General features: G+C 38.2%; 2 long non-coding RNA genes across 23 annotated transcripts in view; one reads left to right on the forward strand and one right to left on the reverse strand.

Moving 5' to 3' along the window:
* Window positions 1-23,227: 23,227 nt before the first annotated feature.
* On the reverse strand, window positions 23,228-33,304 carry LOC121969997. Of its 13 annotated transcripts, none has more exons than XR_006108786.1 (12): window positions 33,157-33,304; window positions 33,036-33,090; window positions 32,908-32,962; window positions 32,657-32,815; window positions 30,633-30,716; window positions 26,422-26,534; window positions 25,694-26,307; window positions 25,471-25,591; window positions 25,195-25,391; window positions 24,125-24,185; window positions 23,625-23,666; window positions 23,228-23,511 (listed from the first exon to the last, which is right to left on the reverse strand). It is a non-coding gene; the product is annotated as an uncharacterized LOC121969997 (long non-coding RNA). The 13 variants fall into 13 exon arrangements; XR_006108783.1 differs by adding an exon at window positions 32,330-32,392 and having other exon boundaries at window positions 30,633-31,536; window positions 33,036-33,303; XR_006108790.1 differs by having other exon boundaries at window positions 25,694-25,763; window positions 25,843-26,307; window positions 33,036-33,300.
* Window positions 33,305-70,561: 37,257 nt separating this feature from the next.
* LOC121969998 overlaps window positions 70,562-72,089 on the forward strand; it is a 4,429-nt gene continuing 2,901 nt past the window's right edge. For 5 of the 10 annotated variants that reach the window (XR_006108794.1, XR_006108799.1, XR_006108800.1 and 2 more), the window contains exons 1-4: window positions 70,570-71,044; window positions 71,139-71,317; window positions 71,408-71,509; window positions 71,578-71,684. This is a non-coding gene — a long non-coding RNA (uncharacterized LOC121969998). Of the gene's footprint in view, window positions 71,045-71,138; window positions 71,318-71,407; window positions 71,510-71,577; window positions 71,685-72,089 lie in introns of all 10 variants that reach the window. The other 5 variants (XR_006108798.1, XR_006108801.1, XR_006108795.1 and 2 more) reach the window with 4 other exon arrangements.

A 72,089-nucleotide genomic window follows, 5' to 3' on the forward strand; every position in this document is an offset into this window, starting at 1 on the left:
TCTTGTGCACAGTCGGCGGTTAAACCTTCTGGCAGTCCGGGCTCTGATACCAATTGTAGGATCGAAAAGAATTTAGATATCTCCACAATGACATGATATTGTCCACTTTGGGCCTAAGCCCTCATGGTTTTGCTCTTGGGCTCTCCCCAAAAGGCCTCATGCCAATGGAGATATCTTTTCTCTTATAAACCCATGGTCTTTCCCATTTGTTTCTAATATGGGACTATGTTTGCAACCTTGCAACCCCAACAACCTGGATATTGTCTTAACTGCTGAAAGTTATAAGTTTGTACTTCCAGAAGTATGCCCAGATTCACCTAATGGTGACTCTACCCCAGAGGAGATTGAGTATCATAAGAAATGGGTAAAAGCAGATGAGATGGTGCGGTGTTACATTTTGGCTTCAATGTCAAATGTATTGCAACATCAGCATCAAGATTTACCAACTGCTTATGATATAATGAACAATCTCAAATAACTCTTTGGGCACCAGAGTCGGACTGCTAGGCAAGAGGCAATGAGAAAGTTAATGACAGCCACCATGTCTGAGGGGACACCCGTAAGGGATCATATCCTCAAAATGATGGCTTCTCTGAATGAAATACAAGTCCTTGGAGGAGAAATCGATGGGGAAACCCAGGTCGATATAATTCTCCAAACGCTACCCAAAAGTTTTGAGCAGTTCCGCCTGAACTATAACATGAATAAAAGGGAGTATACGTTGGTGGAACTTTTGACAGAACTACAGGCAGCAGAAGGAATATTTCGTCACAGTTCTCAGATTCACTATGTTGAAAATGATTCTACTTCTAAGTCGAAAGGCAAAAAGAAGAAAAAACAGGTCTTTTCAGTGAAGAAGGTGAATAAACCTCAGGGTACAGGATAAAAAGCTGGAATGAAGAGGCCGAAGGGCAAGTGCTTCATCTACAAGCAGATAGGACATTGGAAGGCAGATTGTCCTCGTAAGAATCAGAACAATAAAGATATATCTCATGCTCTAGTATTTGAAACATGTTTAGTGGTGTTATCTACCAACACCTGGTGTGTTGATACGGGAGCCACTGATCATGTCTACAATTCTTTACAGGGGTTCCAGAAAACTCGACGACTATTTGAAGGAGAGATAACCATCTACATGGGCAATGCTACTAAGGTGGCAGCTGTTGCAGTGGGAGACGTCTACTTATCTTTTGATAAGAATAGAAGTTTGATTTTAAGAAATTGTCTTTATGTACCCAGTTTTAGAAAGAATTTAATTTCAGTTTCTAAACTGTATTTGGATGGATATTCTGTTTCTTTTAGTAACAATGTGGTTATAAAGAGAAATAGGGTTATTATCTATTCTGGTGCATTGGTTGGCAATTTACTCCCACAAAGAAACAAATGAAAATTAATAACACATCTTGTAACTCTAATAAGAGAAAAGAACCTTCGAAAATGAACCAAACGTATCTTTGGCATCTAAGCCTTGGTCATATTAACTTAAGTAGGATTCAAAGGCTCATAGCTGATGGACTCTTGGGTTCATTAGAGTTGGAAAATTTTTCAACTTGTGAATCTTGATTGGAAGGTAAAATGACTAAGAGACCTTTTAAGGTCAAGGGGTATAGAGCCAAAGATGCGTTAGAACTGGTTCATTCTGATTTGTGTGGTCCTATGTCTATCTAGGCAAGAGGTGGTTATGAATATTTCGTCTCCTTTATAAATGATTATTCAAGATATGGATACATTTACTTGATGCACCGCAAGTCTGAATGCTTTGATAAGTTCAAAGAATATAGGCTGATGTGGAGAAACGTCTTGGTAAAAGTATCGAGACACTACGATCTGACCGTGGTGGCGAATACCTCTTTGGAGAGTTTAGGAATTACTTATCAGAAGCTTGGATTCAATCCCAATTGTCTGCACCTGGTACTCCCCAACAGAATGGTGTGGTAGAACGAAGGAATATGACTCTTATGAAAATGGTTAGATTGATGATAAGTTATTCTGAATTACCAAATTCATTTTGGGGATATGCTTTAGAAACAGCAGTGTACATTCTGAATATGGTACCTTCTAAAACAGTTCCTTCTACTCCCATGGAATTATGAAATGGGTGTAAGCCTAGTCTGAATCATATCCAGATATGGGGTAGTCCAGCACATGTGTTGAAGGGAGATACTGACAAGTTGGAATCACGTACAGAAGTTTGTCTGTTTGTGGGATATCCTAAGAGAACGGAAGGTGGTTTATTTTATAATCTTAAAAATCAGAAGATCATTGTTAGCACCAATGCTTGATTTTTAGAAGATGATTATGTAATGAACCATAAGCCCATGGGTAAAATTGTTCTAGAAGAAATAAGAGAGGATACATCTACTTTAGTACCAACAGTACAAGATGAAGTACCACAAGAGACTGCAACACGTGTCACACATGATACACAACCAGAGGCAGTGCCTCGTCGTAGTGGGAGGGTTGTAAGGTAATTTGAAATATTCATATTTTTGGGAGAGTCTTCAGACTTGATCTTGGGTAAACATGAACCTGATCCCCAGACATATGATGAAGCACTCCAAGATATAGATGCAGCATCTTGGCATAAAGTAATGAATTCCAAAATAGAATCTATGTATTCTAATAAGGTCTGGAATCTTGTAGAACTACCAGATGGTGTAAAAGCCGTTGGATACAAGTGGATCTACAAAAGGAAATGAAGGACAGACGGGAAGGTAGAAATCTTCAAGGGAAGGCTTGTTGCGAAAGGGTATACTCAGAAAGAGGGAATCGATTATGAGGAGACTTTTTCGCCGATAGTTATGCTAAAGTCTATCCGGATACTCTTATCCATTGCTGCTCATATGGATTATGAGATTTGGAAAATGGATGACAAAACAGCTTTCCTTAACGGAAGTCTTGAAGAAAACATCCATATGAAGCAACCAGAGGGATTCATTGAAAAAGGCAAAGAGTATCTAGTGTGCAAGCTGAATCGGTCCATTTATGGACTAAAGCAAGCTTCAAGATCTCGGAACATCCAGTTTAATGAAGTAATCCAGTCATATGGATTTATTCAGTGTCCGGATGAGTCTTGTGTATACAAGAAGTGTAACGGAAACATGGTGGTATTTCTTGTACTATACGTAGATGATATTTTGTTAATTGGCAACAATGTCAAGATATTATCGGACGTAAGGGTATGGTTGTCCAAACAATTTGATATGAAGGACTTAGGAGAATGTGCACACATTCTTGGGATCAAAGTTATAAGGGATCGCAAGAAAAGAATGTTGTGCCTATCCCAAGCTTCATATATAGATACAATCCTTGTTTGTTTTAGTATGCAGAACTCCAAGAAAGATTTCTTACCTTTTAGGCATGGAGTAGCCTTATCTAAAGAGATGCCTCCGAAGACATCAAAGGAGATAGAGGATATGAAGGCAGTTCCTTATGGTTCGGCTGTAGGAAGCCTTATGTATGTAACGTTGTGTACGAGATCTGATATCTGTTTTGTCGTGGGCATGGTTAGTAGATATCAGAGTAACCCTGGACAAGGACATTGGACTGCTGTAAAGCATATATTGAAGTACCTGAGAAGGACTAGAGATTATATGCTAGTTTACCAAGCAGACGATTTGTTCCCTGTGGGTTACACGGATTCGAATTTCCAATCAGATAGGGACAATAGTAAGTCTACATCAGGCTATGTGTTTACTTTAGGAGGTGGAGTCATTGCATGGAGGAGTGTTAAGCAGAAATACGTTTTAGACTCAACCATTGAAGCTGAGTATGTGGCAGCCTCTGAGGTAGCCAAAGAAGCTGTATGGCTCAGGAACTTCCTAATGGACTTAGATGTGATTCCTGGTTTGCCCAAAATCATCACAATTTATTGTGATAATAGTAGTGCAGTTGCAAACTCGAAGGAACCACGAGTCCATAAGGCAAGTAAACATATAGAGCGCAAGTACCACCTGATACGAGATATCGTGAAGCGAGGAGAAATTGTCGTTGCCAAAATTGCATCAGCTGATAACCTGGCAGATCCTTTCACTAAGGCCCTTCCGGCGAAAGCTTTTGATCTGCATGTGGAGGGGATGAGAATCAGATGTATGGCAACAGATATGTCAGCTTAGTCTTTTAGTATAAGTGGGAGATTGTTAGAATGTATACAAAAAGTCTAGCTTTTGTAAACATTTATTATTGAAATAAAAGAATCACATTGGTCAAATGTCTATATTTATATGTTAAATATAGTTGTTCAATTAATTTATAAAATATATAACACGGTGTGTGGTGTAAGATCATGTTATCAGCTCTTTATAAATTATAAACAGTTGCTTATGACTAAGATGGAAAAGAACAAACCATTGGTAAAATCGTAGTGTAATTAAGTATTAGTTTATCTTGACTAATAAATTATACTAGTACACTCTAAGTGTAATGAGTAGGACCATTTTCGGTAAGTTCTTTTTATACTGACTTAATAAAAGAACTAGACCTTAGTTATTATGGAAGTGTGTACTCTTAATCCTAATATAATAACAAGCATATAAATTTAGTATCTATTTCTTTAACTTATCAAAGGGTGAGATTTAGTTTGATAAATCAATAGGCCTGATAAGTTGGGAAATGATATTACTTATAGTGTGTGTTACTGATTATAGAAGATAACTGTGTCCTAGTAATCTAGGTTGAGAATGTCCCCAAGAGGAACTCATAAGGATTGTCATGTTAAACCCTACAGGTGGACTTAGTCCGAGATGACAATGAGGTTGAGTGGTACTACTCTTGTACTTAGATATTAATTAAGTGAGTTTTCAGTAACTTACTTAATTAGTGGACATTCATTATCTTAAACACAGGGAGACTAACACACTCATGATAAGAAGGAGCCCATAAATATAATTTGGGATTGGTGCAGTAGTGCAACAATAACTCTCTAGTGGAATGAGTTATTGTTGATGAACTTGAGTTGTGTGTTCGGGACAAACACGGGATATTCAAGCTCATCAGAAGGCCAAAACCAATTTCTCCTCTAGATCCCTGTCGTAGCCTCATTAAAGCCTCAAGTCCATCCAAATAATAGCTCATCTTGGTGTCCAAGAAGGGGGTCGGCCCAATGCTTGGTGACCAAGCAAGGTCCGGCCACATCCTCCTCTATGGGGGCCGACCCTTTTGCTTGGTGACCAAGCAAGTAGGGGCCGACCATGATTAATTCAAATAGGAGGGATGTTTTGAATTTTTAAAATCTTCTTTTTGTAGAAATCTACAAGTTGTAAAAGAGATATTTTAAATTTATAAAACTTTTCTTATTTGAATTAGGCCACATGGTTTAAAAGAAAGTTTAAAAGTTTTAAAACTTTCCTTTTTTAACCATCCTCATGGTTTTAAGAAAAAAGGAAGAGAAGTTTTAAAATTTAAAATTTTTAATTTTTAATTTTTATAACCTTGTTAAAAAAGGAAATTTTTAGAAGAGAAGTTTTAAATTTTAAAACATGATTTTAATTTTTAAAATTTTCCTTTTTTAACTCCCACTTTAGGACATTGAAAGAGAGCTTGTAAAATTTTATAAGAACATTCCTTCTTTGCTTTTAAAATTTGTACAAAAGATTTTATTCCTTTCCTATTAGGGCCAGCCACCCTTGCTTGGTGCCCAAGCAAGGGGTTGACCAAATCAAACCAATCAAGGTTTGATGATTGATTTAATCAAGAGGAAAGAAAAGGAAAAATAAAAAAGGGAAAAGGAAAAATAAGAAGAAGATTTTAATTTTTGTAAAAAATCTTCCCTTATTTGCCTTGGGCAAGTAATATAAAAGAAGGGGTGAGGAGGCCTCATGAGAACACAACTCTTATTCTCTTGCTTGGTGATTCTCAAGTGGCCGACCCTCTCTCTCCCTATCTTCTCCCTTTGCTCACTTTTTCTCTTTAGTGGTGGTGGCCGAATACTAGAAGGAGGAGAAGCTCTTTTGGGTGGTGTTCATCTTGGAGGATCGTCGCCCACATGACGTCCAAGGCGAGGCGAGGAATACGACAGAAGATCTTAAGGTCATTAGCTTGCAAAGAAAATGTATAACTAGTAATTTTCTTCCGCATCATGCTAGTTATTTTTCTTTGTTAGAATTCCAAACACAAAAGGCATTAGATTCTAGTTTTTTGGATTTGCTATTCGAATTTGTGTTTTTGTTTTTCAAATTTGTGATTCGATTGTTCTTTTTGGTTAAAGCTAGAGTTATATAAGAAAATTAAATATTAGCTTTCCTTAAAAGACTGTCTAGGAAGTGGTGGTTGCTACCATATCTAAGAAGACCTTGTGCCTTGCCATGTTTAACCTGGAAGCCAATTTTGGAAATTAATATTTAATGGAATTTATAACGTAGGTGGATTTGAATCAATAGTGTTAAGTTTCGCTTGCGATTCAAATCTAAATCATTAAGAACAGATAAGTTAAATTTGGAATAAATGATGTTAAGTTCCGTTTGTGATTCCTAATTTAACTTCTAAAGAACACAATAGGTTATTTAGGAAAGGTTCGACACTTGTACAAAATTTTTGTACCATGGAACCAGTACGATCTTCCTAGGACTAACTAACAATTCAAAGATCTCTAGGTCCATCCTCTATATTTAGGACACATTTATTTTTTAAAAAAATAAAAATTTTAGACGAATCTTAATATTTGTCACCAATTGGCAATGAATTTCCTAATTCATCTCCAATTGGCATTGAACATTAGAATTTGTCCCAAAAAATTGATTTACTAAAAATAAAAAACAAATGTGTCCTAAATGTGGAAGGTGAACTTAGAAAGCTTGGAATGATATGAAATTAGTTTCTATGTGCTCATATCAATCTCTTGATTGCAATAGTGATCTCAAATATCTAATATATTTTTTCATAGTTATATTAATTAGATGGACTTTATAAATCCAATGACTTAGTGAAAAAAAGTTAGAGTTTGAATTTGTTAAAGTTATTTTAATATTAAATAATCACAGGCCTAAATTTATTGGGGTAAAATTCATGTTTGAGGTCATTAATGTGATTAGGAGAATAATATAAACACATAGAAACTTGTTTTATGTCATTCTGATATCTCTAGGTCAATCTTCCGTATTTAGGATGCATTTATTTTTCTTTAAAAAAATAAAATTTTGGGATGAATCTTAATATTCCTCGCCAATTGGTGATGAATTTCAAAATTCATCGCCAATTGACAACAAATATTAGAATTTATCCCACCAAATTTATTTTTTTAAATTAAAAATAAATACATCCTAAATGCGGAAGATGGATTTAGAAAGCTCAAAATAATATGAGCAAGTTCTTATGTATTCATATTAATCTCCTGATCATAATAATGGTCTCAAATATCTAATATATATTTTTTTCATATTTAAATTAATTAGACAGACTTTATAAATCCAATGATTTAGTGAAAAAAATAGAGTTTGAAAATGTAAATGTTAGGGTCGAAATGTGCTAAGAGGGGAGGTGAATAGCTCGTCGTGCTCATCTATGCTTGCTTCTTGGTGATGATATGCAACGGAAAGAACAACTTGATATCCACCTCAAGAAAAGGTGACTAATCCAAGGATTCACACGCACGAGTACTCTCCACTATGAAATCACTCCTTTATAGTAACTACCGAAGGTGGAGAAGCCTTGTACAAACCCACACAACAAATACAACTCACGCAAGAAGAAAATACAAAATATACAAGTAAAGAGCTTCTTCTTCTTGCTTACTCGTTGTTTGTTGTTGCCTCTTGAACCTTGGAAGTGTGGCTACACTTGTCCCCAAGAGGATTCAAGATCTGGCTGTGAGAGTGGAGAAATCTCTGTGGTCTTCGCTGTGATCGTGCGGAGAAGAGAATCGAAGTCGTACGGAGAAAATCACTCGCCAACGACTATTACCTGTACAATGGTCGGATCTCAATCGATTGAATCACTCTCGATTGATTGGGGAGGCTTTGGATCGATCGGTTGATCGATCCAGAGTGCCTCTGTGCTCTCTGGAAATTGCCTGAATCGATTGCCCAATCGATTCAACATGTCTTGCACGATTTCCAAGGTTATCACGCTATTTCCCAGCCTCCCAATCGATCAGTAGATCGATTGGAGGCTCCCAATCGATCCACTGATCGATTGGGAGGAAGTGTTGTCACGAGACTCACCCAATCTATCAGCCAATCGATTGGGCATGAGTCAATCGATCGGTTTTTCAGTTCACTTGTGACTTGCCAAATCAAGTCTAAAGTCCCTAAAACCAACATACAGTCAACCATGACATGTTAGAACATCATACCTAGCATCCGATCACCCTTGACCTGCTAGGACTTCCTCACCAAGTGTCCGGTCAATCCCTTTGACCCACTTGGATTCTTTTCTCCTCGTGCCAAGTGTCCAGTCAACCTTGACCCACTTGGACTTATCGATACTAGGTGTCCGGTCAACCTTGACCCACTTGGATTTCCACGTGCCTGGCTTCACTCACCAGGACTTCCCTTCTGTCTAGTTTCACTCACTAGGACTTCCCATCTGTCTGGCTCACTCATCAGGACTTTCACCTAGCTTCACTCACTAGGGTTTCCCATCTGCTTGGTTTTGCTCACTAGGACTTTCACAACTGCCTAACCTCTAGTTAGAAGTTTCCCAGTCAAGTATCCAATCAACCCTTTGACCTACTTGACTCTTTTTCACTTCTAACTGGTCAACCTTGACCAGAGGGGAATTGCACCAGTAATCTCTCCCAAATGGACAATTGAACCTGCAATCTCCATGTATTGTCAAATATCGAAACTCAAACATCAACACTCAAGCTTGAGCCAACTCAAGCCTAGTCAACCTGGTCAACCTTGACCTAGGGGATATTGCACCAACAATCTTCCCCTTTTTGATGTTTGACAATACCTTTAAGTTAGGCTAATCTCATAGCCTCAACTTCCTTTCCTGCCAAAGTATGAATGAGGATTGTCTTCATTCTCCCCCTTTCCCAGAAGGCAAACTCCCTCTTTAGGTAATGAAGGCCTAACTTAAACCCTACATTCTCTCCCTATTGGCACACATCAAAAAGAACTCTTCCCCTGAAGAGTTACTCGTCGTTGTTCACAACTTCACTCATTGTTCACATCACCATAATGAAAGTCTCATACCCTTCATTATCTTCAATGCTCACCCTTGAGTGTTAACCAATCCAACAAGGAAGGTCTCATTCCCTTCACTATATTAAATGCTCACCCTAGAGTATTATTCCATGTTATGATGCTCATCCTAGAGCATCCATAACCCCACAATGAAGATATCCATTTTCCATTATTTTTCAATGCTCAACCTTGAGTATTGTTGTCTAAACGAAGGTTTAACCACCTTCAATGGTTTTGGAAAATAAGTTTCATGTCCTTAAAGAGTGACTTCCCCTAAAGACATGCTTCAAACTTCTGTCATTGCACTAACAATGACTTGGAATCCCTAAATCATTAGAAAACCCAAAATCTGAGGCTTTGAGGTTCAAAAATTCTAAATTGAAACCAAACCTCAACCTAAACTTCTACTTACTCTCCCTTAACCAATCCAATCTTGTTTTCATCATGAAAAATCTCCCTAAATGTATACAAATGTGTTTTGAGGGGTTAGGAATGGTTACCTAGACTCAAAATGGTCTAAAATGTTGAAATTAAGTCTTCCCAGCCAAAATTAGGACTTCAATCGATTGAAGTTGGGGTTTGAATCGATTGAAGTAGGTTCAATCAATCCATGGATCGATTCAGCCACTGTGAATCGATCGGAGAATTGATCCAATGAACTTCTGTTCGTGATAACACTCCTCTCAATCAATCACCCGATTGATTGAGGTACTCCAATCGATCGGGTGATTGATTGAAGCACTGAAATTCTGAAATGCAATTTCAGTGAATTTCAGAAACTCCCCAAAAATTCTATAAAATTCTAAAAAACATAAAAATTCATGTAGATGTTACTTAGGGTATATATTATCAAGGAAAAATAGTTTTCTAAGAAAATACTTCATATTTTCAAAGATTGACATAAACTTGAAAACTTATAAAAACTTTAGTGTTTTCTTCTAGATTGTGTCTAACTTTTCAATGATGATTACTATCAAAAGATAGTCTTCACCAAGGTTTTCCAAAATCATTTTAAAATCATTTTTAAAACCAATATCCAACCATGTTCTTTGGGCTCAATGCACATGACTTATATATTAGCTTTCTCAATGATTGGAATACACATAACTATGTGTTTTGCTGAAACCAAAACTCCACTAGATGTACTAAATCAACATCTTGAGTTTTGTTCATCATTCTAACATCTCACTTATATCTAATATGCACTAAAATACATACAAGTTACCTTATAGGTCTTTGTGAGATGTAAGATTTGGTTTCACCCTAAACTAGGGATCATGCATATCTATTTAGGCATTTTGGATTATGAACACCCACCTAGGATGTTCTTTGTTAGTAAATGTCCTTTATCCTTAATCGCAAGAAATTAAAAATAATTCATGATGAGTTATGGCATAATCAAAATGAAAAATTTTCAAAAGAAAATTTACTATAACTACATGATGTATGTATAACATGACATGGTATTTTTATTTGTTTTTCATAATAAACATGAATGCAAAAATGATGTCATGACATATGATGGACAAACAAAGCATGGTAATTTAGCTTAAATAAAATACCTAGATTATCTCTCTAAGTGTCCTTAAATCCTTAGCTAAACCTAAGAAAAATCCTAGATTGCCCATATTTTCTTAAGAAAATGCCCAAGCCCAACTTGGAATTTTTTTTACTCTTAATTTGTTGTGCCAATTAAAATTACACATAATTCCTCAAGGTTTAGCACACTTTACTCTTTCAAAGAGTAATTATTTTAAATTAAGGCCTAACTTGCCCTTAACTTTCTAAGAAAATACCAAAACCCCAACTTGGCATTTCTTATCCTTTTCTAAATGTGTCAATCAAAATTAAATTCAATTCCTCAAAACTTGAAACATTTTACTCTTCCAAAAAGTAAACAAGTAATCTATTTTATTTTCAAAGGTTAATAAAAACCTTGAAAATGCTCTTCGAGTGTCAACTTCATCAAGGTTGAATTAACTATCCTTCCAATTAGAGTTGACACTCTCTAAACCATCTAGGGGGTAGAGAAAATACTCCTAGGAACCCAAAACCTATTGGTGCTCCTTGGATGCTCTAGGTACTCACTATGGATAACTTCCCTAGATACCTTCCTAATGACCTTTTTAGGCTCCTTAGAAGCCTTGATCACTTCCTCTAGGTCAACTCTAGGGATAGCTTCCTTTGTGACTTTCTTGGTGACTTTCTTAGACTTCTTAGAAGTCTTAGTCACATTCGTTGTTGCAATGATACTCCTAGGGATAAATTCCCATGTATCCTTGACTTGACCCCTAGACTTGGAGTTTGTTCCATAGCTATATGGAACCCTATGGTAAGAAGACACATCCTTCTTGGTTTTAGGTTTGTATCCCAAACCCCTATGACCATTGGATGGCTTTTGTGTTCCTAGCCCTAGGTTGTGCTCATTTTGCCGCTTAAGGATATTTTCTATCCTTTTTAGGGGCTTCTCTAATTTATCAAGCCTTGACCTCAAGACTTGATTTTCTTTCCATAAAACTATAGATTTTGTTTTTTCTTGATTCCTATGAGCATTTTTATTTTTAGGCCTACAACTTCGGTCCTTAGTGTTCTTTTCTAGGTTTTTATTTACCTTCCTAACCCTAAGTGTGGTAGTCTTAGCATGATAGGCAACATAATTTTCGTTAATACTATCATGCTTCCTATTTTTATGGTAAATAGCATTAAAATGATATAAACTAGAATTAGCATGCTTTTTACCATGATTCAAGGGGATTGTCTCAATAAATGATACCTTATGTTTTACCTTGGAGGCTCCCCCTTGACTTGTGCTTCCTCCTTTTACTTTGACCGCTTTCTTCCCCTTTGGACATTGACTCCGATAATATCCTTTTTTATGACACAATAATCACACAATGTGCTCCTTGCTCTTCTTTGTTGTGGGGGCGGTCTCTTTGGGCTTATCCTTGCCCCTTGGTGTCATTTGACCCTTCTTCTTGGCCAATTTTGGGCACTTACTTTTGTAATGCCCATGTTCCCTACACTCAAAACATATAATATGATTTTTATTTTTAATTGAAACATTTTTACCTTCACATATAGGGGTTGCACAAGATCCTTCATTCAATGTCTCTTGATCTTTGGAGGATGCATCATCTTCTTCTCCACTTGACCCAGATGTAGAAGCTTCTCCTTCTTCTTGATCCGATGTCAACAAGGGTTGCTCCCCCTCAATCCTAGAGGCGGAGACTTCTTCATCTGCATCTTGTACATGGAACAAAGAGTATGCTCCCTCTTTTTCCTTTTTGCATTCCATTGAAGATGAAGCTTCTTGGATCTCTTCTTCGGAAGTTGAGCATCTCTCAACATCCAAGTCCTCTTCCTCTTTGTCTTGCTCCAATGAATCACCCTCTTTGAATTCTTCTTGATTTGGTACAATGGAGGGGACTTCATGAATCTTTGTCAATTTGCTCCAAAGCTCCTTGGCATCCTTGAATTCTCCAACTTGAGCCAAAATATTTCTTGGCAATAAATTGACCAATAGTTTGGTCACTTTGTCATTTGCCTCACTCCTTTGAATTTGATCTTCGCTCCACTTGCTCCTTTTGAGAGTTTTGCCCTTAAAATTTGTTGGAGTTTTAAGGTCTTCCATTAGAGCAAACCATTGCTCCATCTCCACCATCAAGAAATTTTCGATCCTTGATTTCCAAAGATCGAAGCTTGTTGAAGTGAATGGTGGAGGCACCCTTGTGTCGAATCTGAATCCATCTCCGAATTTCATTTGAAGTTGAGCTCATGATAAATCTTTGTCTTGATGAAATTTGCTTCAACTTCTTTACCCTCAAGCTTTGTTGCACCTTCCGGTGATGATTCCGATAAAGAATAACCTCGCTCTGATATCACTTGTTAGGGTTGAAATATGCTAGGAGGGGGGGGGTGAACAGCTCATCACGCTCGTTGTTGCTTGCTTCTTGGTGATGATATGCAGTGGAAAGAACAAGAAACAAAAAAACAACGCTAACACAAAGGATTTACTTGGTATCCACCTCAAGAAGAGGTGACAAATTTAAGGATCCACACACACGAGCACTCTCCACTATGAAAACACTCCTTTATAGTAACCACCGAAGGTGGAGAAGCCTTGTACAAACCCACACAACAAATACAACTCACACAAGAAGAAAATACAAAATATACAAGTAAAGAGCTTCTTCTTCTTTCTTACTCGTTATTTGTTGTTGTCTCTTGAACCTTGGAAGTGTGGCTACACTTGTCCCCAAGAGCCTTCAAGATCTAGCTGTGAGAGTGGAGAAATCTCTGTGGTCTTCGCTGTGATCGTGCAGAGAAGAGAATCGAAGTCGTACGGAGAAAATCACTCGCCAACGGCTATTACCTACGCAACGGTCGGATCCTAATCGATTGAATCACTCTCAATTGATTGGGGAGGCTTTGGATCGATCGGTTTATCGATCCAAAGTGCCTCTGTGCTCTCTGGAAATTGCCTGAATCGATTGCCCAATCGATTCAACATGTCTCGCACGATTTCCAGGGCTATCGCGCGATTTTCCAGCCTCCCAATCGATCAGTAGATCGATTGGAGGCTCTCAATCGATCCACTGATCGATTGGGAGGAAGTGTTGTCACGGGACTCACCCAATCAATCAGCCGATCGATTGGGCATGAGTCAATCGATCGGTTGATCGATTCAGTTCACTTGTGACTTGCCAAATCAAGTCTAAAGTCCCTAAAACCAACATCCGGTCAACCATGACCTGTTAGAACATCATACCTAGCATCCGATTACCCTCGACCTGCTAGTACTTCCTCACCAAGTGTCCGGTCAATCCCTTTGACCCACTTGGATTCTTTTCTCCTCGTGCCAAGTGTCCGGTCAACCTTGACCCACTTGGACTTATCGATACTAGGTGTCCAGTCAACCTTGACCCACCTGAATTTCCACGTGCCTAGCTTCACTCACCAGGACTTCCCTTCTGCCTAGCTTCACTCACTAGGACTTCCCATCTGCCTGGCTTCACTCATCAGGACTTTCACCTAGCTTCACTCACTAGGGTTTCTCATCTGCCTGGCTTCACTCACTAAGACTTTCACAACCGCCTAACCTCCAGTTAGGACTTTCCCAGTCAAGTATTCGATCAACCCTTTGACCAATTTGACTCTTCTTCACTTCTAACTAGTCAACCTTGACCAAAGGGGAATTGCACCAGCAATCTCCCTAAACGGACAATTGTACCTGCAATCTTCATGTATTGTCAAACATCGAAATCCATACATCAAGACTCAAGCTTGAGCCAACTCAAGCCTAGTCAACCTGGTCAACTTGGTCAACCTTGACCTAGGGGATATTGCACTAACAATAAAGTCATTTTGATATTAAACAAACACTGATATAAATCTATTGAGTGAAATTTATGTTTGAGGTCATTAATGTGATTAGGAGATTAACACGAATACATAGAAATTTATTTCATGTCATTCTAAGATCTCTAGGTTCATTTACTGCATTTAGGATGATCATCTCGAATGAGATAGAACCGCTATAGTATCTAATACCCAACACCACCATTTTAGTAAAATACATACCTTGATTGCGATTTGGAATTATCCTTATCAGTTTGGAAGCTAGCATCGATGTAACTCTTTATAGTAAGCTATTCATTGCCTCCAAAGATCAAGAAATAATCTTGAGTTCTTGTCAAGTACTTAATAATATTTTTGACTGCTATCCATTGACCTTCATCTGGATCTGACTGGTATCTACTCGTCATACTTAACGCATACGAGTCATCTAGGCGAGTACAAAGCATGGTGTACATGATATATCCTATAGCAGATGCATAAGAAATCTGATTCATGTGGTCCCTTTCTTCCTTAGAAGAGGGGCATTGAGTCTTCAAAAGATTATGTGAGGATATGCAGAGTAATGACCAATGTTAACATTGTGGATCCTCTGACCACAGCTTTATGCAGAGGAAGCATGATGGTCACACTAGGTCAATGGATATTGGATATTTCAGTGATTGACAATAGTGACATAAGAAGATTGTTAGTGTAAGACCAAAGAATCAATCATGAGATGATTGACAGGACACCTTTTCTATCATATTTCATTATTAATAAAGGCAAAGTTGGTTATTATATTTATTTTAATTCAGTGTTAAATGAATAAGTATAATAATATCCTAGAGTAGGATGTTCTAATGTACAACATATCAATTGGTTGAATTGATAATGAGATATTGTAGATATACATAGAACACTACTTTAAACTATTCCTAGTCAAACATTGCAAGGACAATATTAATGCATTAAGACTAGCAAGTAGGTCAACGGATTACTTAATCTCACAAGTCATGAATATGAGATACCAGGTTGACACATGGATATATATTAGAGAATATATACTGAATGTCCCGCCATGAGAATGTTTCATGGATCATTATATGAGTGTCATAAACATTTTCATGTGACTATTGGTATGAATAGTCCTTAGACCTGAAGTCAACAACGTTTTCTACATAAGGAGTTGTGTACTTTGGTATCGTCAAACATCATCTATAATAGGATGAACTATAAAGTCGATCATTGGGTATGTAATGAGTTATGCTGAGGGATGTGAGTGATGTAGATGAGATCTATCCCTTCCATATGACAGAAGTGATATCTATGGGCTCCTTGATTAGTAGGCATAAGAAAGCATGGTCATGCTTATATATGTCAATATGAGATATTGAGCTTATTTGATTGAGTATGTCTACTTAGAGATCAAGAAACACAAAAATTGATAAGAGGATGACACGGTCTATACTTTATTGATCAATCTAGATATCAAAGATAGAAGGATTGAGTCATACAAGATAATAGCCACGGAAAGGTTAAGTCGGATCTCAACATTCTCCTCACTTGGGTACCAATGATGTCTTGCTAGATGCCACTCATTGCTTATGTATTTAAAATAGTTTTAGAGACATTGCCAACGTTAACAGAACCTATTGGGTCACACACAAAGAACATATTGATTTTGAGATAGGTTCATTGTAGTTTGACTAAAATGTGATGAACCATTAGATGAGATTATTTTAGTGATTGACACTTGAGCTAGTAGGAAATTGTTACTATTAGCTCTAAGAGTCAATTATGAGATGATTGACACATCCAAATTAGAATAATTGAGTTAGACTCAAGTGAATCCAACCATATGGATTCAATTTAATCCGAATTAGACTTGAGTTAGCCTCAAGTGAATTCATTCACTAAAGAGGATTAATGGAGATTAATGAAACATTAGAAGAGTTAATTTTAAAATTCATTCAATTTCAAAATTGAATTAAAAAATGAAGAGTTCAAAAATGACCTTAATGGAGTGTTAATGCTCATTAAGTCTCATTAAGTGAATTAATGCTCATTAAATATTTTCATTAGATGAAGTACAAAAAGAATTTTTCTCTCATTTTGAGTGTGAATTCATTCATCTTCTTCTCATCTCATTCTTTTGTTGAAACTCATTAGAGGGTTGCCTTGAGTGTTGGTCTTCACCATTTTCTTATGTTCGCGTGGGTATAAAGAGGCATGAACGCGTGATCATGCTGAGATCTTAGCTGTCGGGAGATCGAGTACACGCATCAAAGATATAAATCTCTATCATGTTAAAATTTAGTATATGTTATCTTCCTTCGCATGGATCTTCTGATAGGAACTAGATGTTTTTCACTGCGCTTTCTATGTGTTTAGCGTCCTAGTTCCTTACAGTGTCGGGTCGGGCCTTGCTTGACCGTGGGTGGCTCTCGCCGGAGGGGGGGGTGTCTGTTGGTTTGACAGACTGCGGGTGGCCATGGGTTCAGTGGACTACAAGTTGTCACAGGTTTGACGGGTTCAAATAGATTGTGGGTGGTCGTGCCTTGTCATTACGATTGCCATTACACGACACGCCATGGGGCGCGCGGCCCGACCTTGCCTACCCTTGCGATCGTCGGAAGCCCTAGGGGCAGCTGCCATCCTCAGCCCTCCTTGGTTGATGTTTTTGGTGCTTAGCCCTGGTCTCCGTGGGTGTTTGAGGCTATATTTGTTTGAGAACTATATATGATTGTAAACTTTGTATTGTTGTTTGTGTAGGTTTGTATTTAACGTGGCTTGGAGAGATGCTAATCTTTGTTCTCCTTTGTTAAGTATTTATATCTAGACATGTTATTTTAATAATGATAGCATTAGTTTAGGAATGATATATTTTAATAATGATAGTGTAGGAATGATAGAGAGAGGTCGTGCGCCTCTTGCCCTTGCCTGCTGAGGGCGGACGCCATTGGCCCCTAACGACCATAGGCGACCAGGACCTCCCTCTGTCATTGTTTACCTTTATTTGTGATATATGCCCAAGGGATGAAGCTACAAAAGATCATTTGCCACTTTCGGAAGGCCCAACTACAAGACTTCAGGCAAAACATGTCATGGAAGCACTAAATGGGTTAATCAAAGAATATTGGGTAGATTATGAGCAAGGAGAGACCAATATAATCCCAACTACTAGTCATGGCCTAATCCACATAATCGGACATATCTATCCATGACTCAACCGCGCGTAACAGAAGGCATGAGCACTTGCTCATGCATGAAGACTTAAGTATTTTAGATTGCTTAGATGAGGCATGCGACATTGGGACTCTAATTGTGCATGTATTTATTTTGTTTTGAGTTCCTAGATAGCTTTCATGAGGAATGTGACATTGGGACTCTAATTGTGCATGCATTTATTTTGTTTTGGATTCCTAGATAACTTTCATATGGTATAAGACATTGGGACTCTAATTATGCATGCATTCATTTTTTACTCTTCCTTTTTCACCCCCATTATATAAGGGAGAGACATCTTCATATGAAGTAACTTGGTTTTTAGTGAGATTTCTATGCTCTCTTAGTTCTTGAAAGAATTTCTAAACTTATTGAGTTTACTCTCGTGGCGTTCAACCCATCGAAAATTATCACCCTTGGTGTGGCGTTTCCTTCGTAGGCTTAGTTCGTGCCGGTTCTTGGTTATGGTTCAAGGCTCACGCTCTTGTCCTCTATTTCCTAGGGTTCTATCCATCTTTGTCTCGAGTTCCATTACATTTATTGGTGGGGTTCATATCATCTAGTATCAGAGCTTCATTTTTAAAGGCAAGTGCAAATCTATCTTTACTTGTTGTTCAGCCAAAAAAAAAATCGTGGAAAAAAAAGAAAAGAAAGAAAAGCATACCAAAAAAAAAAGAAAGAAAAGAAGGTGCAGCAAAAAAAAAAGAAGAAGCTACTTGTGCAAATCGAAGTGAATTATCTTCAATAATCCATTTCTTGTTTCCCTTACTCTCAAACTTCTGCTCTTTCATTTTCTCTTAAAATTCTGTCATCATAAGTTTCGGTGGTATCTTTTGAATTGTTACGTGATATTCCGATTTATTCTAGAGTTTGATTAAGAACTAAGAGATATTATCAATTGAGCCTATCACTCAAACGTGATTTGAGTTCTTGTGAGGTTTTCTTTTATTTTTGCAGACATGTCCAACAACTAGGAGGATGGAGCAAATGAGAGGGTTAGGCAACTTTCAAACCTGCAATTGCAAGCATTAATGGGGAAATGCAGCGGATGATGAGGGCTGAATTAGAATCTATCCATGAGAGGTTGGATCGAGTGGAGGATGGGATACCAAGAAGACATCAACAAGACCGTTCTACTATACTACAACGAAGACATGCTCAAAGGGTTGATGTTGAAGAAGATGAAGAGGTGGTGGAAGACTTTTGTGAACAAAATTACAACCAGGGCAGAATTGGATATCAAGGAGATAGAAACGGGCCTAGAAGAATTAATGATTAAGGAGGGACTAAGTTGAAGATTGGAACCTTCCAAGGGAGAAATTACTCAGAAGCTTACTAGGGATGGAAAACTAAGATGGAAATGGTGTTTGACTGTCAAGATTTTTCAGATCTAAAAAAGGTGAAATAGCTACCATTATTTTCACTAATTATGCTATTGTTTGGTGGGATCAAGTGATGATGACTCAGAGAAGGAATAGAGAGCAATCTGTGTCCACTTGGGAGGAAATGAAAGTGCTTATGAGAAGGAGATTGGTACCCAACCATTATTATAGAAGATTATATCAGCGACTTCAAAGATTATCTCAAGGCTTCAAAAGTGTGTATGAATATATTTCAAGGAAATGGTGTTGCCCATGATGCGAGCTAATGTCGATGAAGATCGGGTAGCCACCATGGCCAGGTTTTTGCATGGTTTAAACCTAGATATTGCTGATATTGTCGAATTGTAGCATTATGTAAAGCTGTCGGACATGGTCCACCAAGCTCTAAAGGTGGAAGAACAACTCAAGAGTAGAGGATTGGCCAGGAAGGGACAACCAATGACTACTAACGACACATGGTGGATAGCTCCAAGAAAGGAGGAACAACTACAACATAAGTCAAAGTTTGAACCCTTCAATAAGCCCAAACCCACAACATCTGCTACTCAAGGTAATCGTGAGTCCATTTCTTCCATAACTCGTGATATCAAGTGTTTTAAATATCAAGGGCATGGTCATATAGCTAGTCAATGTGTGAAAAAAAAAAGGATGATGGTAATAAACACCAAGATAGTTGAAGAGGTGCCACAAAAGGAGGACAGTGATGATGAGCAACATGCTATTGTTGAAGACTTATTGGTGGCCCGACAAGTTCTCAATCTACAAGCTAAGGAGGAAGAAGGTAATCACAGGGAGAACATATTTCATACTTGTTGCTTTGTCAATAACAAGGTTTGTAGTGTTATTATTTATGGGTGGAGTTATACCAATGTGGTAAGCAATGATTTGGTGGAGAAATTGTCTCTACCAACTCAGAAACATTCGCGTCCTTATCAACTCCAATGGCTAAACGATTGCGATGAAATCAAGGTAACAAAGCAAGTCTTGGTAGCAATTTCCATTGGCAAATATGAAGATGAGTTGTTGTGTGATGTGGTTCCCATGCATGTATAACATCTATTGTTTGGGAGACCTTGGCAATTTGATTGAAAGGTAACACATGATGGTCTCACAAATAGATATACTTTTACTCTGAAGGGGCAACCTATTATTCTTGTACCATTGACTCCAAGACAAGTTATGGAGGACCGGTTGAGATTACAAAAACAATGAAAAGAAGAGAGGAAAAGAAATTGAGAGAAAATAAATTGAGGAAAGAAATTGAGAGAAAATAAATTGAGGAAAGAAATTGAGAGAAAATAAATTGAAGGAAAAAAATGAGAGAAAAGAAAGTGAGAGGAATGAACCAAAAGGAGTGGGAAAGGAAAAAAAAAGAAGAAAAAAAAATAATTTTTATGCAAAAAAAAAAATGTTAGATCAAACGAGCTTTCTTTTCAAAATCAGCTACCCCTTATCCTTTTAGGAGACACTCTTGAACACTAACGATCTTAACGATTCTTTACCTAGTGTTATTTCTTCTCTCTTACAAGAATTCGAGGTGGTCTTTCCTAAAGAGGTTTTGCATGGTTTACCTCCGATTAGAGGAATTGAGTACCAAATCGACTTCATACCCAATGCATCCATTCCAAATCGGCCTGCCTATAGAAGCAATCTGGAGGGAGAAAAGGAACTTCAGAGGCAAGTCAATGAATTACTGGAGAAGGGGTATGTTCGAGAAAGCATGAGCCCTTGCGCCGTGCCTGTGCTACTAGTCCCCAAGAAAGATGGAACATAGAGAATGTGTGTGGATTGCCGAGCCATCAACAACATAACGATTAGGATGAATGAAGGTGATGAATGCAAAACTGGTTTTAAAACCAAGCATGGATTATATGAATGGTTAGTAATGCCCATTTGGTTTTACTAATGCTCCTAGTACTTTTATGCGTTTGATGAACCATGTTTTGCGTGCTTTCTTATGTAGATTTGTAGTTGTGTATTTTGATGATATTTTGATTTATAGTAGAAACTTAGAAGAGCATGTCACACATTTAAGATCAGTTTTAAGTGTGTTAAAAGAAGAGAAGCTTTTTGCTAACCTCAATAAATGCTCCTTTCGTACGGAGAAAGTTGTGTTTCTTGATTTTGTTATTAGTGCTAAAGGCGTTGAGATGAATGAGGCAAAGGTGAAAGCAATCCAAGAGTGGCCAATACCGAAAATAATTAGCCAAGTGAGGAGTTTCCAAGGTTTGGCCAGCTTCTATAGATGGTTTGTTCATGATTTTAGCAATATTGTAGCTCTTCTTACTAAAGTCATCAAGAAAAACGAGTCATTCAAGTGGGGAGAGGAGCAAGAGAAGACATTTAACACTTTGAAAGAAAAGCTAAGTTCTGCTCCTTTACTAATCCTATCAGATTTTTCTAAAATCTTTGAAATCAAATGTGATGCTTCTGATGTTGGTATAGGTGTTATGCTTATGCAGGATATGAGACCCATTGCTTACTTCAGTGAGAAGTTGAGTGGAGCCAGTCTCAACTATCCCACATATGTCAAGGAGATGTACGCATTGGTGAGAGCATTTGAGACATGACAGCATTACCTATGGCCGAAAGAATTCGTGATTCACATAGATCATCAATCTCTAAAGCATTTGAAGATCCAACATAAGTTGAATCGACTCCATGCTAAATGGATGGAATTCATTGAGACTTTTTCTTACGTGATCAGATACACGCAAGAAAAAGAGAACATGGTTGTTGATGCATTATCTCGAAGGTATGTTTTACTTTCCCTTTTAGATACAAAACTACTTGGATTTGAATATATCAAGGATCTATATACTAATGATGTTGATTTTTCTGATGTGTTCAAAGCATGTGATAAGACTACATTTGGTAAGTTCTATAGGTATGATGGGTTTTTATTTCGTGAAAATAGATTGTGTGCCTATGTGTTCGTTGCATGAATTGTTTACTAAGGAAGCCCATAGTGGCGGCTTGATGGGTCATTTTCGTCTTACTAAGATTTTAAAGATTTTACAATATCATTTCTTTTGGTCTCCTATGAAACGTGACCTGGAGAGAATTTGTGAGAAGTACATCACTTACAAACAAGTTAAATCTAAATTGAAACCCCATGGCTTGTATACTCCATTGCCTATACCTAGTGAACCCTAGAATGATATTTCAATGGACTTTGTTTTGGGATTACCTCGGACAAAGAGGGGGAGAGATTTAATTTTTGTTGTAGTAGATAGGTTTTCCAAAATGGCGCATTTCATTCCATATCATAAAACCGATGATGCATCGCATATAGCTGAATTGTTCTTTAAAAAGGTTACTAGGTTTCATGGCATGCCTAGGACCATTGTCTCAGATAGGGATGCAAAGTTTTTGAGTTATTTTTGGAAGACTTTATGGAGGAAATTAGGAACTAAATTATTATTCTCTACTACTTGTCACCCCAAATGATGGGCAAACTGAAGTGTCCTTCGATCTTTATCCTTTTTACTCTATGCAGTCATTAATAAAAATTTGAGAATATGGGAAGATTGTCTACCTCATATTGAATTTTCTTACAATAGGAGCATACATTATGCGACTCAATTTTCTCCATTTGAAATTATTTATGGTTTCAATCCCTTGCACTACAAGAAAAACCCTCATAGACATCGATTTTTCACCGCTGTCTATTACATTTTCGACCGATGTCTATGAAGGCAATGTAAAAGGTCTACCATTTTAGACATCGGGTTATAACCAGTGTAGTATCACTTAACGACATCGGATGTAAAACCGATGTAATATTATATGTTAATAACATCAGTTTTGACATCGGTATACAACCGATGTAATATTAGTTAATGACACTGATTTTGCAGCGGTGAAAAATCGATGTAATATCAGTATTATTTAATGACACAAATTCGATTTCTGAAATAGTGAAAACCCAATATTATCACCAAACAAATCATAAAATTAAGTTAATATTATTAATTCACTAAGAAAATCACAAATAAAAATGCACTGATATATCTAAACACACCAAGTCAATATCCATATAACCAACACATAAATATTCTTCTTACAACATAAAAAGATAATATATATTGTGCACATCAAGTCAGTATCCACAAATTACACATAACTATTTTTCTTACAACATCAAAAGGTAATAGATAGTACACAAATATTCTTCTTACTGGTGCCAACGTTATCCTTCTTGCTTTGTGCAAAGATTTAACTAAATCTTCCCTAGTAGTTTTATTTGTTAAAAGACAATTCTCTTTGTCTATTACTGGATGGGCACCTCTGCTTGTTTGATGTCCTGAGGGTGACAACTGATTGGTGATTCTTTGTAAAGGAGACCTCCATCTTAAAGGAGCCACTGGAGGCTTTGGGAACTTTGCAACATCCTTCTTGGTTGTCCTCTCACCATTTAATTGATTCTCCAGTTCTCTTACCTGAATAGAATAAAATAGTCAATATGGATATAAAGCAGTTTGTTGCTTACATAAGGGAAATTAAAGATACTGTAAATTCTACTCAAATAGAGATTAAAAATAAGATAAGTAACCTTTTGCTAGTAATTTTTACTTGCTTGCTCAACTTCTTTGATCTGCACATTTGAAATAATCTGTTGTAAGACAATTGATTTTAAAGAAGCTAAATATAGTGATGCATGGTGTATAGTAGATTATTATGATTTTTCTTGGAATATATAAAATAATTTATTCACACTATCTTCAAAAAGATTCTACTTATATTAACATAATAAATTTTCAAAAGAACAAAATGAAAGATTCTTCCTTCATTCTTAAACCTCATAAATCTAAGCAGCATAGAGGAGACATGATTATAATTAAACTTCCACATAATCAATAGATGTGAATTCACATTCTGTGATTAGGAATACTGAGAGAATCACCAAAATATAGAGAAAATATCAGTGAAATTTGTAAGATAATCAAGTATAGTATTTCAAGTTCTCTCTGCAATCTATCTAAAACTTACAAAAATTATATTAGTAATTTCTTGTTATCAAAGAGGTTGAGACGAGACATGCATAAGACTTACAGAAAACTATGTGTTATGCAACTTGTATTAGAACAATCTGCCAGCAATATGTCCTATTCTTCTACAAAACAAAAATGTTATTGTCTTCTCAGAAAATGGGATAATATGAAAGAGTATCAAAGAATTAACAAGAGATTAATAGAAATGAACTGATAAGAGTTAAGACTACTGACTTACGAAGGAAAACATACTCATACAGAGGATCCAAATGCAGAAAAATAGGTATAAGCATTACAATAGAATTCTTACAAACACAGGAAAATAGGAACAATAATTAAAATTGAATTGTTAATCACATCAAAAGGTCCAAAATTGAAATCAAATTGACTTAATATTATAAAATTTGGATCAAATTGTTAATGCACATTTATAAAATTGCATAATAGAATCAAATTGTGCAATATATTATCAGGTGAAATTTGATATGACTTAGCAAAAATAGACTTATCTTGAGAGTCCTGAAAAGATCATTTAGGTAATTGACCTCTGAATCAAAATTAGAAATGTAAAGCAGGGCAACAACTCTCTTAAATGCATACGGGATACTAATCACTGACTTCAAGAAGCTTTCAGCTGGACCAAGCTTCAGAGGTGATTTCTCTTTGTATTGTTTCAATTTGATCTCTTCATCTCTGCTTGGAATCATTTCCTTAAGCGCCTCCAAAACATTTTTCCCCAAACTATCAGCTTTACCTTTACCGATATAATGTTAATGAAAACATGATAGCATCTAATAAAGTTAGGTCATACTTGATGGTAGATGTACAACAAAAAATTGGTTCTCAAAATTCAGAAAATACACTTAAGGCAAACACAAGATAAGGTCATACACAATATACTTTAAAAGAAAAGATCTCTTGTAAAGTAATTAATAATGCCACCTACCAGATCATAAGATTTAAAGAGAAACTTATATTAAGAAATTCATCCCGAAATGAGCTAAAAATGATGATATTATTCACCAACTAGCTCGCCTTAGCATAAGCAGTAAGTAAAGCAGATCAGGCAAACAAATAGAATATAGACTTAACAGAATTTCCAGTTGCACATGCCAAAGGGTGGTTTGATACCTTCTAAGATAGCCTCACAGACATTTTCTTTCGTTAAATTAAAATCCTTTAGCAAATTTGAAATGTTCTGAGATTTGTTAGGATCAAGGATCCTGCTTTCTTGGGCCAAGGAAGGATCTAATGGACCACCAGCAATCCCCTTTGTGGCCATTGTTGTCTTTGTGCCAAACAAAGTATCAATCATCTCCTTGTTTAGTCTGGAAAGAATAAATTCAAGAGGATTCATGAGGATCTGATAAGCATATAAATGGTTTTCAAGATTTGACCAGGACTCACTGGAAATGGCCAGATTTCGGCTGATCCCAAACCATTGATGGATCAGAGCTTGAAGATTCCCTAATCCCTCATGCTTCTTGTTCATCATTTCTAGATCTGTGGACATTGTCCACAGACTCATCTATCCGATCATGATAATATGAAGAAGAAACTAAAAGATGAATATTTAATCTGATAATGAACGATCTACTGAGAATTAATAATAGATCCGGAAGCAATCTACCTTGGTAGTCCGCCTTGTCGAAAACGATCCACCGGCCCTCAAACGACTCGTCAAAGGACTCGTAGAACAGCTGGATCAAACACGACAAATCACTTCCTACATCTCAGCAACAACAATACTGGAAGAAGGAAGCAAAGGATCAGATGTACCTCCTCTGGCACCACATCTCCCTGATGTACAAAACTTACAAACAGAAATGGTTCTAGAACAATCCTCAATACAGATAATATAATCATTGGGTGCTATACCATGTAAATTCAAGGAAGAACTGAACACTATGATTATCATTTATTAACTTAAACACTTGATTGAAAATTGAAAACAAAAAAAAATATATCTAAATTTAGCAGAAGGAAAGGGACAAACTTGGTTCTATTACCTCTGGATGTTCATTGACGAAACCAAGAAGCCTTTCTCTGAAAACAGTCCTTAAGACTGTATACCCAGTTTCACTTTTTCCCTTGATGATCTTTTCGACAGCATCAACTTGCAAATTAACTTGAAGCTCTGGCTTCATGCAGTAAGTACGCTCATCATGAACAAGAATCTTCTTGAGACTTATAGCTTCAGGTAGAATGTATTTTAACTGTGCTAAATGCGTGTAGGTGAAACGCCTGAACGTTTGAAGAACAACCTCATAAGAAAACTAAAAACACAATTGAATAAGCAATTAAACCACTTCATGACAAAATTGAAGTGCCCAATTCATAGTGCCAGAATTTTTTTACCTTTCTGTCAAATGTTGCAGACGTTGGAAAAGGTAGGCATCGACGCCCCTTTTAGCCTAAGTAAACGAATGGAGGTCTCCATGGCATTGAAAAATTCACACAGCAACTCATATCTAATCACAAAATGAACTAATTAATTATAACTGAGATTCTAAGATAAATGCCGCTCAAGCATGATTACTCTAAAAAATTAAAAATATAAGACGATTGTGTCTCCTATTATTCTGTATATACTAGAATCAGATAAGGCAATTGAGAAAGCTATCTTAATTAGAATCACACATGTGAAGTCAAAGGGGTAAAAAGAAGAGCATACTTTTCAGGAAGGACTGTTTTAGCCTTCAGCAACATGGGACTGGAACTAGGCGCCGACCCATCCCCAAGCTGGTCCTCCACCGACGAGAGATTGGCATCGGATTGAACAAGATTAGACCGATCAGGAGGCCTTTGAAGCCCTAAGGCAACTTGTCGCACATCGTTAATGGAGAAGGCGAGCCTTCGATTGCTAGATCGTTGCGGTGGCTTCTTTGGCTTCTCTGAGAGATGAGATCCCCATCTCTCAGATCAGCGGCGAGCTCCTCGTGGATGCGTGTGGCTTCCCGGTGGGAGCGACCGGGAAGTGAGGGCGAGAAGTGGAAGGACTGCCCTCATCCCCACTCATAGATGTCTGTGACGAGGTTGTAGAAGGTGTCGACGAAGGTAGGGACGTTATCGTTTTTTAACGCGGCGGTAATGCCCTCCTTAGAGCGAAGAAAGAAGGACCAGTACTGCTTGTACTTGTCCTGCACCTTATCCCGCATGATCGATCTCATCTTAAGGTTCACTGCCCGCTTGCCTTTCACTTCCGCCGAGCCCATCACCCACATGAACCAGTAGACCGCGACAGCGCCGACGACCGCCGCCGTCCACATCGTCGTCGAGAGATCCATTGCTCATCTTTCAAATGGTAACTCCTAAAAGGAGGATGCGGAGGATTAGGGTTTCGATTTATGGTGGGCGAGGAGAAGTCCAAAAGAAAGCGCGCTAAGAAAGTCCGCCAGAATTTTGGTTCATAGACACCGGGTTTTAAAAACCACGGTTAAAATCGATGTCTATTAATGAAAAAAAGGTGCTCATAGACATCGACTAAAAAAACCGATGTCTATGAGCGAAAATCTGCGCTCATAGACACCGGGTTTTGGAAAAACCGGTGTAAAATACTCAAAGACATCGATTTTTGCTTAAAATCGTTGTTGTTCCACCGATGTCTATGAGGATTTTTCTTGTAGTGTTGTCACCATTAGATTTGATTCCTTTGGTTGTAAGTGAGCATATAAACATAGATGGCAAGCAAAAGGTTGAATTTGTAAAGAAGATTCATGAACAAGCATGACTAAGGGGGCGTTTGGTTTAGGGTAATAGGAGTGGGGAATGAGAATGGGAATCATTGATTCTCATTGTTAATGTTTGGATTATAGGAATAGGAATACACATAAGGGAATGAATCCTTAAAATTGGGTAATAACTCATTTCCATGTACCTCTCCTTCAATGAGCCATTATCCTATTTTCATCAATCAAAATATTCCCTTATTCCAAAAATACCCTTGACTTAAAACTAAAATTTTCTCCATTAATATCAAATATCAAAATATATTTATTTATTTTTTCTTTCATATCACTTATCTCTCCTTATTCTCTATCATTATATTTTCTCTCTCATCATAGTTTCTCTCTCATCATTTTATCACACACTTTCTCTCTCCTTAATCTCTCCTATCACACTCTCTTTCCTCTTTTTTTCTCATTACACTTTCTCTCTCATCATACTTTCTCTCTCCTCAATCTCTTCCATCGCACTCTCTTCCTTCTTTTTTTCCTCATCACACTTTCTCTCTCATCACACTTTCTCTCTTCTCAATCTCTCCCATCACACACTCTTTTTTCTCATCACACTTTCTCTCTCATCATACTTTCTCTCTCCTCAATCTCTCTTATCACACTTCCTCCTTTTTTTCCTTAACACACTTTCTCTCTCATCATACTTTCTCTCTCCTCAATCTCTCCCATCATATTCACTGTTCTCTTTCTCTCTCCTCAATCTCTCTCATGACACTCTCTCTCCTCATTTTTTCTCACTATATTTTCTCTCTCTTCATCCTCTCCTATCATACTTCCTCTTACATCATATTTTCTCTCATCATGCTCTCTCCAATCACACTCTTTTTTCATTTTCTCTCATCACACTTTCTCTCTCTTCATTCTTTCTTATCACTTTCTCTCTCATAATACTTTCTCTTTCATCATTCTCTTTCATCATATTTTTCTCTCACATTCATCTTTCTCTCACATCTAATTTTTTCTCTTATTTTCCTTTAAGGGTAAAAAAGGAAACTTTGATTTATTCCGATAGAAGATATACAACTAACCAAACATTGATTTTAAGAGTGATACTCATGCTCATACCCATTCCCATTCCACAATACAATGATTCTCATTCCGATTCCTATTCCTATTCCTAGGAAAGAACCAAACGCCCCTTAAATATTGATAATGACCAAAAGTTTCTACCTTAAGGGGATGTCCCATTTCAAGTATTGGAGTGCATCAATGATAATGCCTATAAACTTGAACTACTAGGTGAGTATGATGAACATTCTACTTTTAATGTTGTTGATTTGTCCCCATTTGGTACAAGTGATGATTTGAGAACAAATCCTTTTCAAGAAGGGGAGAATGATGTATGCACAAGGGATGAAGCTACAAAAGATCATTTGTCACTTTCGGAAGGTCCAATTACAAGACTTCGAAAAAAACTTTTCAAGGAAGCACTAAATGAGTTAATCAAAGAACATTGAGCAGATTATGAGCAAGGAGAGATCAAGATAATCCCAACTGCTAGTCATGGCCTAATCCACATAAGACTTAAGAATTTTAGATTACTTACACGAGGCATGCACTACAAGAAAAATGCTCATAGACATCGATTTTCCACCGCCGTCTATTACAAAATCGACCGATGTCTATGAAGGCGATGTAAAAGGTCTGCCATTTTAGACATCAGGTTAACCGAAGTAGTATCACTTAACGACACCAGTTTTCGAATCGATTATGAATCGGTGTAGTATCACTTAACGACACCATTTCAGCAACGGTGTAAAACCGATGTAATATATATTAATAACACCAGTTTTGGCAGCAATGGAAAACCGATATAATATCAGTATTGTTTAACGACACCGATTCGATTTCCAAAATAGTGAAAACCCCAATATTATCACCAAGCAAATCACAAAATTAAGTTAATATTATTAATTCACCAAGCAAATCACAAATAAAAATGCACCGATGTATCTAAACACACCAAGTCAATATCCATATAACCAACACATAAATATTCTTCTTACAACATAAAAAGATAATAGATATTGTGCACATCAAGTCAGTATCCACAAATTACACTTAACTATTCTTCTTACAACATTAAAAGGTAACATATATTATACACATCAAGTCCATATCCACAAATTACATTCCCTAAAAATGCGTGTATCCTCCAAAGCTTTCAAAAATCGAATACTTTTGCTAATCAAATATAATCTAGCATGTATTCAACCCACTCAAATCACACTTTATCAATTTCAACTGTAGAGTACTTGAAATTTGTAAACTGTAAAAATACATAAATAATATATTAGTAAAACCAAGTACTAATCACTTTGCAAAGACATTCTTCAAAAGCAAACTTTGAGAATGCAACAATAAAGCTCTATGTTAGTCTTAGAAGCAAAATGAAATTTTTCCTACACTAATAGGATACCTCAATAAATGAGAGCAACTACATAAATATAGAGCCAGATAAAATACAACAACATTACCATACAAAAGCTATTCATCAATTCACAAGACTTCTTTACATAAAGAATTGTTGAATATCCAAATCTAAGAAGTGATTTGCCTCAAAATAGTTAACTAGTTCGAAATGATATTACAGGTATTACATTGAATTTGTATATATTGTACTAGATGGCGACAAGAAAAATAACATAATGATTCTCTATTGATGTATCATTCTAGAAGCATCAAATTTCAATCTAGAAAGAAGAGGACTATAAGAATGTCTAGAAAAAAGTAAAAATAAAACTGTTAAGTTGAAGACCAATGAGATCAAAAGACCACATTCAATATCAATGAAAAAAGAATTTTAAGGGGGATCTTGGCCAAATTGCTTACTCATTCTTTCCAGCTTCTCAATTTGCTCTCGAATAGCCTCAAGATCCTTTTTCAAGATGTCAACCTCACACACCTTCTTCCTTTCTTTCTTGTTTTATCATATAAAATATGTTAAGGTTAGAAAAATAAACACAATCATAGGATTTAAAAGATGACTGTTTATCACAGTCCACACTACTATAAAGTCAAATGAAACAAAATGACAAAGTCGAGAGAGGACTCAACCACAGAAAAATCACATATATAGATATGTACATATAAATCTACATGCATACTAAGTAGGAATAATCATGTACGACAAGATATTAAACTCATCTGATAAAGTTATAATATTAATTAACAAAAATTTGAGCCTTAAAACAAAACATGATGAGAAATAACCAACATGATTATTTGTGGTGGTTTAATGTCAGAGCAAAATACTAGTACTTAAAACAATAAATAAAAATATATCATCAGATTTTTTTTTAATTTTTCTTTCTAGAATCTCAAAACTCACAACTGGGAGAGCATCAATGAAATTACTGAAGATGGTGTCTAGTGGGCGGGTGTGATAAACAGCAGGAGTGCAAATTACCGCTAGATTAATCGTCTACAAAGAAAATAAAAAGTTGTATTGCATATACATTAGGATCTCTTGCGACGATGATGGAAAAAAGATTCGCTCAAACGATCACGACCAAGGAAAAGATGCTGAGAAGTAAAGTGACAGTAAAAACATGTAGAACCACACAGATCACACTGAAAAAAAAGGATTGAAGGTAAACAAGTGAAGAAGAAGAATGAGAAGAGAACAAAGGGATGAGAAGTTTTTTCTTCCCTTTTTTTGTTTGTCTCCGAAAGGAGTTATTACTTTTGAACTAATGATGTCGATCCACATGTTAAAACTTCTGCAACAATGGCTCTGAAAAGAGCAATCAAAAAAATATAATGTTTTTTAATAACGAAGTAGTTTCATAGATAATTAAGAAGAAAGCATAAACGAACGGTTTACAAATTGTGACTAACTAGACATTTCTTCAAAAGACTTCGTTCAATTACATAAATTATTTACATATTTACATAAGTTGCAAAACTAGCATAAACGCAACATATTTACATGTGTGTCAGTCTAAAGTAATTTAGGAAACTCGTTCAGTTACAAAAATGGAAGACAAGATAATTGCATACAATAATGCAGATTAAATTTAATGCTTAAAAAGTTAAAAGATTTTTTTAATTTGTAGATCAATATGCCATGGCTATTCATAAATTATTTCCATATAATGCCAATAAAATGTGAAATTCCAACATCTAAAGTGCACGATAAAAAGATCATAATAAAAACAGAATATGAATGACTTCCATGATAGTGCAAATATTATGACACAGGTAAGACACGCCCCTAAAAAAATCCATGCAATAAAGATGGAATTCTAACCACTCAAGAAATAAAACTACTATAAAAAAAATGAAACACTCAAGAAACAAAACACACAAGAAGGAATAAAATTCGGCTAAGCACGAAAAAATGCATAGGAAACCGAAAGGATGACTGTATATGAGAAAAGAAACAATGGACAAAATGTGCTTAGCTTCAATCTCATAAAAAAAAACATTCAAGAGTGAGATTCCAGAAACTATACGAACTGGACAAATGCCATTGAAAACATAAATCGAAGAAAGATAAGAGTCGATGGAGTGAGGAGATGGTATACCCAAAACTCCATGGCGATTGGCGAGAGTGAGAAGGAAGCTGTAAAGCGGAGGCGAGAGTGATCCTAAGAAAAAAAAACATCAGCGGCAGTGCTAGGGTTTATGTTCAAAGGGGCATTTATAGAGTAAAGGTTGACTGAAACCGGGTGCCACACTGGCCAGTATCAGAGTATCATTTAAGATCCGAAAATGAAATTTCGGGTTCGAATAATCAATGCCTTGAAATTGACCCACGCTTTCAACAAAAAAATGGTAATCAAGAGAGGAAAAGGGGGAAAGGAAGGAAATTTACACGATGAAGAAAGAGATGCAGGAGACGGCTGGAGTACCATGTGAGGGTATTTGTCTTCGTCTACGACTTTGATGTTCTCAAGTTTGATGTTGAGGTATTGGTTGACGGAGTGGAGGGTTCCTCTGATGGCGAGATCGTTTTTCAGCTCCACCATCACTTCTTTACCTACCAACTCCTTGAAGTACGAGAAGAAGAGCTGCAACGAAACGAAAACCAATTCGAGATAAGGAGAGAAAAAAACTTTAACTCAAGGATGACAGAGAACGCTGTAGTCGAAAGCAAAGGTACCATCTTTGCGGCAAAGATCGAGAGGAAGAGAGGAAAGAGGGTAGCGGTGAGGTTCCTGTAAATTTAGAATTTAGAAATAAAAGGCACGATTTGATCGTCTTCATCGGATCGGTGGAACTTAGCATCACCTTTCCCCCTGGTCGTCTTCAGCTTGCCTCCCTCCGCAGCTACTACTCTGAAACCCTAGAAAGCAAGACCAACTCGTCACCTCTCCTTTCTCGAAATGCGAAGAAGGGCTCCTCTTCTTACCCAAAGGGAGGAGGTGAAGGAGATGCGTCGTGAGTCAATCCTGATCGAGAGAGGAAGAGGCATCGATCTAAGAAGGGGAAGAGGGAGATGAAGCTGAGAGAGATGGTTGGACAGACGGCGGCGAGGAGGAAAGTGGTGGAGGCATCGCGACGGTATACGGTAGACGACGCGATATAGGTTTAGGTTTGGAGGGAAGAGTGAAATGTTGTAAATTTTGGCTAAGTATTGATGGGAAAATTAAATTATTTTATTTTGGTTCATTAACACCACTTTTAACAATGATGTTTTACTATTCGATTTCGTAGATAGAACAAGGAAGTTATCATAGACACCGGGTTTTAAAAACCGCTGTTAAAATCGGTGTCTATTAACAAAAAAAATGCGCTTATAGACATCGGTTAAAAAACTGATGTCTATAAGCGAAAATCTGCGCTCATAGACACCGGTTTTTGGAAAAACCGGTATAAAATACTCAAAGACACCGGTTTTTACTTAAAACCGTTGTTGTTCCACTAATGTCTATGAGGATTTTTCTGATAGTGATGCGACATTGGGACTCTAATTGTGCATGCATTTATTTTGTTTTCGGTTCCTAGATAGCTTTCAGGAGGCATGTGACATTGAGACTCTAATTGTGCATGCATTCATTTTATACTTTTCCTTGTTCACTCCCATTATATAAGGGAGGGATATCTTTATATGAAGTAACTTAGTTTTTAGCGAGATTTGTGTGGTATCTTAGTTCTTGAAAGAACTTCTGAACTTATTGAGTTTACTCTCGTGACGTTCAACCCATCAAAACTTATTACCCTTGGTGTGGCATTTCCTTAGCAGACTTGGTTCGTGCCAGTTCTTGGTTATGGGTCAAGGTTCACACTCTTGTCCTCTATTTCTTTGGGTTCTATCCATCTTTGTCTTAGGTTTCATCACATTTGTTGGTGGGGTACGTATCAGTTAGGTAATACCACCCACCCTTACTTTAATAATGATACCAATTTACTTATTGTACTATCTCATGTTTTTATTTTCTTTGTTATATTTTATTTTCATTTGTATATGCATTGATCCTGTCTAAAGGCTAGGGAGATGACACGTTGACTCAAGTGGATGGTTTGTTGATGGGTAGAAGACTTTTCGATCTGTAGGGAAGCTCCTCAATGAGTCTGTGCATAATCTGATGATCCAACGAAACGTTAGTGACCAAAGACCAAGGAAAGGGTCCTTGGCAAGGCCCTTTAATGCTCAAGTTAACACATTTTCTGACAAGTGGACGAAGAAGAACAGTAGAAGATACGTGTGACAGTAAGGTTTAGATGATGCCAATTGTGTACCTTACCAACGAAGAGGACCCCTCTGTATATATCACCTCTCATAATCTTTGTTATCATGAGGTGGCTTCTTACACCAGAGTTTGTTAGGTTGTTCGCAAAAGAATTTATGAGGAATTTTTTCTATCCACAGATGTACCTCTTTTGTCGTTTATAACTTAAACCTTAGATGAAATCATTGGAGGAGGATGCTATTATAAATGGATGACAAATGGGAAACAGGATATCCTCCGAAGGAGGTTCTAAAAAAATATTCCCAGACAATTCTGACAGATTATTAGAATATTGTTTACTGCTTGTCCGCTAAATATATCTCGGTCGGTCCATAAGGTCGACTGTATTTATGCCCGTATTTGTCCTGAGTTGTTTCATCATATATCAGGTATTACTAAGATTACTTATATTGATCATGTTGGAAATCTGATTGGGAAGTTATATAATAAACTGTGCATGTTGGAAATTTATTCAGAGCTCCATATGAAACTATTTGCATTTACATTCGACCAGTCTTAAATTAGGTCAGGCATATGAAGGTCAATAAGACCAAGAACATTAAACCTAGCTGGCCATTTATCTGGCAGAGAAAAAATAGATATAATATCTTTACACCAGTCAAACCTTCATGGAGGTTCATATGGGGCTAAATACCTTGATCATGATTGGTTCTTATTCGGGACAAGCATACTTGCCCTTTGACTGACCGTACAAAGAAAGATTTATAAATTTGGAGTCATTGAGCCTGGCTGGCCTCTACTTGCCTGAGCGTATATTAACAACTTTATGAGATGAAGTGTCTTTAAGCTCCCCCAGTCTTTTTCCAGCCGGACATACACAGAGAGTCTTATGTTTGACCAACCTTTATCCAGCCGGTTGTATATTAACAACTTTATGAGATAGTGTCTTTAAGCTCACTCAATCTTTGTTCGGTCGGGCATACACAGAGAGCCTTATATTTGATTGGCCATTATTTGGCCAATAGTATATTAACAGCTTTATAAGACTGAGTGTCTTTAAGCCCGACCAGTCTTTATCCAGTCGGGCGTACATAGAGAGCTTTATATTTGACAGACCTTCATCCGACCAATAGTATATTAAGAGCTTTACAAGGCTAAGTATCTTTATGCCCGACTAGTCTTTGTCCAGCCAGACATATACAGAGAGCCATATATTTGTAACGCCCCGCCCTCCTGCTTAAAGGGACGGGGGTTACTTTACTTACTTACTTATTACATACTTACTTGCATCTTAATAATCTTTTCTACTTAAAACAGCGGAAGTCTTGTTTATAAAAAAGGTCACATAGCATACTTTACATAATTCTAAGTCATAATACCAAAAAACATGATTAAATGTCATGAAGTCATAAAACAATAACATAAACTAAGCGTAATTCTTATTGAATAAAAGCAGGTCTTTCTCGCATAGCCGAGCCACTACCACACACATCCTTCTTGCCCCTCCTGCTGCTCCCTTAGTTCATCCATTCCTTGCCTTTATCTGTGGTACAAGGAAAGTAAGCTATGAGCACACAAGGCTCAGTAAGACTCTTTCCTACTCACAAAAAAAAACGTATAGCATAGCATAATCATAAGGCATAAAGCATGGAGTCAAACTCATCATATCATATATAGGAGCATCATATCGTAACTTTCATAAACATAAAATACAAAATGTCCTATCATATCATGTCATAAAAAGAAACCTCAACATGTATCATGTCATAAAGTACATCATGGCATATCATAACATAATCATAAGGTATCATGGCATATCATGACGTAATTATAAAGTGCATCCAAGCTTATTATAACGTAATCATAAGTATCATGGCATATCATGGCATAATCATAAAGTATGTGTAAGATGACATTCAAAACATGTATCATGAAAATATATATGCAACATGTCTTTTGAAAACTTATTATATACATACTTAAACATAATTTCAACATAAGGAGGGCCTCGGCCTGTACCACATACATAAATGCGCGCATCCTATGTAGGTCCAAGGTAGCAAGTCTTGAACCTTACAAGACATACATACTAGACTCGTTTCTTAGTCCATCGACCTAGGGGCACTTAGGAGCTCATCCCTAACGAGGCTCGTTTCTTAGTCCATCGACCCCGGGGCGCTTATGGAGCCCACTCTTGATACAAGCCATATAAAGTAAAGTAGCATGTCTTACATATCATGATTCTTATCATATCATGCATATCATATTTCTTAACATATCATAAAACATGCATAATTTGGGCACACAGCTCATCATAATAGCATGTATAATTTGGGCACACAGCACATCATAAAAGCATGCATAATTTGGGTACACAGCTCATCATAATAGCATGCATAATTTGGGCACACAGCACATCATAAGAGTTATCAACATGCATAGATCATGGACATACATAAATAACATAGAAGCATAGCAAGTTCTTATCATATCATGAAGCATGGCATGTGAGACACATGGGGTCATAATTGGGTCTCTAACCCTAATATCACATAGTGGCCGAAACATATGGTTGTAACTTAGGTTAACAATCAACACATATAAGCATGGGAACCTTCAACCAATATCATATCATATATAAAAAGGAATATCATGAGCATGTTAAGTTTAGGTTCTAGGTTTTCTAAGCTTATAAACTTGCCATGGCCGAATCTTATCAAGTCTTACATTTGGTTAAAAATCAACATACAAGCATGTGAACTCTGAACCAATATCGTATCATATATCATGAGAAACATCATAAGCATGTTTAGTTTAGGTTCTAGGTTTCCTAAGCTTATAAACTTGTCATGGCCGAATCCTATCAAGCATCACATTTGGTTAAAATCAACATACAAGCATGTGAACTCAAAACCAATATCATATCATATATCATAAGGCACATCATGAGCATGTTTAGTTTAGGTTCTAGGTTTCCTAAGCTTATAAACTTGTCATGGCCGAATCCTATCAAGCATCGCATTTGGTTAAAATCAACATACAAGCATGTGAACTCAAAACCAATATCATATCATATATCATAAGGCACATCATGAGCATGTTTAGTTTAGGTTCTAAGTTTTTAGGCTTATAAACTTACCATGGCCGAAACTTGTTAATCATGTAACTAGGTTTCATGTGGCATAAAAACATGGCAAACCCTAAACCATTTTCATAGTATTTATTACAAGGAACATCATGAGCATGTTTAGTATAAGTTCTAGGTTTCCTAGGCATGTAAACTTGTTGTAGCCGAAAGTTCATGGAGCATGAAATAAAATTCTAACCAACCTACAAGCATGAGCATGTCATGTTAACTTCATAGCTTGTCTTGAGGAAAATCATGGCATGCTTGGTTTAGGTTTAAAGTTTTCCTAGGCCCTTAATCCTAGCATGGTCGAATGTTTATGAGCATGAAATAAGGTTCAAATCAACATACAAGCATGAGCATATCATGTTAACTTCATATCTTATCTTAAGAAACATCATGGCATGCTTAGATTAGGTTTAAAGTTCTCCTAAGCTCTTAATCTTATCATTGTCGAAAGTTGAAAAGGGAGACTTCCTAATTCCAAGCAACATACAAGTATGAGAAATGTTAACAACTCTATTATCATAGGGTACATATCATAAAAACAAAGGGAGCATGTTTAGTTTGAGTCTTAAGCTTACCTATTTCTTTTATTCATGCTTGGCCGAGAGTCTAAGATCATGAATCTAAGTTCTAACTAAACATTCCAGCATAGAAACAATAGATTAACCCCCTACCATAAGATACATGTTACAAGAAACATATTGAGCATATCCTAGTTGGGTCTTCAAATTCCCTAGGTCTTCTTTTCTTTTTTTTTTGTCTTGGCCGAAAGTTTCATGAAGAACTCCTAGGTTTTTAAGCAATCTAACCTCATGGAAGAACGTATGAACTATTGTACTACAGGTGCGGGGAAACTTACATATTTTCGCTTGTTGTTCCTTAAGAAAATGATACCCTGGTGAGGAGGAAGAAGAAACTTTTCTTCCTAGTTTTCCCTTTTTGTTTTCTTCTTCTTGTAAGAGATACTCCTTGAGACTCCTTCTTGGAAATTTGTTTTCTTAGGGAGGAAACCTTAACTTGACTTTTGGGAATGAGGAAGAGGAGCTCTAAGTTTCGGTGGAGAAGGAAAAAGGAGGAGGAAGAAGGAGGAAGAAGAAGAATTAGCAATTCTCTTTCTCTTTTCTCCTCTAAATCCTATTTATTCATCATGGGAATGAATCATGTCCTTATTCATTCCCCCTTAACTCCTCTATCTCTTCCCTCTTTAATTCCCACGAAAATTAGAAGGAAAAGAGGGTAGGAAGGCAATTTTCCTTTTTCTTGCTCCCTCTCTTAACCAAGAGGAAGAGAAGATAAGCAACTTGGTTTTCTCTTGCTCTTTTACTTAGTTCTTTCTTCTCACCTTTAACTACAATTTCCATTCCTTTCTATCCATCTATTATTCATTATTCTAGTGGTTATCATACACCAATTTAAGTCTATTATTTGTGGGAGATTCAAGGTTCAAACCTTCACCTCTCTTTCTTTTTATTTCTATTATTTCTTATGATTCCTCTTACTTTTATGCTCTAACGAAGAATAATACCCATATCTTATAATTTCGTGGGTGTTACAGTACCCCATGTTGAGTTTTTCGGGCCGCGAAAACCGCTTTTCGCGTCGCGGAAACCCCGAATCGCCCAAGCCACGGATCTCGTGCAAGGTAAAACTTTCGAAAAATACAAGTACGAGTTTAAAACATGATCGACTCTTAGATCTACGAGGGAAAAACCATTTTACCTTCGAAGCGTGCCCTCGCAAATCCCGCTCGTCCAACGGTACGCCGGATCTCGAGAGTGTCAACGTAGACACTCCTCTAGTGATATCCACACGAACAAGGAGTGCTCTCTAGCACTCAAGGATGGAGAAGAGAGACCTCAAGTGTGCTAGCACTTTCTAGGGCTCTCGGATGGGAATGGAAGAAGAAAGGAGATCAAGAAGAGAGGATAAAAACCAAGAACACTCTTCTATGTGACCTTCACTTACCCTTTCTACTTTTGGGAACTCAAATCACCCTCTCCACTCTTAGAACCTCATGGCAACAGCCCCATGGAGAGAAGAGAGACCACCCAAGGAGGAAGAAGAAGGAGTTAATCACACTTAATTGAAAAACATCAATTCCATTTCATTTTGAGTGGCCGGCCACAATGAGAGTAATTACTCTCATTAATGTGGCCGGCCACATTAAAACAAAGAAGGAAGTGTAACTTCCATTAGGTGGCATAATCATGTATTAACTATGATGATGTGGCACATCATCATTGGCCACTTAATGCCAAGTCACACATATGATGTGGCAAAGTCAAGTCAAACTTGACTTTTCTTCTTCTTCTCAAGTCAAGTCAAACTTGACTTAATGTCTCTCATGGTTGATCTAATCTAACCATTTGATTCAAGCCAACTTAATATAATGAATCTAATTCATTAAATTAAATTGATCTAATGAGTTATAATCTAAATTAGACTCATTAAATACATGAATCAACTTGAGTCTAACTCAAGTAGCCCAATTTGGATTACTCTTAATCCAATTTGATTCATCAAATGAATCTAATCCTCTTGGTTCATCATATGAACCTAATCTCCATCCACATGTTCTTTGTGTGTGACCCAATAGGTTCTTGTAATGTTGGCAATGCCCCTAAACTCATTTAGAAGCATAAGTAATGAGCGGTATCTAGCAATACATCATTACTACCCAAGTTACAAGAATGTTGAGATCCAACATCACCTTGTGACTACTAATTGTGACTCCTCACAATATATGACAAGTGTCCTTCTATCCTAGACATCTAGATTGATCAATGTGAGGCATAGACCGTGTCATCCTCTGACCAATCTAAATCTTGAACTCCGAGTAGACTTACTCAATCAAATGAGCTCAATATCTCATATTGACTCATTTGGGTATGGCCATACACTTCGTGGTCTCACTCTATCAAGAATATCGATGTCTCTCCCGTCATATAGGAGGGATAGATCACATCTACATCACTCACATCCCTCTGCATAATTTGTTATATACCCAGTAATCGCCTTTATAGTACACCCAGTTACGGGTGACGTTTGACGAAACTAAAGTACATAACTCCTTATGTAGGGATCCATGGTGACTTCAGGTCTAAGGACTAATAGTCATACTAATAGCCACATGAGAAAGTATATGACACTCATATAACGATCCATGATACTTTCTCATGGCGGGTCATTCAGTATACATTCTCTAATGCATACCCATGTGTCAGCTTGATATCTCTATATCCATGACTTGTGAGATCAAGTCATCGAGCTGACCTACATGCTAGTCTTATTGTATTAACATTGTCCCTGAATGTTAATACTCGACTAGGAATGATTTAGAGTAGTGTTCCCTATATCATCTCACTATCGATTCAATCAATCGATTGATATAGGTAAGAACCTTCTACTCAAGGACGTTACTATACTTATTTTATCTGGCACTAATACAAATAAGCATAATAACCAAAAACCAAATGCCTTAATATATATACAAGAATATGATATACATGAGTCCATACAATCATCAAATGATTGGCTCTAGGGCTCTAACTAACACCCCATACCTCATAAAAAGTTCATCCTCGAACTTAGAATAGCGACGGATACTTCCGTTTCATATCATCTTCTCGTTCCCACGTGGCTTCTTCGTACCGTTGATTTTGCCACAGGACCTTTACTAAGGGTACTTCTTTGTTCCTTAGTCTTTTGACGTCTCGATCCAATATCTGAATTGGTCGACTCTAGTAGGTTAGGTCCTCTTGCACTTGTACTGTCCGTGGTTCGATCACTTGGTCCGTGCTCGGAATACATTTCTTTAGCATCGAAACGTGGAACATGTTGTGAATGGTTGACATCTCTTGAGGCAGCTCTATTTCGTAAGCTACTTTGCCGATTCTTTTTCGAACTTGATATGGTCCCACATAGCACGGGCTCAGCTTTCCCTTCTTACCGAACCTCATTACTCCTTTTATAGGAGCTACTTTGAGGAATACTGAGTCTCCGACACTGAATTCCAATGGCCTTCGTCGCTTATCCGCATAATTCTTCTGTCGACTCTGAGCAGTTTCTATTCGTTGGTGGATGTTCTATATAGCATGGGTGGTGCTATCGATGAACTCGGTCTGAAATCCCATCTCTTTCTTTTCACCGCCTTCGTACCAACATATAGGGGATCTACATTTCCTTCCGTACAAAGCCTCGTAGGGCGCCATCCCAATAGTAGCCTGGTAACTATTGTTGTAGGCGAATTCCGCTAGGCATAAATAGCGGCACCAGCTCCCTTTGAAGTCTAATGCACAAGCCCGTAACATGTCTTCTAATACTTGGTTAACCCTTTCCGTTTGTTCGTTGGTCTGAGGGTGGAAGGCAGTACTAAATAATAGCTTCGTACCAAGAGCCTTTTGGACACATTCCCAAAAATGTAAAACAAAACGACCATCTCTGTCTGAAATGATGGTCTTAGGAATCCAGTGTAGTCTAATAATTTCCTTGACATATAATTGAGCCAGTTGCTCAATTGAATAAGTCATCTTGATTGCTAGAAAATGGGCGGATTTGGTTAATCTATCCACGATTACCCATATAACATCATAGCCGTTTGTTGTCTTGGGTAATCCTGAAATAAAGTCCATAGAGATATTCTCCCATTTCCATTCTGGAATTTGGACAGGCTGCAGTAATCCTCCACGCCTCTGGTGTTTTGCTTTAAACCTCTGACAGGTCAGGCAAGTACTGACATACTGAGCCACATCTCTTTTCATACCGGACCACCAGAATTTCTTTTTCAAATCCTGGTACATTTTGGTGGATCCCGGATGCATTGCATAGGGCGTTGAATGAGCTTCTTCTAGTATCTTCCTTCACAACTCTGGATCCTCGGGGATACATAATCGATCCCTTAGGTATAATATTCCACTGCCCATGATCCGGAATCCGTCATTCCTTCCTTCTAAGGTCTCTTGTTTAATCCTTTGGAGGCTTTGGTCACTGTTTTGTTTCTCCAATATATTGCTGAATAATATAGGTGCTATGGTCAGGGTAGAGAGTTGCCCGGACATATTTTCGATCCATTGTCGCGGAATGTTTCTTGGCTTCCCGATAATTTCGAACACTGGTTCACCTTCAGTATCAGATAAAATTTTAACATATTGACTAAAGGTAGGTAACTGACCTGTGACTACAGTAGAGGCACTCGCCACATCTTCTTTGGCAAGCGAGAAAACCCTGACGTTCGTTGTCGCTGGCGGGGCTTCCAATCTCCCTTGGCTAATCGGTGTTCCTTCAATAGCAGCTTGCATCTGGTGTAGCTGTGAGGGGGCACTCCTGTTTTGGTTATTCTGCTGGAGTGGTGCCTGAAATCGGGTAGTGCAGTCTCTGGCCAGATGTCCTTCCCCTCCGCAATTGTAGCACTTTCTTGTACCCTTGTGGCATACTCCGGAATGCAGCTTCCCACAAATGGTACACTGAGGGTATTTCGATTACTTATTTACTGGACCACCTTTAGCATTGTCTCATTGTTTCCTTTTTCTGGTAGGGGTCCCTTTCCAGCCTGTTCTGGTACCTAGAGGTCTCTGTCCTTCTGTTCGTGCCTGATTCTTATTCTCGTTCATCGCTTTCTGATAGTGTTCTGTGATCAGGGCACTGCTGACCAGTTCCTCTGTAGTCTGCGGTCTATCAAGTAGGTCTCCTGTCGGACCAATGGGGCAGGGGCTACCGGTGGTACTGGTGCAACTATTGGTATGACGAGCACTGCATTCTGATTTACTGGCGGGGTGGCAGGATTTCCTTGCTGACCTATTAAAGTCGTGATCAGCTGTTGTTGCTCTGTGATCTGACGCTGGAGGTCGGTGACTACCTGGGTCAGATCTGGTGGAGTCGCTGTCTCGTCTGCTCGGGTAGTGCGTCTCCTAGCCATGCTTACCTTCATTAATGACAATAAATTATCGTTATTCAGATCCAGGCTGACATAAAATTATTATCATTCCTATCCTACCATCATGCATACTTACACTAGGACTGTGACTTATCATAATCAAAAGAATAAGTAAACATGCATAATATTAAAGCATCATAAAAGAATTAAATTAAACATAAAGATTCTTACTTGGAGCGACAGGATGGAGGCTTGACATATGTGTAGCGAAAAGGCTAAAACCTGGCTCTGAGTCTCCGAAACTGAATTCCAATGGCCTTCGTCGCTTATCCGCATAATTCTTCTGTCGACTCTGAGCAGTTTCTATTCGTTGGCGGATGTTCTATATAGCATGGGTGGTGCTATCGATGAACTCGGTCTGAAATCCCATCTCTTTCTTTTCACCGCCTTCGTACCAACATATAGGGGATCTACATTTCCTTCCGTACAAAGCTTCGTAGGGCGCCATCCCAATAGTAGCCTGATAACTATTGTTGTAGGCGAATTCCGCTAGGCATAAATAGCGGCACCAGCTCCCTTTGAAGTCTAATGCACAAGCCCGTAACATGTCTTCTAATACTTGGTTAACCCTTTCCGTTTGTTCGTCGGTCTGAGGGTGGAAGGCAGTACTAAATAATAGCTTCGTACCAAGAGCCTTCTGGACACATTCCCAAAAATGTGAAACAAAACGACCATCTCTGTCTGAAATGATGGTCTTAGGAATCCAGTGTAGTCTAATAATTTCCTTGACATATAATTGAGCCAGTTGCTCAATTGAATAAGTCATCTTGATTGCTAGAAAATGGTCGGATTTGGTTAATCTATCCACGATTATCCATATAGCGTCATAGCCGTTTGTTGTCTTGGGTAATCCTGAAATAAAGTCCATAGAGATATCCTCCCATTTCCATTATGGAATTTGGACAGACTGCAGTAATCCTCCAGGCCTCTGGTGTTCTGCTTTAACCCTCTGACAGGTCAGGCAGGTACTGACATACTGAGCCACATCTCTTTTCATACCGGACCACCAGAATTTCTTTTTCAAATCCTGGTACATTTTAGTGGATCCCGGATGCATTGCATAGGGCGTTGAATGAGCTTCTTCTAGTATCTTCCTTCGCAACTCTGGATCCCCGGGGATACATAATCGATCCCTGAGGTATAATATTCCACTGTCTGTGATCCGGAATCCGTCATTCCTTCCTTCTAAGGTCTCTTGTTTAATCCTTTAGAGGCTTTGGTCACTGTTTTGTTTCTCCAATATATTGCCGAATAATGTGGGTGTTATGGTCAGGGTAGAGAGTTGCCCGGACATATTTTCGATCCATTGTCGCGGAATGTTTCTTGGCTTCCCGATAATTTCGAACACTGGTTCACCTTCAGTATCAGATAAAATTTTAGCATATTGACTAAAGGTAGGTAACTGACCTGTGACTACAGTAGAGGCACTCGCCACATCTTCTTTGGCAAGCGAGAAAACCCTGACGTTCGTTGTCGCTGGCGGGGCTTCCAATCTCCCTTGGCTAATCGGTGTTCCTTCAATAGCAGCTTGCATCTGGTGTAGCTGTGAGGGGGCACTCCTGTTTTGGTTATTCTGCTGGAGTGGTGCCTGAAATCGGGTAGTGCAGTCTCTGGCCAGATGTCCTTCCCCTCCGCAATTGTAGCACTTTCTTGTACCCTTGTGGCATACTCCGGAATGCAGCTTCCCACAAATGGTACACTGAGGGTATTTCGATTACTTATTCACTGGACCACCTTTAGCATTGTCTCATTGTTTCCTTTTTCTGGTAGGGGTCCCTTTCCAGCCTGTTCTGGTACCTAGAGGTCTTTGTCCTTCTGTTCGTGCCTGATTCTTATTCTCGTTCATCGCTTTCTGATAGTGTTCTGTGATCAGGGCACTGCTGACCAGTTCCTCTGTAGTCTGCGGTCTATTAATTCCGCCGGCCATGTTCAGTGCTATCTCGGGTCGAAGCATCTTCAGCATCAGTTTGACCCTTTCTCTTTCCGTGCGGACCAACTCTGGGCAAAGGCGCGCCAGACGGTTGAAGCGCTTTACCGCTTCTTTCACTGATAAGTCACCTTGCCGGAACTCGGTGAACTCGTCGTAATGCCGGTTCATCACTTGCATATGGAAGAACTCTTCGAAGAACTCTGTCTCAAAGTCCGTCTAATTCATCAGATTAATTTGTCTCTTAGCCTTAACTCTTTCCCACCACATTCTTGCGTCGCCGGAAAAGCAGAAAGACACACATTTGATCTTTTCTGATATTGGCCAGTCTAGTAATTCCACTATGCTTTCCACTGTCTTGAACCAGGCTTGGGCGTCCCATGGCTCGCAAGTACCCGAGAAGTTCTCCGACTTCAGCCTTAGCCACTGTATCAAGTAGGTCTCCTGTCGGACCAATGGGGCAGGGGCTACCGGTGGTACTGGTGCAACTATTGGTATGACGAGCACTGCATTCTGATTTACTGGCGGGGTGGCAGGATTTCCTTGCTGACCTATTAAAGTCGTGATCAGCTGTTGTTGCTCTGTGATCTGACGCTGGAGGTCGGTGACTACCTGGGTCAGATCTGGTGGAGTCGCTGTCTCGTCTGCTCGGGTAGTGCGTCTCCTAGCCATGCTTACCTTCATTAATGACAATAAATTATTGTTATTCCGATCCAGGCTGACATAAAATTATTATCATTCCTATCCTACCATCATGCATACTTACACTAGGACTGTGACTTATCATAATCAAAAGAATAAGTAAACATGCATAATATTAAAGCATCATAAAAGAATTAAATTAAACATAAAGATTCTTACTTGGAGCGACAGGATGGAGGCTTGACATATGTGTAGCGAAAAGGCTAAAACCTGGCTCTGATACCAACTTGTAACGCCCCGCCCCTCCTGCTTAAAGGGACGGGGGTTACTTTACTTACTTACTTATTACATACTTACTTGCATCTTAATAATCTTTTCTACTTAAAACAGCGGAAGTCTTGTTTATAGAAAAGGTCACATAGCATACTTTACATAATTTTAAGTCATAATACCAAAAACATGATTAAATGTCATGGAATCATGAAACAATAACATAAACTAAGCGTAATTCCTATTGAATAAAAGCAGGTCTTTCTCACTTAGCCGAGTCACTACCATACACATCCTTCTTGCCCCTCCTGCTGCTCCCTTAGTTCATCCATTCCTTGCCTTTATCTGTGGTACAAGGAAAGTAAGCTATGAGCACACAAGGCTCAGTAAGACCCTTTCCTACTCACAAAAAAAAAATGTATAGCATAGCATAATCACAAGGCATAAAGCATGGAGTCAAACTCATCATATCATATATAGGAGCATCATATCGTAACTTTCATAAACATAAAATACAGAATGTCCTATCATATCATGTCATAAAAAGAAACCTCAACTTCTATCATGTCATAAAGTACATCATGGCATATCGTAACATAATCGTAAGGTATCATGGCATATCATGACGTAATCATAAAGTGCATCCAAGCATATTATAACGTAATCATAAGTATCATGGCATATCATGGCATAATCATAAAGTATGTGTAAGATGACTTTCAAAACATGTATCATGAAAATATATATGCAACATGTCTTTTGAAAACTTATTATATACATACTTAAACATAATTTCAACATAAGGAGGGCCCCGGCTTGTACCACATACATAAATGCGCACGTCCTATGTAGGTCCAAGGTAGCAAGTCTTGAACCCTACAAGGCATACATACTAGGCCCGTTTCTTAGTCCATCGACTTAGGGGCACTTAGGAGCTTATCCCTAACGAGGCCCGTTTCTTAGTCCATCGACCCCGGGGCGCTTATGGAGCCCACCCTTGGTACAAGCCATATAAAGTAAAGTAGCATGTCTTACATATCATGATTCTTATTATATCATGCACATCATATTTCTTAACATATCATAAAACATGCATAATTTGGGCACACAACACATCATAAAAGCATGCATAATTTGGGCACACAGCTCATCATAATAGCATGCATAATTTGGGCACACAGCACATCATAAGAGTTATCAACATGCATAGATCATGGGCATACATAAATAACATAGAAGCATAGCAAGTTCTTATCATATCATGAAGCATGGCATGTGAGACACATGGGGATCATAATTGGGTCTCTAACCCTAATATCACATAGTGGCCGAAACATATGGTTGTAACTTAGGTTAACAATCAACACATATAAGCATGGGAACCTTCAACCAATATCATATCATATATAATAAGGAACATCATGAGCATATTTAATTTAGGTTCTAGGTTTCCTAAGCTTATAAACTTGCCATGGCCGAATCTTATCAAGCCTTACATTTCGTTAAAAATCAACATACAAGCATGTGAACTCTAAACCAATATCGTATCATATATCATGAGAAACATCATAAGCATGTTTAGTTTAGGTTCTAGGTTTCCTAAGCTTATAAACTTGTCATGGCCGAATCCTATCAAGCATCACATTTGGTTAAAATCAACATACAAGCATGTGAACTCAAAACCAATATCATATCATATATCATAAGGCACATCATGAGCATGTTTAGTTTAGGTTCTAGGTTTCCTAAGCTTATATACTTGTCATTGCCGAATCCTATCAAGCATCACATTTGGTTAAAATCAACATACAAGCATGTGAACTCAAAACCAATATCATATCATATATAATAAGACACATCATGAGCATGTTTAGTTTAGGTTCTAAGTTTCCTAGGCTTATTAACTTACCATGGCCGAAACTTGTTAATCATGTAACTAGGTTTCATGTGGCATAAAAACATGGCAAACCCTAAACCATTTTCATAGTATTTATTACAAGGAACATCATGAGCATGTTTAGTTTAAGTTCTAGGTTTCCTAGGCATGTAAACTTGTTGTGGCCGAAAGTTCATGGAGCATGAAATAAAATTCTAACCAACCTACAAGCATGAGCATGTCATGTTAACTTCATAGCTTGTCTTGAGGAAAAATCATGGCATGCTTGGTTTAGGTTTAAAGTTTTCCTAGGCCCTTAATCCTAGCATGGCCGAATGTTTATGAGCATGAAATAAGGTTCAAATCAACATACAAGCATGAGCATATCATGTTAACTTCATATCTTATCTTAAGAAACATCATGGCATGCTTAGATTAGGTTTAAAGTTCTCCTAGGCTCTTAATCTTATCATGGCCGAAAGTTGAAAAGGGAGACTTCCTAATTCCAAGCAACATACAAGTATGAGAAATGTTAACAACTCTCTTATCATAGGGTACATATCATAAAAACAAAGGGAGCAGGTTTAGTTTGAGTCTTAAGCTTACCTAGTTCTTTTATTCATGCTTGGACGAGAGTCTAAGATCGTGAATCTAAGTTCTAACAAAATATTCTAGCATAGAAACAATAGATTAACCCCCTACCATAAGATACATGTTACAAGAAACATATTGAGCATATCCTAGTTGGGTCTTCAAATTCCCTAGGTCTTTTTTTCTTTTTTTTTTCTTGGCCGAAAGTTTCATGAAGAACTCCTAGGTTTTTAAGCAATCTAACCTCATGGAAGAACGTATGAACTATTGTACCACAGGTGAGGGGAAACTTACATATTTTCGCTTGTTGTTCCTTAAGAAAATGATACCCTGGTGAGGAGGAAGAAGAAACTTTTCTTCCTAGTTTTCCCTTTTTGTTTTCTTCTTCTTGTAAGAGATACTCCTTGAGACTCCTTCTTGGAAATTTGTTTTCTTAGGGAGGAAACCTTAACTTGACTTTTGGGAATGAGGAAGAGGAGCTCTAAGTTTCGGTGGAGAAGGAAAAAGGAGGAGGAAGAAGGAGGAAGAAGAAGAATTAGCAATTCTCTTTCTCTTTTCTCCTCTAAATCCTATTTATTCATCATGGGAATGAGTCATGTCCTTATTCATGGAGGTTCATATGGGGCTAAATACCTTGATCATGATTGGTTCTTATTCGGGACAAGAATACTTGCCCTTTGACTGACCGTACAAAGAAAGATTTATAAATTTGGAGTCATTGAGCCTGGCTGGCCTCTACTTACCCGAGCGTATATTAACAACTTTATGAGACGAAGTGTCTCTAAGCTCCCCCAGTCTTTTTCCAGCCGGACATACACAGAGAGTCTTATGTTTGACAGACCTTTTTCCAGCCGGTTGTATATTAACAACTTTATGAGATAGTGTCTTTAAGCTCACTCAATCTTTGTTCGGTTGGGCATACACAGAGAGCCTTATATTTGATTGGCCATTATCTGGCCAATAGTATATTAACAGCTTTATAAGACTGAGTGTCTTTAAGCCCGACCAGTCTTTATCCAGTCGGGCGTACATAGAGAGCTTTATATTTGACAGACCTTCATCCGACCAATCGTATATTAAGAGCTTTACAAGGCTAAGTATCTTTATGCCCGACTAGTCTTTGTCCAGCCAGACATATACAGAGAGCCATATATTTGTAACGCCCCGCCCCTCCTGCTTAAAGGGACGGGGGTTACTTTACTTACTTACTTATTACATACTTACTTGCATCTTAATAATCTTTTCTACTTAAAACAGCGGAAGTCTTGTTTATAAAAAAGGTCACATATCATACTTTACATAATTTTAAGTCATAATACCAAAAAACATGATTAAATGTCATGGAGTCATGAAACAATAACATAAACTAAGCGTAATTCTTATTGAATAAAAGCAGGTCTTTCTCGCATAGCCGAGCAACTACCACACACATCCTTCTTGCCCCTCCTGCTGCTCCCTTAGTTCATCCATTCATTGCCTTTATCTGTGGTACAAGGAAAGTAAGCTATGAGCACACAAGGCTCAGTAAGAATCTTTCCTACTCACAAAAAAAAAACGTATAGCATAGCATAATCATAAGGCATAAAGCATGGAGTCAAACTCATCATATCATATATAGGAGCATCATATCGTAACTTTCATAAACATAAAATACAAAATGTCCTATCATATCATGTCATAAAAAGAAACCTCAACATGTATCATGTCATAAAGTACATCATGGCATATCATAACATAATCATAAGGTATCATGGCATATCATGACGTAATTCTAAAGTGCATCCTAGCTTATTATAACGTAATCATAAGTATCATGGCATATCATGACATAATCATAAAGTATGTGTAAGATGACATTCAAAACATGTATCATGAAAATATATATGCAACATGTCTTTTGAAAACTTATTATATACATACTTAAACATAATTTCAACATAAGGAGGGCCCCGGCCTGTACCACATATATAAATGCGCGCGTCCTATGTAGGTCCAAGGTAGCAAGTCTTGAACCTTACAAGGCATACATACTAGGCCCGTTTCTTAGTCCATCGACCTAGGGGCACTTAGGAGCTCATCCCTAACGAGGCTCGTTTCTTAGTCCATCGACCCCGGGGCGCTTATGGAGCCCACTCTTGATACAAGCCATATAAAGTAAAGTAGCATGTCTTACATATCATGATTCTTATCATATCATGCATATCATATTTCTTAACATATCATAAAACATGCATAATTTGGGCACACAGCTCATCATAATAGCATGTATAATTTGGGCACACAACACATCATAAAAGCATGCATAATTTGTGTACACAGCTCATCATAATAGCATGCATAATTTGGGCACACAGCACATCATAAGAGTTATCAACATGCATAGATCATGGACATACATAAATAACATAGAAGCATAGCAAGTTCTTATCATATCATGAAGCATGGCATGTGAGACACATGGGGATCATAATTGGGTCTCTAACCCTAATATCACATAGTGGCCGAAACATATGGTTGTAACTTAGGTTAACAATCAACACATATAAGCATGGGAACCTTCAACCAATATCATATCATATATAATAAGGAATATCATGAGCATGTTAAGTTTAGGTTCTAGGTTTCCTAAGCTTATAAACTTGCCATGGCCGAATCTTATCAAGTCTTACATTTGGTTAAAAATCAACATACAAGCATGTGAACTCTAAACCAATATCGTATCATATATCATGAGAAACATCATAAGCATGTTTAGTTTAGGTTCTAGGTTTCCTAAGCTTATAAACTTGTCATGGCCGAATCCTATCAAGCATCACATTTGGTTAAAATCCACATACAAGCATGTGAACTCAAAACCAATATCATATCATATATCATAAGGCACATCATGAGCATGTTTAGTTTAGGTTCTAGGTTTCCTAAGCTTATAAACTTGTCATGGCCGAATCCTATCAAGCATCGCATTTGGTTAAAATCAACATACAAGCATGTGAACTCAAAACCAATATCATATCATATATCATAAGGCACATCATGAGCATGTTTAGTTTAGGTTCTAAGTTTTTAGGCTTATAAACTTACCATGGCCGAAACTTGTTAATCATGTAACTAGGTTTCATGTGGCATAAAAACATGGCAAACCCTAAACCATTTTCATAGTATTTATTACAAGGAACATCATGAGCATGTTTAGTTTAAGTTCTAGGTTTCCTAGGCATGTAAACTTGTTGTAGCCGAAAGTTCATGGAGCATGAAATAAAATTCTAACCAACCTACAAGCATGAGCATGTCATGTTAACTTCATAGCTTGTCTTGAGGAAAATCATGGCATGCTTGGTTTAGGTTTAAAGTTTTCCTAGGCCCTTAATCCTAGCATGGCCGAATGTTTGTGATCATGAAATAAGGTTCAAATCAACATACAAGCATGAGCATATCATGTTAACTTCATATCTTATCTTAAGAAACATCATGGCATGCTTAGATTAGGTTTAAAGTTCTCCTAAGCTCTTAATCTTATCATTGTCGAAAGTTGAAAAGGGAGACTTCCTAATTCCAAGCAACATACAAGTATGAGAAATGTTAACAACTCTATTATCATAGGGTACATATCATAAAAACAAAGGGAGCAGGTTTAGTTTGAGTCTTAAGCTTACCTATTTCTTTTATTCATGCTTGGCCGAGAGTCTAAGATCGTGAATCTAAGTTCTAACTAAACATTCCAGCATAGAAACAATAGATTAACCCCCTACCATAAGATACATGTTACAAGAAACATATTGAGCATATCCTTGTTGGGTCTTCAAATTCCCTAGGTCTTCTTTTCTTTTTTTTTTGTCTTGGCCGAAAGTTTCATGAAGAACTCCTAGGTTTTTAAGCAATCTAACCTCATGGAAGAACGTATGAACTATTGTACTACAGGTGCGGGGAAACTTACATATTTTCGCTTGTTGTTCCTTAAGAAAATGATACCCTGGTGAAGGAGGAAGAAGAAACTTTTCTTCCTAGTTTTCCCTTTTTGTTTTCTTCTTCTTGTAAGAGATACTCCTTGATACTCCTTCTTGGAAATTTGTTTTCTTAGGGAGGAAACCTTAACTTGACTTTTGGGAATGAGGAAGAGGAGCTCTAAGTTTCGGTGGAGAAGGAAAAAGGAGGAGGAAGAAGGAGGAAGAAGAAGAATTAGCAATTCTCTTTCTCTTTTCTCCTCTAAATCCTATTTATTCATCATGGGAATGAATCATGTCCTTATTCATTCCCCCTTAACTCCTCTATCTCTTCCCTCTTTAATTCCCACGAAAATTAGAAGGAAAAGAGGGTAGGAAGGCAATTTTCCTTTTTCTTGCTCCCTCTCTTAACCAAGAGGAAGAGAAGGTAAGCAACTTGGTTTTCTCTTACTCTTTTACTTAGTTCTTTCTTCTCACCTTTAACTACAATTTCCATTCCTTTCTATCCATCTATTATTCATTATTCTAGTGGTTATCATACACCAATTTAAGTCTATTATTTGTGGGAGGTTCAAGGTTCAAACCTTCACCTCTCTTTCTTTTTATTTCTATTATTTCTTATGATTCCTCTTACTTTTATGCTCTAACGAAGAATAATACCCATATCTTATAATTTCGTGGGTGTTACAGTACCCCATACCTCATAAAAAGTTCGTCCTCGAACTTTGATTAGCGACGGATACTTCCGTTTCATATCATCTTCTCGTTCCCACGTGGCTTCTTCGTACCGTTGATTTTGCCACAGGACCTTTACTAAGGGTACTTCTTTGTTCCTTAGTCTTTTGACGTCTCGATCCCATATCTGAATTGGCCGACTCTCGTAGGTTAGGTCCTCTTGCACTTGTACTGTCCGTGGTTCGATCACTTGGTCCGTGCTCGGAATACATTTGTTTAGCATCGAAACGTGGAACACGTTGTGAATGGCTGACATCTCTTGAGGCAGCTCTATTTCGTAAGCTACTTTGCCGATTCTTTTCCGAACTTGATATGGTCCCACATAGCACGGGCTCAGCTTTCCCTTCTTACCGAACCTCATTACTCCTTTTATAGGAGCTACTTTGAGGAATACTGAGTCTCCGACACTGAATTCCAATGGCCTTCGTCGCTTATCCGCATAATTCTTCTGTCGACTCTGAGCAGTTTCTATTCGTTGGCGGATGTTCTATATAGCATGGGTAGTGCTATCGATGAACTCGGTCTGAAATCCCATCTCTTTCTTTTCACCGCCTTCGTACCAACATATAGGGGATCTACATTTCCTTCCGTACAAAGCCTCGTAGGGCGCCATCCCAATAGTAGCATGGTAACTATTGTTGTAGGCGAATTCCGCTAGGCATAAATAGCGGCACCAACTCCCTTTGAAGTCTAATGCACAAGCCCGTAACATGTCTTCTAATACTTGGTTAACCCATTCCATTTGTTCGTCGGTCTGAGGGTGGAAGGCAGTACTAAATAATAGCTTCGTACCAAGAGCATTCTGGACACATTCCCAAAAATGTGAAACAAAACGACCATCTCTGTCTGAAATGATGGTCTTAGGAATCCCATGTAGTCTAATAATTTCCTTGACATATAATTGAGTCAGTTGCTCAATTGAATAAGTCATCTTGATTGCTAGAAAATGGGCGGATTTGGTTACTCTATCCACGATTACCCATATAACGTCATAGCCGTTTGTTGTCTTGGGTAATCCTGAAATAAAGTACATAGAGATATTCTCTCATTTCCATTTTGGAATTTGGACAGGCTGCAGTAATCCTCCACGCCTCTGGTGTTCTGCTTTAACCCTCTGACAGGTCAGGCAAGTACTGACATACTGAGCCACATCTCTTTTCATACCGGACCACCAGAATTTCTTTTTCAAATCCTGGTACATTTTGGTGGATCCCGGATGCATTGCATAGAGCGTTGAATGAGCTTCTTCTAGTATCTTCCTTCACAACTCTGGATCCTCGGGGATACATAATCGATCCCTGAGGTATAATATTCCACTGCCCGTGATCCGGAATCCGTCATTCCTTCCTTCTAAGGTCTCTTGTTTAATCCTTTGGAGGCTTTGGTCACTGTTTTGTTTCTCCAATATATTGCAGAATAATGTAGGTGCTATGGTCAGGGTAGAGAGTTGCCCGGACATATTTTCGATCCATTGTCGCGGAATGTTTCTTGGCTTCCCGATAATTTCGAACATTGGTTCACCTTCAGTATCAGATAAAATTTTAGCATATTGACTAAAGGTAGGTAACTGACCTGTGACTATAGTAGAGGCACTCGCCACATCTTCTTTGGCAAGCGAGAAAACCCTGACATTCGTTGTCGCTGGCGGGGCTTCCAATCTCCCTTGGCTAATCGGTGTTCCTTCAATAGCAGCTTGCATCTGGTGTAGCTGTGAGGGGACACTCCTGTTTTGGTTATTCTGCTGGAGTGGTGCCTGAAATCGGGTAGTGCAGTCTCTGGCCAGATGTCCTTCCCCTCCGCAATTGTAGCACTTTCTTGTACCCTTGTGGCATACTCCGGAATGCAGCTTCCCACAAATGGTACACTGAGGGTATTTCGGTTACTTATTCACTGGACCACCTTTAGCATTGTCTCATTGTTTCCTTTTTCTGGTAGGGGTCCCTTTCCAGCCTGTTCTGGTACCTAGAGGTCTCTGTCCTTCTGTTCGTGCCTGATTCTTATTCTCGTTCATCGCTTTCTGATAGTGTTCTGTGATTAGGGCATTGCTGACCAGTTCCTCTGTAGTCTGCGGTCTATTAATTCTGTTGGCCACGTTCAGTGCTATCTCGGGTCGAAGCATCTTCAGCATCAGTCTGACCCTTTCTCTTTCCGTGCGGACCAACTCTGGGCAAAGGCGCGCCAGACGGTTGAAGCGCTTTACCGCTTCTTTCACTGATAAGTCACCTTGCCGGAACTCGGTGAACTCGTCGTAATGCCGATTCATCACTTGCATATGGAAGAACTCTTTGAAGAATTCTGTCTCAAAGTCCGTCCAGTTCATCAGATTAATTTGTCTCTTAGCCTTATCTCTTTCCCACCACATTCTTGCGTCGCCGGAAAAGCAGAAAGACACTCATTTGATCTTTTCTTATATGGGCCAGTCTAGTAATTCCACTATGATTTCCACTGTCTTGAACCAGGCCTGGGCGTCCCATGGCTCGCAAGTACCCGAGAAGTTCTCCGGCTTCAGCCTTAGCCATTGTATCAAGTAGGCCTCCTGTCGGACCAATGGGGCAGGGGCTACCGGTGGTACTGGTGCAACTATTGGTATGACGAGCACTGCATTCTGATTTACTGGCGGGGTGGCAGGATTTCCTTGCTGACCTATTAAAGTCGTGATCAGCTGTTGTTGCTCTGTGATCTGACGCTGGAGGTCGGTGACTACCTGGGTCAGATCTGGTGGAGTCGCTGTCTCGTCTGCTCGGGTAGTGCGTCTCCTAGCCATGCTTATCTTCATTAATGACAATAAATTATCGTTATTCCGATCCAGGCTGACATAAGATTATTATCATTCCTATCCTACCATCATGCATACTTACACTAGGACTGTGACTTATCATAATCAAAAGAATAAGTAAACATGCATAATATTAAAGCATCATAAAAGAATTAAATTAAACATAAAGATTCTTACTTGGAGCGACAGGATGGAGGCTTGACATATGTGTAGCGAAAAGGCTAAAACCTGGCTCTGATACCAACTTGTAACGCCCCGCCCCTCCTGCTTAAAGGGACGGGGGTTACTTTACTTACTTATTACATACTTACTTGCATCTTAATAATCTTTTCTACTTAAAACAGCGGAAGTCTTGTTTATAGAAAAGGTCACATAGCATACTTTACATAATTTTAAGTCATAATACCAAAAAACATGATTAAATGTCATGGAATCATGAAACAATAACATAAACTAAGCGTAATTCCTATTGAATAAAAGCAGGTCTTTCTTGCTTAGCCGAGCCACTACCATACACATCCTTCTTGCCCCTCCTGCTGCTCCCTTAGTTCATCCATTCCTTGCCTTTATCTGTGGTACAAGGAAAGTAAGCTATGAGCACACAAGGCTCAGTAAGACCCTTTCCTACTCACAAAAAAAAAACGTATAGCATAGCATAATCACAAGGCATAAAGCATGGAGTCAAACTCATCATATCATATATAGGAGCATCATATCGTAACTTTCATAAACATAAAATACAGAATGTCCTATCATATCATGTTATCAAAAGAAACCTCAACTTCTATCATGTCATAAAGTACATCATGGCATATCGTAACATAATCGTAAGGTATCATGGCATATCATGACGTAATCATAAAGTGCATCCAAGCATATTATAACGTAATCATAAGTATCATGGCATATCATGGCATAATCATAAAGTATGTGTAAGATGACTTTCAAAACATGTATCATGAAAATATATATGCAACATGTCTTTTGAAAACTTATTATATACATACTTAAACATAATTTCAACATAAGGAGGGCCCCGGCTTGTACCACATACATAAATGCGCACGTCCTATGTAGGTCCAAGGTAGCAAGTCTTGAACCCTACAAGGCATACATACTAGGCCCGTTTCTTAGTCCATCGACCTAGGGGCACTTAGGAGCTCATCCCTAACGAGGCCCGTTTCTTAGTCCATCGACCCCGGGGCGCTTATGGAGCCCACCCATGGTACAAGCCATATAAAGTAAAGTAGCATGTCTTACATATCATGATTCTTATCATATCATGCACATCATATTTCTTAACATATCATAAAACATGCATAATTTGGGCACACAGCTCATAATAATAGCATGCATAATTTGGGCACACAACATATCATAAAAGCATGCATAATTTGGGCACACAGCTCATCATAATAGCATGCATAATTTGGGCACACAGCACATCATAAGAGTTATCAACATGCATAGATCATGTGCATACATAAATAACATAGAAGCATAGCAAGTTCTTATCATATCATGAAGCATGGCATGTGAGACACATGGGGATCATAATTGGGTCTCTAACCCTAATATCACATAGTGGCCGAAACATATGGTTGTAACTTAGGTTAACAATCAACACATATAAGCATGGGAACCTTCAACCAATATCATATCATATATAATAAGGAACATCATGAGCATGTTTAGTTTAGGTTCTAGGTTTCCTAAGCTTATAAACTTGCCATGGCCGAATCTTATCAAGCCTTACATTTGGTTAAAAATCAACATACAAGCATGTGAACTCTAAACCAATATCATATCATATATCATGAGAAACATCATAAGCATGTTTAGTTTAGGTTCTAGGTTTCCTAAGCTTATAAACTTGTCATGGCCGAATCCTATCAAGCATCACATTTGGTTAAAATCAACATACAAGCATGTGAACTCAAAACCAATATCATATCATATATCATAAGGCACATCATGAGCATGTTTAGTTTAGGTTCTAGGTTTCCTAAGCTTATAAACTTGTCATTGCCGAATCCTATCAAGCATCACATTTGGTTAAAATCAACATACAAGCATGTGAACTCAAAACCAATATCATATCATACATAATAAGACACATCATGAGCATGTTTAGTTTAGGTTCTAAGTTTCCTAGGCTTATAAACTTACCTTGGCCGGAACTTGTTAATCATGTAACTAGGTTTCATGTGGCATAAAAACATGGCAAACCCTAAACCATTTTCATAGTATTTATTACAAGGAACATCATGAGCATGTTTAGTTTAAGTTCTAGGTTTCCTAGGCATGTAAACTTGTTGTGGCCGAAAGTTCATGGAGCATGAAATAAAATTCTAACCAACCTACAAGCATGAGCATGTCATGTTAACTTCATAGCTTGTCTTGAGGAAAATCATGGCATGCTTGGTTTAGGTTTAAAGTTTTCCTAGGCCCTTAATCCTAGCATGGCCGAATGTTTATGAGCATGAAATAAGGTTCAAATCAACATACAAGCATGAGCATATCATGTTAACTTCATATCTTATCTTAAGAAACATCATGGCATGCTTAGATTAGGTTTAAAGTTCTCCTAGGCTCTTAATCTTATCATGGCCGAAAGTTGAAAAGGGAGACTTCCTAATTCCAAGCAACATACAAGTATGAGAAATGTTAACAACTCTCTTATCATAGGGTACATATCATAAAAACAAAGGGAGCAGGTTTAGTTTGAGTCTTAAGCTTACCTAGTTCTTTTATTCATGCTTGGCCGAGAGTCTAAGATCGTGAATCTAAGTTCTAACTAAACATTCTAGCATAGAAACAATAGATTAACCCCCTACCATAAGATACATGTTACAAGAAACATATTGAGCATATCCTAGTTGGGTCTTCAAATTCCCTAGGTCTTTTTTTCTTTTTTTTTTTTTTGTCTTGGCCGAAAGTTTCATGAAGAACTCCTAGGTTTTTAAGCAATCTAACCTCATGGAAGAACGTATGAACTATTGTACCACAGGTGAGGGGAAACTTACATATTTTCGCTTGTTGTTCCTTAAGAAAATGATACCCTGGTGAGGAGGAAGAAGAAACTTTTCTTCCTAGTTTTCCCTTTTTGTTTTCTTCTTCTTGTAAGAGATACTCCTTGAGACTCCTTCTTGGAAATTTGTTTTCTTAGGGAGGAAACCTTAACTTGACTTTTGGGAATGAGGAAGAGGAGCTCTAAGTTTCGGTGGAGAAGGAAAAAGGAGGAGGAAGAAGGAGGAAGAAGAAGAATTAGCAATTCTCTTTCTCTTTTCTCCTCTAAATCCTATTTATTCATCATGGGAATGAGTCATGTCCTTATTCATTCCCCCTTATCTCCTCTATCTCTTCCCTCTTTAATTCCCACGAAAATTAGAAGGAAAAGAGGGTAGGAAGGCAATTTGCCTTTTTCTTGCTCACTCTCTTAACCAAGAGGAAGAGAAGGTAAGCAACTTGGTTTTCTCTTGCTCTTTTACTTAGTTCTTTCTTCTCACCTTTAACTACAATTTTCATTCCTTTCTATCCATCTATTATTCATTATTCTAGTGGTTATTATACACCAATTTAACTCTATTATTTGTGGGAGGTTCAAGGTTCAAACCTTCACCTCTCTTTCTTTTTATTTCTATTATTTCTTTTGATTCCTCTTACTTTTATGCTCTAACGAAGAATAATACCCATATCTTATAATTTCGTGGGTGTTACAATATTTAACCGACTTTTATCTGGACGATCATATATTAATAGCTTTAGAAGACTAAGTGTCTTTTAGCCTGCTCGATCTTTGTCCAGTCGGGCGTACAAAGAGAGTTTTATGTTTGACTGGCCTTTATCCGGTCGATCATAGGTTAACATCTTTATGAGACTAAGTATCTTTAAGCCCTCCTGGTCTTTTTCTGGTCGGACGTACATAGAGTGCTTTATGTTTGACCAACCTTTATTTGGCCGATCGTATATTAACAACTTTATAAGGCTAAGTGTCTTTAAGCCCGTCCGATCTTTGTCTGACCAAGCATACACATAGAGACTTATGTTTGACTGGCCTTTATCTAGCCAATCGTATATTAATAGCTTTATAAGGCTGACCGTCTTTAAGCCCGACCGGTCTTTGTTCAGCCGGGCATACACAGAGAGTCTTATGTTTGACTAACCTTTATCTGGCCAGGCTCCCTTGAACTCGGCTGGTTATTTGACTGACTGGGTACATTATTTCTTGAATTCTAAAGTAAAAATACTAGAGTCCTTATATCCGATCGAGTTTATAACCGGTCGACCCTATCAGAGTGTCCTGCTTTAGGGCCACACGGGCAGGACTCGAGAGCGTTGGTGCTGGGCAAGTCTTGAAACCAAGGGAGGAGTACACCCCCTCTTCCGACCTTGACAGCCATGCCATCTTCACTTCGGTTAGAATGCTATTTTCTAGATCTACTTGTTATAACTCATATCACTAGTCTCCCCTTCAAGTCTAGTCGAAGGAGGTGTAGGCGACTAACTAGACTAAAGTCCTATTTTTACCCACTCACCCTTTTACTAGGGTAATTCAGTAGTTCGTGCTCTTACTCATACCTTGGACACTTAGTGATTTTTTCAAAAATTACTTGTCGATAGCTGACTATTTAGTAAAAAGGAAGTATTGATGACCTGTGAAAAGGCATTTTGGCTATAAAATGTATCGCTTGTCATGTCCCTCATAAATTCCCATTTATGGATGAGTGCCACATGGCACCACTACTCATTCTCTGCAATGTCTTATGACATTCACCACTTCGTATGCTACAATGGCACGTCTAACTTCGCAAATAAACGATCCTCCTTAGTCATGCTGTTTCAATCTAACAGTGGTAATTAAACTTCCTTTTATAAAACCCTAAATGCTATGGGTTCTTCGCACTTCATCCTTCTCTTTTATGGTTTAATTTCTCCGACGACCTTTCTCTTTCCATCTATTTTCTTCAGCGACCTTCCTTCCTCCACATTCCTTCTTTCTCGAGTCCCAGATAACCCAAGTAAGTTACTCGCCCTTTTTCCAAGTTTTGTTCTATCATGGCCCAGGAGTCTCTTACCTCTTGGTACACCTTCACCTCTTCAATCTTTGATGCCTATGATCGAGTCTACCTTTATTCTAGATATGAAATCCCTCATAATTATCGTATCCATCTTCCTTCCCTGAACAATCATCCTTACCTTCCTCCTGATAATCATATCACTTTCTTTTCCGATCAATTAGTAGTTGGTCTATGTTTCCCCATTCATCCTTTTTATTGGAAGTAAGCCAATATTTTAACATCCCATTACAATAGTTTGTGTTGAATGCCTTTAGGTATATATGCGGGATGTTTATGTTGTTTCGTTTGTTCGAAATTCCTCCTACTCCCCATAATCTTTACCTATTTGCTTACCCTAAAAAATCTGAACCCGGGGGTTTTCCTCTTTCAATCTTGATCGAAAGCAGTCTTCTTTGAGGACATGCTATCCTCGAACAAGGGTTGTAAGTCCCACTTTTTCTTCTTAGAGATGCCAAATCTTGCTACTTGGTCTATCAATTGACAGTCTTCCTTTCCTCCTCTTTTTATCCCTACAAAACTTAAACAGGATTCAATCTTCCTTTCCTATCTTCCCAAGCTGAGTAATCATCATTTTAGAATTCACAAATGGTTACAAGAAGGTTTTTTTTATATCTTTTTGGTTTGATCCCCATTCAAAAGATTCCACTCTGTCCCTTTGGTAAGTTTTGGTAATTTCGATACTTACACTATTGCTAACTAAGGTGTTTTCTATTTTGTATAGTGGATGCTATTTTTTGTCCTTGATCGATGAATCAATTAATCTGGAAGAGGAGATTCGTGCCAAGGAATGAGAGTTATTGGTTGAGCAGGGGTTACCATTACCCACCCCTTTTGACGAGGCACCCAAAGATCACGTAGCTGAGGGAGCATAGTTGTTGCATCATTGCAGTTACCTTCAAATCCTCTTTTAATAACTGTGAACTCCCCCTCAGAGAAGACGGCTTCGCTGAAGAGAAAATGCAAGAAGTGCAAACTGACCTTGGCTCCTTCAGCTAAGAGGCAAGGAGCTTCCATTCCGGTAGATTCTACCCGAGAGCAATCCCCTAAGCGGACCATGTCCACCCTTTATCCTGCCCTCTCGATGCTTGCTCCTGACCCAACTCAAGAGGACATTTCTTTACTAGGCTACTCTTCAGATCCCATTCTTTCTATATCTCCTGGCACGAAGACTACCCTTGCTCCTCTGGAGTGTCTTCACCAATCATCAATCATCTTTTCTTTACATCTCTCCTTCCTTCTTTACATCTCTTTGGAGAGGCCTAAGCTTCGATTTCTCCAACATCTCTCCTTCCTTCTACTCTCCCAATATTATTAGGAGGTCATTTAATAAATGCTTGGACAGAGACCATAAATCAGTTAATGAACTCACTCCTATAGAGTTAGAAGATGAATTCTCATATGAGTAAACTAAGGTATTGTAATTTAATCAACTATCTTTAACCTATTTTACATGCTCATGACTATGTTTATCTTTCAACGCTTGGTAATTAGTAAAAGTGTTGCTTAGCAATTGCATGATTTGGCTAAAGAAAATGAGTTGCTAAGGAAACAAACTTCAGAAGTGATTTCTACATGAGCCTTTGAGCAAATAAAAGAATTATCTATTCAATTTAAATAGGCTCAAGAGCTGGCCGAAGCTGAGCACGAGAAGGTGACCCAGTGGAAGACCAACTTAGACACTGTTGAGGCTCAACTTCGATCAGAAACAAGTCTTCAGGCAGAAATAAAAACTAAGCTGGACGAATAGGCTACAGAGAACAGACAGTTATAAGCTCAACTATAGGAATTGAAATCTACATTCACAACCGAACAAGCTGCCAAAGAATTTGAGCTGATGGACCAAAATGCTTAACAAAATTCTCTACTCTTGGATTTGATGATTGCCCAAATCGAAACAATAGTGGCCTGTGTAGAGTTAACAACCTATTAGGCAAGGGAGGATGAGCGGTTTGAAGTGAGGAAGAAAGTCCTTTTTCAAACACGCGACTTCAATATATCCATTACCGACTCCATTTCCAAGGTGTTGTTTCTCGAAGAAGAAGGAGTAATGGAGCAATTAAAAGAAGGTGGATATCTAGCTTTCGATCCTCTTGCCAGTTTTTTGGACCACAAAAGAATAGTTCATATTGCCTCGTCTGGCTTGCTTCCTAATTTGTCCTAATTTGTCTTGCTTTTCCTTATTTGTTTAACTAATGAATTGGTTATTAATGTCTACTATACCTTTGTTGCATGTTTAAGTCTTTGGTTAAAGTCATCAATCGTCTTTTCTATAAAATCTGGCTGTGTAACAACCCCTATTTTTAGTATATGGGTACTATATTAAAGGTAACCTAACTCCATTCGAGCGAAAGCCCGGATGAGTTGGGACAGAGTAGCTTAGGGCCGACCTCCTAGGCCAGACGAACTACAATTGGTAACATCCATTTAGCTAAGGATGTTAATCCTTATGGCAGACCGAAATTGAAATTCGTTCGAGTTTATTTTCGCCCGGACTCAAGCCTTAAAAGAGAACCAACTATAACACTCTTTGCTTATTCAATTAAAGGCGTCGAGACTGGTCAAAATTAAACATGCTTGGTATAACATCTATTCCAAATTAAAAATTACCCTCGTACAAATTCGTTCTGGTCTGGCACATTTTTAACTTAGTATTTTCTTAGACGAGTTTCAAAAACCTGTCTGAGCTTAGGACTAGCCATGTTCCTGATGAGAAATGGGAGTACCTTTTCACCTTCTACTACCATGAATGCTTCCTCTTTCTTGAGGTCATTGTGTGGCTATATCAATTTACCTACCCCCTGATCTAGAGGGTCAGAGAGGGAGACGATTTATTTCCCAATAAGATAGAATGGTGTTAACTTCTGACATTCCCTTTAAAAAGGGCAACACAATATCAATCCTCTGCCCTCCTTCTTTATTTGCCACGACCATATTCCTCTTTTTGCTCCCCTCACCTAAAACCCGCTGTTAACAATGATGTCTAATTCTCTTCCTAGATCCGTTATTGATGAACTTCACCAGCTTCACCAGAGATTGGATCATATGACTCAGTTACTGGTGCATAGGGAAACCGTCCTAGCGGAGGCATTACAAGCTAGGGACTTAGAATGCTCGCTTCGAAAGGAGACTGAAAAACTTTTTCTTGCTACTAGATCCCGAGTACATGCTGAGATAACATTGAAGGAGAGAGCACATTCAAATCTAGAATCCAGACCCAGGCTCTAATCATCCTTAAAGAGAAGCACACCTCCTTCACGTCCACCGCGACTAAGGAGACAAGGGTTAAGGATGTGCTAATTGCACAATAGCAACAGGAGCTATTTTGCCCGAGATGAATGAGGACAAGCTCGGATTACTGTGGAGATAGAGCTAGAAAAAGTGAGACAGGCAATGCACTTCTGCCCTGGATGCTTAGCTTACGGCTGGAAATAGAGAAAAAGCTTAACCCCCTCGCAGGTTAAGTTACTCAAGAAATCTTCATGTTTTCAGTAATTGTAAGGGAAGGAGAGGTTTAAAGATGATAAAATGCACTTCGGTTGGCTAACCTTATTAAGTATTAATAAAATTCAGTTTTGTATTTAAGATCGATCAGAATTAAATTTGCATGTCCCATACTTAGCTTTGAGTCAAAAATCAACACGACTTATATTTGATTGTACCTCTTTAATGATGCGCTCATCATTTTTCAGGGTGACTACTAAAAACTCATTCGGGTTTGGGAATAATTTAAAGGATGGCACTAAAGGATGGCACAAGAAACGAGGTTTGTATAAGTAAAACATTAATTCCACACAAATCCATCCAGCATTTGACTTATTATCCTCCCAGGCGGGCCACAGAAACTTGTTTGCACGTAGGACTAGTCATGCCCTTTAAAGAATTATAGACAACCATCTTGCCTCAATAAAAACATCAATTCTTTGAGCTAAATGCCTGTCGAATCTGTTACCGCTGTATATTTTTCATTGATGATACGTGTGTATGTATCATTATAGATGTACAACTTTTTATCTACCCTTGTTTTTTCTAACTATTTGATGGTTCATGGTTGACTCTGTCTTTTCACTATTATGATATGACGGTTTAACTCGAAAGGAGTTTTTGAAGGATCCTTATAAAATCTTTGTGAAAAAGAGAGAAAACCCTAAGGCTTTACTCTCTCCTTTTTCGTTGCTACTTCTTCTTCGACCCTTTGCTCATCTCCTCCTTTTTCTTTCGGAACCTTTTCTTTCAAAAATGGATGAGAGTAACGAGTGGTATACACAATGTTCTTCCAGCTTCATCATCCATGATGCCTTTGACCTTAACATCAACTACGACCTTCCTTCCTTTATAGTCATCCCTACTAGTGAAGACCGTCCTCATCGTCCCCCATTAGAGAGCATCGTCTTCTTTAGGGAACAAGTTGTATCAGGATTCTATTTTTCCTTTTATCCTTTCTTTGTTGGTATCAACTGATATTTCAACATTCCCTTACACCAACTTATTCCCTAATCCCTTAACATCTTAAGTGGTGTCGTTGTTGTCTTTTGTTTGTTCAATGTCCCTTTATCTACTCACCTATTTCACTAATTTTTCATCCCTCACTAGGTAGCGAATGGATTATTTAAATTTCAAGATCACAATAAAGAAATTTTGTTCAACAGGGTTCCAGCCAGGAGGAATGGAGAAATAAATATTTCTTCATACATCTTCCAACACCTCCACCTTACCCTATGACTTGGCAATAAGATCTTTTCCATATCCCTAACTTAGGTAACATTTCCACAGATCCAACCCTTCGTGAAGCTTTAGAGAAACTAAAAGGTGCTAAATTTAGCTTACCTACGTTGAGCATAGAAGACTTATTATTTGTTTTTGGTCTCACCCCGGTCAACCTAGAGCTAAGTGCCACATTTGGTAAGTAAATATCCCTGTCTTCCTTAGAATTAATTATTTGTTATTCCTTGACCATTTGTTATATAAGCTTCTAACACTCACTTATTTTTACAACAGAGGCCATCCTCCTAGCTTTCCTATATAAAAACACTCAGCTAACAAGAACAGTCTTAAATAGGATAGGGGAGGATTTACTGAAGGAGCACCAACTCGGGCAAGCTTTCGCCTCTATTGGTCCCCTCCCCTCGGCTAAACCTACTCCTGAGTCCACTTCCAACCCCTCGGATTCAAATACCCCTTTCATAATCAAATGCCCCAGGTCTAAATCCTTGACCTTGGGTTTATCAGAGCTCTCCTCCGCTAAACAAACTCCCCTTGATGTAGCTGAGGACACCTTTGCTCGAGGGAAAGAGCCTGTGCCCCTGATACATCATTGAAACAACCTCAAGGATGTTATGATACGACCGGGTAGATGGGTCTTTGGATCTTGTAAGACAACGCAGGTTTCCTAACTGACTGAGCTAGATATAGAGATCATAGGGCCTCTTCAGAACTAGCCAAGCTAATTCCTAGAACTTTTTCCCTAGAAACTTTAAATATAAATTTGCCTGAGCTCCCCTCATTTGTACTGGTTTCCTCTTCTACTCCGGGAACAAGACCTGGACCCTCCAAACACCCATGATCTCACACCAAATCAACTAAAAGGCAATCAGTCAGTACTACATTGGCTCTTAGTGATCCTATGCAAGCCCCGGAGCACGAGATGATTCCTTGCTAGTCTAGGGCCTTTCTATCAGGGTCCACTTCTCCCACTGATATTCAATGTTGTTTTAAACAATCTTACATGCTACCATCTGAACAAAGACTAGAGCTTAATGCTTCCACTTCGTATGGGGTATTAAGTTTAAAAGGCTCACTAATAGAATCTTAGATGCAATCCTATAGAAAAATAAAAAGGGCCACAGTATCAGCATGTGCTGATGAACACACTCGGAAGGCTTCTGTGGTAAGCTCATAATTAATTACCTTGATGGGTTACAACCTCATCTCTATCTTTTCTAGTTCTACGCTTATGGCATGCACCTAAGTCATGCACCTAAGACAACTAATGGTAGACTTGGAGTGCTCCAAAAATTTTTTGAAGGATCATGTAAAAGTTCTAGAGGATGTTTCTTCTGCTCCAATCAATGAAACAACTGACTTGGAGAAAAAAGTACAAGAGCAAGCTAGACTTATTTTAGGTATGGAGAATACCTTACAAGAAACCCAACGTCTAATAGACTTAGCAAATGGATAAACAAATATTAGAACTTATGATACAAGGCAATGAATCCAAGCTTCAAGTAGAAAGAGCAATGAAATACAAAGCCCTTTCTAACTTAGCTTACAAGAATACTCTGCTAGAAGAGCTAAGACTTTTCCATGCATCCAGATCATCTGAACTAATCTAGGAATTATCTACTAAGAATTTCTTGTTTCCAAAGCAACAAACGGAGTTAGATGCATGGGAAGCCAAGATAGAATTCAGGCAGGCCCAATTGGATATTGCAAAGGCTGAAACTGATGCTGACCGGGCTGAGCTGTCCACTTACCAGGCTGGGGAAAATGAATGCATCAAGGCAAGGAGGAAAGCTTATCTCGATTTTGTAGATTTTAAAAGAAAATTAGCTGCAAGATTTTTTGGAACACTCTACCATGCAGTAGGGGGAGTGATCCAACAATTACGGGAGGGTGGTCATCTACCAACAAAACCCTCTTGTCGGTCTATAGACCAACACTAGCTTCTCAGAGAGCTCTTAGGTGATGGGAACCCAATGAAAAAAATATCTTAAGAACCCACAACGAATTGAAGAAGAAAGAAAGAAAGGTCTAAATCGATAAGATTGATGAAAAGAACCTCGATCCAATGCTTAGGAAAGCATGAACCTTGGTATAGAAGATGGAAGACACCACAACCTTGGGATGGTGGTTGATAAGTCTTCGAATGCCACAAGAAAATATCTTGATAAGTTCTAGTTCAATGAAGAACCAACAAGTGAGAGCCTCACCATGTTTTATATTGAAAATATGTTAAAAGATACATGTGTGGCCGTCACTCCATTTATTTTATAGCTATAGCGTGACAAAAAACCCTAAAAGATCAAAAGAAATCCCATTTAGTAAAGGCCTATATAAACTACTTAGCCATTTTAAGCTTATGACATTATTACAACCCAAATAAAGGTAGAAATTGAGTCTAAATTCAGCCTACATATCCCTACTACATAGACATGAGACTTAAGTGCTAATTAAGCTCATCTAAGACTAGAATTAGGTTGACTAAGCTGCTTGACTTACTTTTGGTTAAACCTTCTTCAATGGTAGCTTTGGCCTTCACATTTTCAATTAGCACATTAAGTGCTTTCTTCATCTTTTTAGCCTTAGGCCTTATAATTGGGCCTCCATTGATGCATAATAGATCATCATCAATATCTAGAGTGGGTTGAGCATTATCCATATCATTAGCTTATTAGGTAACTTGTTATTCTCTTTCTTTGACTCCATCATTCCTCCTTTCCCCAAAATGATTCATCCTCGAATCTTGATCACCTACATCAAAGGGAGAAAGATCAGAAACATTAAATGTAGCACTCACATTATACTCACCTGGTAAGTCAAGCTCGTATGTATTATCATTGATTCGAGCAATGACTTGAAATGGACCATCTCCTCGTGGATGAAACTTAGTACGATGTTTAGTAGGGAATCTTTCCTTCCTTATATGAATCCAAACCTAATCTCTGGGTTCAAAGATCACTTTCTTTCATCCCTTGTTGGCTTGCGTAGTATATTGTTCAGTCTTCTTTTCAATTTACAATCGAACTTTCTCATGCTTTTCTGGTACCATCTAAACTGACATGCTCAGAGATAAGCAAAGGTAACAAATCTAAAGGAGTTAAAGAGTTGAACCAATATATCACTTCAAATGGTGAAAAATTAATAGTAGAATGTATAGATCTATTATAAGAAAATTCAACATGTGGTAAACAATTTTCCCAACTATTTAAATTCTTTTGAATGATAGCTCTCAATAAAGTAGATAAAGTTTGATTTACTACCTCAGTTTTTCTATCTGTTTATGGATAACAAGTTGTAGAAATTAAAATCTTTGTTCCCAACTTTCCCCATAGTGTCTTCCAAAAGTAGTTTAGGAACTTTGCATCACGATCTAAAATTGTGCTCCTCGGTACTCCATAAAGCCGCATTGGCTCGAATCATGTGATTCTCCATCTCCTTATGATATTCCTCCATAGTCTTAGATCCTTAGGTTAGACTTTGTAGTTATTGATAAAAATCTCAATAGTAATGTGATGGAACGAACCTCTTTCTCATAATAGGTTTCATCTCTTCCCAAGTGCCAACAGGTCTCTCTTTGTTTCTTCTCCTATTTAGAATAATTTGGTCCCACCAAATAATAACATAATCAATAAACTCAACAACAGCAAGTTATACCTTCTTCTCTTCAGAGTAGTGGTGATAATCAAACAGTAATTCTACTTTCTGTTCCCACTCTAAATATGCATCCGGATCACTTTTACCTTGAAATGAAGGAATCTTTATCTTGATGTTTCCCAAGTGTCTATCAGCATAATGATTCATCCTTCCTCTTCTACCACCAATTCTAGCATGACTAGATCTACCACTAGAAGCTCTATCATTAATGTCCTCGAAAATGCCATCATCATCACCATTATTGTTATCACAGTTATATTACCTTGAATTTCATGTAGGAACTCTATTGGCTTGGTTACTGTGCAATCCAGAAATTATAACATCTTGTCTCTCTAATTTGTCGAGGATTTGATTGAATCTGATTTCCATGTGTTCCAAGTGTTATCTCAAGGCACGTTGTTCAAGTGTTTCTCTAGGTCTTGCTTCCTCTCAATTTGTTGCCATTAATGCAATCTATTGTCACTAAATCACTCAACTCCCTAATGTTAGCTCTTTAAAGAATTGTGGCAATTCCCTATAAGTGTTCATTGACTAATTGAAAATCCCAAGGGTATTAGGATACACTACAAGAAAATCCTCATTCAACAACACTCAAACGACAACGGTTTTATACCAAATCATTGTTTTTTTGCCTTTTAACAACGGTTTTAACAAAAACTGTTGTCTTTTAGCAATTTTTTTGGCCTACGACAACGGTTTTTAAAACCGTTGAAACTGTTATCTATGTTTGTTTTTTTTTGGATTACGACAACGGTTTTTGAAAATCGTTGTCTATTAAGTGTTGTTGAATACCGTTGTTTTTCTTTCGCCGTTTTTTCTCCTTCGCAATGTTTTGCCGCTGCGTTTTTTCTTTTCCTCTCTCCAAAATTTTTTGCCGTTGCATTTCACCCCTTTACCTTCTCGATCCCTGAGCATTCCCCCCTCTGCTGCCCCGACGAGCTCTTCTTCATCCTGTAAGAGGAAAGAGGAAGGCAGAATGAATCTTTTGTTGAATCCTCTTCTTCAAGATGACGCGAAGGGCTTAGGGGTGTTTAGGGCGTCGATTAGAGATTCCGTTCTGGTCGTTGTCTCCTCCTCCTCCTCCTTATCATCTTCATCAACAAATCCATCAATTCGTCCTCACTGTCGCGGCCGACGAGCATGCAGAGGAGAGACTCCAGTCGGTTGCAGGCCAGGGAGTCACCAACGAGGCGAGGTGCTTGTGGTTAAACCATAAAACCCTAACATTATCACATCCGCGTATGCAGGCCAGAAATAATGCACCTAAATTGTGGCTCAGCCGATACACGATTTTCTACCACGGCATTTGGCAAATGCTCAAAGAGCCAAAGGGTAAGATCAAATCACCAATCCTTCTCTATTGGCATGGTAAGCCAAGATCTTGCCTTCTCAAGTTCCCACAGCGCCATGACGCTCGCCCTTCCAGTTGCGCTCGGCTCTCTACTCATTGGCGCAACCCCAGTAAGGTTCAAACAAACCCAAGCGTCGGTAGCTGCACTTGGGATCCAGTCTCCGCCTTCTCCTCTTTCGCCTTCGTCGACTGGGTGAAGGTCACCGACGGCGAGTTCTTCCAAACCGACTCCAGGCCGATCATGCCCTTCGACGGTAATGCCTGCCGCGTCCTCTTCCTTTTTCCTTCTTCTCCAATTGAATTCCTACCCTAATCAACCTCTGTGGCGGTGCCGGTGGCTGTAGGCGTGTGCAATTTTTGCAATGGTGGAGTCAGATTTGTTCGCGATAATGATCGTAATAGGTCTCATGGTCCTCTCCGTTTTCTTCTTCGTTTTCCCCCAGATGGTATTTTTTTCGGGTATCCGGTCGTCAAGAACAATTTTTTTTTCCATTGAACTATTTCTTCTATGCAGAATGATTAGGTACGAGGCGCTTCAGAGTGAATCTGGTAGGAAACTTCTACAAAGATCGGGAGATCATCTGACGATATTTCCAGTGTAGTAATTGTCGAAAAAGACAGGTACACCGTCTCAGTTTCTCTTTGCTATTACGTTGTTCTTTGATGGCCTTTGTCGCTGATATCGATGATTTGAATTTGTTGGGTTATTGAGATTGACATTATCATAAGAAATAGTTCACACCCCAATAAGAGTGTTCTAATTTGCTGATGCTATTCACCCACCAAAAAGCCACGCTGTGAAACAATATCTCCCATAGGGAAGGCAATACACCAAACATCTTGTGTAACATTAACGACAACCTCCTTGACAAGCATAAACAACCATAGATACTCTTGTGATTATTTATGGTTGTTTATTGTTGCTAGAATATCCAAGCCAATCATAGATACCTAGACATGCCTTGCTTTAATTCTATAGTAATGAAGCTCTTATCTGTACATGACTCCTCTCTCAACAGCGTTTGA

Source organism: Zingiber officinale, chromosome 4A (assembly GCF_018446385.1).
Source record: "Zingiber officinale cultivar Zhangliang chromosome 4A, Zo_v1.1, whole genome shotgun sequence".
Classification (NCBI taxonomy): Eukaryota; Viridiplantae; Streptophyta; class Magnoliopsida; order Zingiberales; family Zingiberaceae; genus Zingiber; species Zingiber officinale.